Raw genomic sequence first — 72,089 nt, 5'->3', positions numbered from 1 at the left:
GCTGTTTCTTCAAGGGGAAATTTCCACCTTTAACCTTCTAGGATGCACCAAGAAACTCGATGTTTAGAGAAGTTCACCTGGGATAACTTGAGTGCATATTATTAAAACATCTGATAACATTTTCCTGTACATGTTCACTCAGAGAAGGAAAAAGAAGTAAGGTTATTGTAAATACATGTCCCCAGGTCTCAGTATTAAGAAGGGGAAGACTCTATACCCCACCTCTAGAGAAAAAGCTGTTGACAAAAGATAGCTGTGGGAAAAGGATGGTCAGCTTTCTTTACAGGTGTAACCTCATAGTAGGTTGATCATGTTTTCAGTGAGGGGACACACACCCAGGAGTACTCAGGCAGCACACATTAGATTTGATGTGGAGAGAGAGAGAAAGAGAAGGAGGGAGGGAGAGGGAGAGGGAGGAACAGAAGAAGGAAGGAAGGAAGAAAGGAAGGAAGGAGGGAAGGAAGGAAGACAAAAATAGAAGAAAAGCAAAGGAAATGCACATCATCAGATGGATATGGGAAGAGGGTGGGTTCTGGAAGGAATTGAAAGGGGAGTTAATAAGATCAAGATATGTTGTAAGAAATTCTCAAAGAACTAAAAATGAAACAAAAACCCAAATACATGTCCAAGCTGATTGAAGCCATGAGGCTCATAGAATATGCTGCCATCTAGTGGTGTTAATGGTACGAGAATTGTGTTCTCAGTGGCATTCTATGTTTTCAGGTGACTAACGGTTGATTTAACACACCGGAAGGATGATATACTACTGCACAAGGCTAAAATTGGTGGTGAGAAATTACATTTCTCATCATATTAACATTATAAGTAACTTTTTTTTTTACCATAAAGCCTTATAGTTAACATAGCTGTTTCAGTGGGCCCCAAGAAAGGATGGCCAGAGAGCCAAAGACAAGTGAATGAAACAGAGTTCATCGAGTAAACAAGAGCCAATCTTGCAGGGACATGGCTCTGCCACCTGAACCATTATACCTGCAGATACTCTTTCCACCAATGTGGAAGACCTGGAGGAAGAGGCACCAGCTGGGTCTCAGCTGTCCACCCGGCTCAGAGTGGACACACCCGCCTCACTAGCTTTGACGGGACCGCAGCGCCGAGTCTAACGACGCTCCTTACAGAGGGCAGCCTTCCGGTCTTTTCCCATTACCATATCTTCCAAAAGGTCTTTGCCTGGAATTGGCTCCCGAGCCTTCTGTTTTCTCTCCTGATGGGGATGCAGAGAGCAGCTGAATTTCAATAAGTCCAGGTGGTTAGTCAAAGGTTGAATCAAGAAGATGGAGTTCAGCCGGGAGCAGTGAGGTTCTGCAGGTTTGTTAACCTCCTTGTCAGGTCACCATCTTCTTGGGAATGAGGTCGTCTTCAGGATTCTTTCAGTTATGGAACCCACACCAGGGACAAAGCCAGATACTATTTGTGAACTTTGTATCATAACACTGAAAATTCTACCAAATACTCTAAGCTTTCAGAAACATTGTCTGAGAATGCTGCTTGGATTCTCATTTGAAAATCTACCCAAAGGCATTCTTTGGATCAAGGGAAAAGTGTCTCTAACGATTGTTTAAAGAGGAAATGGCTATGAGGGTATTTGGTCTTCTGACTTAAATAAAAAACTATTATTTTTATGGATGTCAGTGTTTTGCCTACTTGTTTGTGTATTCACCATTTGCATGCCTGCTGCCAGATCCCCTGGGACTGGAGTTACAGACAATTGTGAGCTGTCACGTGGGTCTGGGGATTTATCCTGTGTCTTCTGGAAGAGCAGCCAGTGATGCTGAGTCTTTTAGTATTTAAATAACACCACTCCAGCCCCTCCTCCTTTGACTTTTAACAATCACCGAGCTCCTGCTACAGGACAGCAGTATTTGGCCAATGCGTCTCCATGTTAACATTGCTGGAACTCCAAGGTTCTTGTTAAAATGCACATCCTGATTCAACAGCCCAGGAAAGGGTCTACATGATTGTTAACACTCGTGTGTCTAGACTAGGCTCACTAGTTGAGTCCTGAATGTGTAGGATCTGGAAATAAACTAGGTAACAAAATAATCATGGCTGAATTTTTACTGTACCTTACAGGCATGAGTTCACTAGTGACTAACTTGCTCTCTAAGACTCAGTTTCCTCCTTTGTCAAATGGGGTGGTTCCATGAAAATGCACGTCAAGCATTTGGTGTGGTGCCTAGAATGTAGCTGTCATGTGGGTAGGTGCCGTGCCATGGTGCCTGTTGATAATTCTGGAAGTCCGATCTTTTCCCGGTGAGAACTTCCTCTCCCTGATGATCTACCTCTGTTTCTTCCAGTGTCACCTGGGCTTCTGCCTCCTGATGATTCAATTTCTTGACCATTTCTGCTACATTCTTGGTGTTGTCCCTCTTCTGGTTTATGAAACAAGAAATCTGTTCTGGGGAGAGAGGAAAGATGTGCATTAGTGAGGAGGTTTAGTCTCAGATCCATGATATCAGTACAACATTCTCCACAGAGGACTACCTGAACCCATTTCATCCTTGGTAACTTTATGGAAAGGCCACCCTTACCCACAGGGAACATTATTTCAAACTAGAAAAAGCCATCCCTTCTATAACATATTCTCTTTCCAGCTGCCAGGAAATGTCTCAATAATTGGTGGGGGTGGGGCTTCTCAAAGCATAATTCAGAGTCTTTGTGCATTGCACATCTATGTAACTTCACATAGTTCTGCTTGTAGAGCTATGCTGGTTTCTACACAGAGTTGCTCTCACACCCAAAACCCCGGACGGTAATCCCTGCACTTCAACGGATGTGCTTGTCTGTCAGGACCAGTGGCTGTCATTGTGCCAGCCACCGCTCAACACCGGGAGAGAAACTTCAAGATGAGCCAGGGCATCATCTGCCAGCAGTCAAATCATGACCCTAGACAGGCCAGATAAACAGAGGAGGATTTAGACGGTGGACAGTGGTTTTCACCCAAGTACACGGCAGACCTTGTTAGCCCCTCATCAACACAAACAGAGTGAGACAGCCAGAAGTGACAAACCTTAGCCACATAATGTACTATGTGCGTGGTTCTGATCCTCCATGAAAAGGGGCTAGAGTCCCTAAAAGGTACTGTGCAGGGCCAAATAGTGCCAGGGATTCTGAAGTCAGCAGAATGAGAGTCAAAAACACACTCGTTCCTCTGCTTCTGGGGTCAGACGATACAATGAGTTAGGCCAAGAATGTTAAAATCTTACAAAACTAAAGACACCGAATGAACATTCTTGTGTCAATTATTATCCTTCTCTGCTTGGGGAAAACTCAGGGGACCTTTGTCTCAACTCTGACTGTGCCTTACAATCACCAACAGAGCCTATACAGAATGAAACAAGTTCAGGCCTCCAGTCCTACCCCAAGTATGGGCATTGGCCTCTCATGCAAGCCAGAAAAAAAAAAAAGCAAACTCACTGGCTCCACCCACTGAGTCAGAAAGTCTGGGGTGCGCATGGCTGTCTGTTCCTAGGTGGCTGCATAGCTGCGTTTTGGGGCCACTGTCCTAGCATGTCCCACAGCCCAGTCAGAGCTAAGCACGGACTGCACAGGTCAACAGAGGAGACTCCAGTGATGGATTTGCCTTCAGAGCACAGCAGGCCTCTCATGCACGTCATATTGGCTCTGCAGTAAGCATTCTGCTTTTTTTGGATTGCCGTTTGGCAGCATATCCAAATGTTAAAATTCATCCCTTTAACCCAGAAATAATTTCCCTTCTAGGGATTTACTCTTCTGAACTATTCTTTTCTTCTTCTTCTTCTTCTTCTTCTTCTTCTTCTCCTCCTCCTCCTCCTCCTCCTTCTTCTTCTTCCAAATGTGTAAATGTCTGTGTATGATGTTGTAATGCAGAAGTGCTTATAATTGTGGATAATCAGATCCAAAAATGAATTAAAAAATGAATAAGGAAGTATCTATCACCCTTATTATAAAAGCTACATAGCCTTTCATTTTTTAAATTTTGGGGTATGCGTGTTTGGAGGGGGGTTGTAGGTATTTTTGGAGGGATATACTTGTGTATGCCTTTGTGTGAAAGGCAAAAGTCAATGTTGAGTATCATTCGTCATGTGCCAGCCACCTTATCTCCTGAGACAAGCTTGCCAAATAGCCTCAGCTGGCTGGTCAATGAGCCCCATGACTCCATGAGTCTCTGTTTCCCAGCTCCAGGATAACACATGCGCTCCAACACACCCAGCTTTTTTGCTGCATTGTGAGGATTGAAATCATGCCTTTGTGCTTGCAGAGCAAGCACTTTCCTCACTGAGTTTTCTCTACAGCCATATATAGCTTTTGAAAAGTATGTGGTGGGTCTTCATGAATGTAAATGGATGGGACCAGAGAAGATCACATTGGGTGAGGTCACACAGACCCAGAAAGACAAGTATCACATGTCCTTTCTCACTGGAGGCTCCCAGTTCTGAGGCTTCAGGTGTATAGACATAGACTGTAGTAACTGCAGAAACTAGGTAAGTAAAATGGGACCATTGTCAGGATAGCAGTGTTAGGGAGAAAAACAGAGAGGGGAGTAGTGGGATACATGTAATCTGATAGGAGAAATGGGAAAGGGAGACTCCTGATGGAGGGGAAAGGAAAGAAATACAGAAGGAGGAGGAAGGTGGATAAAATACAAGGAGGTCTAAAAAAGCCACAAGGAATTATACTACTAACTATCTACCTAAAAAAGAAAAAAAATACAATAGTAAACATAATTATGTATCTAAATATACATATTTAGAGTTTTAATGAACCAAAGACCACGTAACAAAACCCCAGTACCAGACATGATAAGTTCTTTAGAGTTATTGTGCAGGGCTGTCCAAGAAACTCCCTAAACATATGGTCTATTGCTGTTGCCTTTGGTTACCTCCCAGATGTGGAAGTTTGGTTCTTATTACCGAAGACACCACACACTTCAGAAACAGAGCCCAGAAACCGTTGATCTGGAACTGACCTGAACGCCACCTCCCTGAGGCCTAGCTTTCACTGTACCAGAGGCACCATGCTAGCTTCCAAAGGAGGTAGGCAACCAACCATCCTACCCACCTACTATACTAATGAACCGCATCAATGACCAACATGGTGTGGTAAAGCTAAGGACAGTAGTGGCATGCATGTCTTGGTGGCAACCAAGAGCTCTCTAATTAGACTTGACACCTGCTCAACAAGAACGATGCCATGACCGCTACTGAAAACCTAGGTAAATACCAGTGATAGTAAAGTCACGGTTATTGAAGAAGAATTTACAACCACTAGTTTACTAAAGCAGCATAATTCATAACAACATCATACGAGCATTTGTCCTATACCCACAGATAAGTATAGTCTTAGCCCATCATCAGGGAAATGCCTTTTTACATCAGGTGGTGATCACTATAATCAATCAAATTGCAGAGTTGTGAAACCCAGTCCCAGTGAATATAGCCACAAAACATTCCTTCACCTCAGGCTCGGGGAATATTGCCGAAGAAGGGGCAGAAAAATTGTGAAGACTGGAGAGTCAAGGAATTTGCTGTGTCTGCTAGTAATATCAAAAGCTATACTTATAAAGTCTCACCAACATGACTGTCTAAACGTGAGTGGAACAAGAATGACACCAATGGGGATGCCAAAGTGAATGGAAAAAGCCCACAAGGGCTCAACCCTACACAAAGAACTACAGGCAACTGAGGAAAGCTAGGAGCAGGAGAGGTAGTTTTCCTCAGGGAAGAGAGAAAGCTATTGGTTTCCCAGTGCCGAATGATCAGCCCTGAAAATATACATACAAGAAACACTCCATGGGCTAAGTATGATATCTATACATGTATACATATGTATATACACACAAATATAGGTATATATACACACACTTTTTAACACTGATTATCGTTGCATGCATATACATGTGTGTGTATATGTACATATATACAGAGTGTTAAAAAGTCGGAGGCATGAATTTGAGGAAGAATTTGGGGAGTATATGACTATATGAGAGAGTTTAAGGGGAGGAAGGGGAATTAAAATCTCAACATTAAAATTAAAAAAAATTCAAAGGACCACAAGCTACATGAGAAAGTATGGTAGCTCGGCAGTGACATGTATACACACTAGAGCCCAGGCTTGCTTCTGTTGGGTATAAGTCTAGAGGATTTATTAAATAATATGACCCAATACAATCTCCAAGTAGAGATAAAGGAAAGTGACACTAGGGTTAAAATGTGAATGCTGGATGTGGAATAGTGCCTGGCACAAAGAATGCATTATAGAAATAGCTGTTTTTCAAACTTTGTTTATTATGTATGTACGTATGTACGTACATACGTATGTATGTATGTATGTATGTATGTATAAAGTGGTGCAGGGACCTGTGCCATGGCATGCATGTATATGTCAGAGGGCAACTCTGTGGAGTTGGTTCTCTCCTTCCCCCTTTATGTTGGTTCTGAGTATAATTCCCAGACTGTCTCACCACACTTGCATGGCAAGCATTACTTTCCCTACTGAGCCATCGCACAGTTTTAGATATCATTTCAAGTGACAAATACATCAAAAAAACATTGCACTGAGAATTAAAAATAAAACACAACAACAACACAGAAATGTTGTGAGACTATGTTTTTGTTTTAATCCCAGGTATGGGATATGGGGCTGCTTCAGACTGTCCACAGCAGCCGCCTCAGGCTCTAGCAGAGACAGGATTTTGCCAGCTTAAGAGACTTTACGTTCAGAATTTTGGGAACTCTTCAGAGAGTTATATAACTTCCAGATCCCTAACAGGGGGCCGGCTGCTCCTCCTCAGGTTGCTGCTACTGCCCCTGTTTGCTCCTGCTGCTGTTGCTATTTGCTGGATTGCTGGCTGGAGATATCGTGACTGTGAAGATCAAATTTGTCCCAAGGAACCCAGACCCCTTATCAACACGAAGTAGTCTCACAATGTTGATGGCCGCGTTCCCCCTCTAACCTTCTTTCTCTCTTACCTAGTGCAGGAGGGCTGGAAAGGATAGGGGTGGTGTAGGAAAAAGAACCCAATATAGAACCCAGTAAAGTAGCCAAGAATGTCTGGCTATGATAAATAATAAAGATGTAAATAACATGTGATGGGTAAAAGCACACCACGAGCATATACACAGAAAACTGGTAAAAGCTATCAATTCCAAGAGCTCTTTGGCTTCCTTCAGGGAGTGGAACTTAGAAGCAAAGATACAAAACTAGTCTTATTTTAGAATTAATCTAATTTAATACAAATAACATCAGTGGGAACATAATTTTCCAGAGTGAAGCATTATACCATGAAACAACAACAGACAAAAACATGGATGGGAACATGAAAATGCCAAGGCTCTCCTCCCAGAGAATACAGCTTTGCCCTGAGACCAGGCTCTCCCCAAGCCCTTGCTTTGGCTGCATGCCCAGCTGACAGTACCCTGAAGGTCCTGGTTCTGCCTCCTCAGGTTCTCCTGGGCTTCGGTGCTCTCCTCACAGGCTTGCCTGAGTGTGAGCACCTCAGTGCTGAGGGCCTGGGCCTCCTCCTGCTTCTGCTTGGAGGCAGCCAGAGCCTCCTCAGAGTGCTGCTGCTTCCACTCCAGGGTAGCTGCCACAGAGCGCGCCTTTGCCAGGTCAGAAAGGGCGTCCCCCAGCTCCAGCTGCAGCCTGTGCCTCCCTCCAAGGCCAGGGAGGCATTCCTGGCATTGGACATCTCCATGGCTTCCGCAGCCTCCTGCAGTCTAATCGCCAGCTTCTTCCTGAGGAGAGAGCCAAAGGGTACAGTGAGTGAAACCAACACTGGGCAGCCTGTGCCTCTGGCTTAAGCATCAAAGCAGTCAGCGCCTTGTTGGCAGAGCGGGCTTCCTGCTGACCCCAGCCTCTGGCTCCTGTGTCCACATGGATGCTACTCCTCCCTCTTTACCAGCCTGGATCTGGAACACAGGATCTTTTTGATTGGCACAAATATATGTCTATCCAAATACTTTAGCAACTAATACAACTTTACAAACATCTTAGTTTCTTTAAAAAGATTTTTTTTAAATTAAAATGCAATTACATAATTTCCCAATCCCTCCCATGTAGAATCACCTTACTTTCTTTCAAATTAATGGCCTCAATTTTTTAAATTTTATACACACACACACACACACACACACACACACACACACACACACTTATGATATGTATGTAGGTATGTATATATTATGGTGGTTTGAATGAGAATGCCACCACGGGCATATAGAAAAGGTATGTCACTGGGAGGCTTTTCATCCCTGGCCCAGCTCAATTATCATTCTCTCTCTCTCTGTCTTGTCTCTCTCCCTTTCCATCTCTCCCTCTCTCCTTCTCCCTTTCTCTTTCTCATTCTCTCACTGCTTGCTGCCTATAGATCAGGATGTATCTTACAGCTGCTCCTCCAGCACCAAGCCTAACACATACAAACACACACACTTATGTGTGTGGATACATATGTGTGTATTCCTAAACATACACATAGAGACTATTCAGTTCACATGTTACTTGTATGTATATGACTTCAAGGCTGACTACTTGGGAGTGGATAATCAATTGAGGGATATTTCCCATAGGAAGACTATTTCTACCTCTCACCATTCCTTAATTCCCTGTAGATCTTTGTTCAGGGTTGATGCTAGGTCAGATTTCCTCCTCCCATGTTAGCATGTCTGTTGGTGTCCTTGATCAGGTCTTGTTTAGGCAGCAATGTTGATGAGACCTCATGGGTGAAGCTTCTCTGAGATTTTTGGAAGACACAGCCTCACAGCAAACTTCCTGTTTCTCTGGCTCATATGTTCTTTCTGCCCCCCTGTTTTGCTATGAGCACTGAGCCTTAGGTGCAGGAGTTGTGTAGTCAATGTATCAGTTGGAGCTGGGCACCACACAGTCACTTGTTCCCTGAATTTTTATTGGTTCTAGTTTTCTCTGACTGTCTCCATCTGTGTCAGAGATGTTTCTTTGGTGACGGGTGAGGATTATATTTACCTGTGAGCATAAGAACGAATACTTAGAGTGTATTTAGGAATTATGCTGGTTCAGTAAATCTGTGCTGTTGATTCCCCTTCAGAATCCATTACTTCAGTAGCCCTAGGTGGTTGGCTAGGCTTCCAGCACCAGGCATCATTCCCCTCCTGTGGACCTTAAGCCAATTAGAGAGCTATTGGTTACCAACAAGTTATGCATGCCACCTCTGCACCCTTAGGGATAATATGCCATACATGCTAGCCATCGCTGTAGGATCATGACTGGGGAGGACTACTGATGTTTTCCCTCCTTTAGAAGCTTGTATGATACTTTCTTGTACTATGAAACCTAGTTCTCACAGAGAAAGCTTTCAGGTCAGATCCATCTCAGATCACTTGAGTCCTGCGTCAACAGTTCATGGTGGCTTCAGCAATAAGGACTTACCTTCAGCTTCTGTGAGGCAACCAAGGGCAAGAGAAATCACCTATAATGTTTTGGGAGCATCTTGGACAACCTTCACAACAACAAGTGCTTCTAATGACTGGTGTTAGGGTTCTTTGTTAGATGGCCTCTGGCTCCTGGGAGGAGAACTGCCAGCCCTGATGAGAAATTTTCAACTTAGCTATATAAATATAGACAGGCTTATCTGTATTATATGTAATTTTAAGAGAGTAGATAATGTAATTCCGTATGAGTTTTTCAGGCATCCTTATTGTTGCTTTGCTCTCCTCCCTCTTTCTTTTGCAGTTATCTCCCTTCCCCCTCCCTAATTAAAGTCCCACACCTGTTTTTGTTTTGCTTTGTTTTTTTCCCCATTTCTCCCATCAAATAGCCTGTAGCTACTATTCCTCCTTCTATTGCCACCCCTAGGTCCATTTTTAAAAATTATTCCTGATTGCATGCTCACATCTGAGGATTTGTAACAAGGAACTGAAGATGCGAGAGAACATGCAGTATTTTGTTTTGTCACCCTGGGTATGAATTACCTCACTCAATATGATCTTTTCTGCTTCCATTCATAGACTTGTAAATTTCATGAGTTTATTCTTTTCACAGATGAATAGTATATATGTACCACATATTCATTATCCATCGAAAGATAATTAAATTATTTTCATTTTTTAGCTATTGTAAATAGAGAAGCAATGGTCACAGCTGGGCAAGTATCTGCGGAGTAGGATGTACTCCTTTGGGAATGTGCCATGGAGTGGTGCAGCTGGGTCATATGACAGGTGGATTTTAGCTTCCTGAGCACTCTCCACTCAGATTTCCAGAGTGAGTGAATGAGTTTGCAATTCTATCAACATTCAATGAGAGTTTGCCTTTCCCCGCATCCGTTCCAGAATTTATTGTCTGTTGTTTTGTTGATCTTTGCTATTCTGCTTAGGGTAAGATGAAACTGCAACGTTGTTTTGATTGAACCAGAAAAAAATAGTAGCATTCTAATAATCTCCCTGACAGTAAGTTGCTTGAACATCCTTAGGCATGTTCAGTCTTGAAGGAGCTCCGTGGCTGTGTGGCTCCCAGGGACCTCTTCTGCATTTTCCTGCTCATTCCTCTTATAATGCTGCTTCTAAAGATGACACAGTTCCCTATGTCTTTCCCCCATCAGCTTTACTCCCTAGATTGAAATCCATCCTGAGTCCACCCATCCAATGCCTACTTAGAAGATCTCACTGCTCGTAATGGTCCTTAGGTCCCTCTGTGTTCCCTGCAGCGTCTTCTTGTCTTCTCCCATGCAATGCTTTATCAGAGATTCTTCCCTGCTACCCCAGTAATACAGCACTCTGAGGACTTCTAACTGATGAAATGTGTTTTCTTGCTTACATCTCCTGCAGGCTGCTGGCTCTCCTATTCTTCTCCTGCCATCATACTTCTTAGATGAAAGAGCAGACTATGTACCACAGCTTTCCCTGCCTTAATGATATTAAATGGAGAATGGTCCCCAGGAGTCGTCACGTGCCACAAAACTAATCAGCATCAGGCAGGATTCTCTAGAGGAACAAAGCCAATAGAATGTATACGTAATTACAAGAGGGGATTTATTGGATTGGCTTACGTGATCAGAGGCTGGATAGGTCCATAATAGCCATCTGTAAGACAAAGAGCCAGAGAAAGCAGCAGCAGCTCATATCACAAAGTTGGAAGCCTCAGAACAAGAGAGACCAATGATGCAGTTCCAGTTTGCTGCAGAAGGCTGGAAAGCCCTGGAGAGTTACCAGTGCGATTTTCCATCCAAAGGTTGCACTCTGATATGCAGAGATACATACGGGAATGGAACCCGAAGTCATACTCAAATAAAGTCATGCATGTGCAAGCTTCACCTCACTCCAGTTCATGGTCTGGACCCAGCCCACTGGGCACTGCTATGCCCATTTGAGACAGGTCTTCTTCATCTTGTCCCACATGCCAAACATTTATGAAGATACACCTAGAAGTATTCTGTACCCATTTTGAGGCAACTCTTATTGCAGTCAAGATTAACCGTCATCAATAGAAGCATGAGATAAGCCCTTTGTTGGATTCCTGGCCAACCCAGTCTGTGATAAGTACAGCCAGGGAGGCTTTGGGTTCTACTCACAAAAGGTGCACTGGCTTTCTGACCATGTTACTTCACTTTTTTTTGCTTTTTTATTCCCAAGTGGAGATTCTGATACATTACTCAACCTAAAACAGGAGACTTGTAAAATAATTACATGCACTTGTGACTCCTTTAAAAAATTGATCAATATCAGAAAATAGAAGCTTTGCCTTAATGCTGCTTTGCCTAGACTTCAGGGTTCACTAGGTAGAACATGAAGCTTTAGAATAGCAAGCCACCTCTGGTGTTCTGACAATGTTGTGGACACTTATTATCACCTACTTGTTTTGCTTTTTAACTTTCTGTCCATAAGCTTGCATATATAAGAGGATGTGAGAAATTTAGAAACTGGACTCTTTTTTTTCCTTTCTCTTTTTTCTTATTTTTTACATTAAAGTTTATTCACTTTGTATCCCAGCTGCAGTCCCCTTCCTCATCCCCTCCCAATCCCACCCTCTCTTCCTCATTTCCTCTAATGCCCTTCTCCAAGTCCACAGATGGGGGAGGTCCTCCTCCCCTTCCATCTGACCCTAGCCTATCAGGTCTCATCAGAACTGGCTGCATTGTCCTCCTCTGTAGCCTGGCAAGGCTGCTCCCCCATCAGGGGAGGCATCCTGAGTGAGGTGTCCCAGAAACAGAAAGACACACATGGTATATACTCATTTATAAGTGGATACTTAACATATAATATAGGATAAACCTACAAAAATCTGTATATCTAAAGAAGCTGAGCTAGAAGGAGGACCCTGGGTAAGATGATCAACCCTCACTCAGAAAAGCAAACGGGATAGACATTGGAAAAAGGAGAAAACAGAAAATAGGACAGGAGCCTACCACAGAGGGCCTCTGAAAGGCTTTACCCAACAGTGTATCAAAGCAGATACTGAGACTCATAAACAAACTTTGGGCAGAGGGCAGGGAATCTTATGAAAGAAGGGGGAGAGAGTAAGACCCGGAGAGGACAGGAGCTCTACAAGAAGAACAACAGAACCAAAATATCTGGGCACAGGGGTCTTTTCTGAGACTGATACTCCAATCAAGGACCATTATGGAGATAATCTAGAGCTGCTACTCAGATATAGCCCATGGTATCTCAGTATCCAAGTGGGTTCCTTAGTAATGGGAACAGGGACTGTCTCTGACATGAACTCAGAAGCTGGACTCTTTACTTAGAGAATGTAGAATCCAGAAGCAGTAACGGGGCATCAAGTGAGCTTGGTTCTGCTAAAACTGCTTACTATGAACATCTCAGCCTGGAAATAAAAGTACATAGGTTTTCAACTTCCCAAAAACAGGACTCCAGATTTCAGTTTGACACTGTCTACCTCCCTGAGATAATGAAGAGAAAGTTGCATACACTGGTTTGTGTATAGGATGTTCAAATGATCTTAAAGCAAAATGGGTCTTCAGATATTACAGTGTTTGCCCATTATTTTTTCTCAGTTTTCACAATACTGTAAAACTAATTGCAACAAACACACAAGGTCACACAGCAGCCCACACTCTTCTCTATATGACCTTAAGAAAACATCAAGCTAGTGAGACATAGACATGTTTGCATCAAGTCTTCAATCATTAGAACAAAATAGACAATTTACTTAGAAGAGAATGACAGATTTAGATATGAGGCATTTCCGGTCAATGCTCCACTTTTATGGGGTCCAGGGTTTTGTAAACACCTACTGCATGTATTTTTAGTAACTGTCATTCCTAAGCCCTTCGTGAGCCACTGTGATGGAAGTGGATCACTTGTTTTCCTTTGGGGACACTGCACAGCAGCTGTTCTGCAAGTGCACCGTAACCCCACGCACAGTTCAGGTGAGATGCTGGAACAGCATTATTTCTGGTTAAAGCAAATGTATTGATCTGCCTTGTGTCTTTGCAAGGTGTGCCAAACCAGGGGTACTTGCCTTTGAGTAAACCTTTAATGATGACAAGCTAGGGTCAATTCAATGCTTTCTCTCAAACCTGCATTCTCTTCACTTTCAAGTAAAATATCTTGGCACTGAAACATGGTACTGAGACTTCATCCAGCCAAGCTTCAAACTTTGTATTTTCTTTTTAAAAATTTTTAGTTTATTTACTTTGCATCCCAAGGGTGCCCCCACCCTCCTCTCCTCCCAGTCACTCTCGTTTCCACCTTGCTCCCTCTCCCTTTTCCCCCAGAAAAGAGGAGCTCCCTTCACTCCATATCAACCCTGCCCAGCGCATCAAGTCACATCAGGTCTAAGCATATCCCCATTCCCTGAGGCCAGGCAAGGCAGCCCTACCAAGCAGAAGTGATCCAAAAGCAGGCAATAGAAGCATGTTATAAATAGCCTCCACCCCACCCCTCCATCCCCTGCTTCACTCTCCAGGTGCCCCATATGAAGACCAAGCCGCCCAGCAGCCACATATGTACAGGGAGCCTAGGGCCAGACCATACATGATCTGAAAAAAAAAAAAAAAAACTATTTTAAAACTTTTATATGTCATTGGCTATAAAATCTTAAGGATAGCCTGGAGATGGTTGCTTTGCAAAACAACCTTTGTCCAGTAAGTTTAAATGGCAGATGCTAGCATCTTTAGCTATTGCTGTTCGTCTTCACAAACATTTGGTATAAGCTCTACCCCAGATACCCAGTGACTTTGATGAACACATGTGTATACATGAGCTCATTCCACATAAAATCTAAGAATTGAACTGAGAGCCCAGGTTTTTTGAAGCAAAGCTGAAAGCCATGTTTTCTATGAAGGTTTTTGTATATGTCCCTGAACGGTCTCTGTTCTGTTCCCTCCCTCAAGTTTTACCTTGTGTTGTTTTTTTTAGACCCTCTAGAGTACATATTTCTTTCTCAGGGTGAACAGTTCAGTTTTTATCTTGGGATTGTTCATACATTGAGCAAGAATTTTTTTTTTTAAACACACACCTAGAAGCGACAGAGTCATGGTAACAGCATGTAGAATATTGAGGACAAGAAGATGAAGAATAGAGTTTCTAATTTGCCATTAAAATAGGAAAGAAATGTCTATTTAGGGAAATGTCAGGCTGTCTATGTGGACTTCAGTGATAGACGGGCTTGAGGTTGTGGAAATAGTAGAAAGTAACCAGAGAATTTGCTATTATTCTGCAGTAATAGTTTCATTTAGCATCGTGTGTTCCTCGGATCTTGTTGAAGCAAAAAGAATAACTAAAATCTAACCTGGGCTTTTCAACCTGTTAGTAGGGAAAATAAAGTATTTTATTTCACATTTAAATCCCTGATAGAATTTTAGGTAATGATGAAAATGTTCGACATTTACACACATTGTCCAAGATTGCAACTAATCACATATGGCTATTACATACTTAGACTGGATTGGTATGATGTGTGATCAAAGTTTGATTTTTTTGTTTTGTTTTATTTGAGTAAATATGCATGAAGATTAGAAAAACTATACTATATAGTGGTGTCTATGCTTTTGTCTTGAAAACAGAGCTAAGATTAATTGGCATTTTTAATTCTTTGAGTGGTGGTCGAGCTATACAAATAGCATCATCCCTAGGATGATGCATCATCCCTAGCATCATCCCTATTGTACAATAGGAAGAACCACAGCATTGCTAGTCTTCGTATGTTGTACCCTTTTGATAGACTGATAATGGCATCACTGTAGGCATCTGTAAGTCTGAGGACACACGGTCTAGTTAATGGCATTCTCAGCCAGACTTTCTAGAACAGTAAGTGAGGAGCAATAAAAGATGAGTCTAAGGACACTTGAGTTCAAATTGTGACTTTTCCTCTTCTATAATATGTATCTATCAAATAAGTGGTCTAGGCTGTCACACTGTAAAGATACATGAGGCAAAGTACCTACCCTAAGAAGTCAAAAGAAAAATAAATAAATATCAAGAGCACACACAAACATCTCAATACATAAACGTTCTAATCATTGAAGAATAAACAAAAACTGACATAATGTACAGTATTATGTACAGTAAGGGCTTTCTCTAGCCCTTCTCTAAGGACTTGGAGAAGGATCTTCAAGCAATGAAAACAGTCGTTATAAAATCCTGAGGCCCAGCTGATAAAGGCCTGAGGTGCAGACGGGAAGCAACTGGAGAGGAGTAAACTAGGGAAGCAGATGGTGAGATGAGGTAGCACGAGTAGCCTGAAGCCAGATGAAGAGGGCTATGTAGGCCAATTGGAAGCTAGCGGGAAGGCAGCCAAAGGAGTCTTCTAAAATAGGAATCAAGCCATTTCAGCATCTGCAAATTTCTTCACATTATAACTGACACAAGATGTGTGACCTTGGACACGTTACTTACCTTCTCAGTACTCTGAGTGCATCACATAAAAGGTTGTAACTCTACCCACTTTGAATGGCTGGCATAGCAAACATTTAGTACAGTGACTCCTTAGTCATTGTACTAATGAACTGTTAAAAACTGGAAATTTTATGCATAATATAAAAAATAAATGAAGTAAAAAAGAGCATAGCATAATTATAAACAAAGTCTCTACTCGCTCTACCATCAGAGTAAGAGAGGGGCTTTGGAGTCTTAGCAGCAGGATAACCGAGTATCAATGAAGAATTGGTTCTAAGTACCAAGGATCAAGGAATTTATCTCTAATATTAGGCAATATGCTTTCACCTTAAAAATTACTTTCACTAGTGTCACGTAATAATATTGCTAGTCTTAGGAGAAATGACTAATTTCTATAATTTATTGACAGCCTAAAATATCATTGAACTAACTCAGTCTTTTTCATTTCATTCTAGCCTTCTACTTAATTGAATTTCTTGGGGAGTAAATCCTGCAGAGCCTTGCTGGCCTTCTGTGCAGGTAACAGTGCACACTAAAAGGATATACGTGGTCTGTCCTGAATTTGAGACATTGTACAATTGGTATGAGTCACCAAGGAAGAGCCTTCACTGCCAGGTATCTTTATGGTGCACTGATGGGTAGCAGGCTTTGCCACACGGAGCCTAGAGTACCTTCACTTTTTACCGATAAAGAGCTGAAAAAGGAAAACAATAGTTCAGTCAAGACTATTGGTGAGAAATGCTAGTTGACCTGCACCACCCTGATTTCCTTTTCTGGCTGCCTCTCTGTTCAGTAGTTTGCTGCCTGAGGTGACCCATTTCCCTGAAAGCTGTTTTGCTGGAGCATCCTTTTTTTTTCCTGTTCTGTTTAGAAATTAACCCACAGAAAGATTAAAAAAAAGACATAAATTATGCTCTTTCGCAGTGACTTTTACATGACTTACTGGCATCAGAAACAACCAAATGACTTCTATCCACCTAGTCGTTTTTCAATAAATAAGAAAAGCCTGCCCAGAACTCTCTCACAAGAGAGCCCTACCAGAAGCAGGTACGTTTCAAGAACAAGTAACATCAGCTACTGTTGACTCAGAACCTTCTATGCTCTAGGCACTAATGTATATCAAGTAGTTTAAGTTCCATAGCTTAGTAATGGAAGTATTCTAGTACTCGTTTTTCATGGGAGAAATAATTCCTATTCAAACATAACAGAAGCTCTTTCTCTCTCTTCCTCTCTCTGTTCCTCCCTTCCCCTTGTGTGTGTGTGTGTGTGTGTGTGTGTGTGTGTGTATGCATGAAGTTGATAAATATAGATTCAAATGAACTTTCTTTCTTTTGTTTAATTCTAATTCCCTGCTCACATATCTAGCCCCAGGTTGTGTTTCTCAAAAATAGTGAAAGAGGGAAAGCAGGAGGATTTAGAAAGTAAATAAAGAATGTAATGGTCTCCACTCACCACAGTTAGGATCTAGACATATTTTGGGGTCTCTCTCTCCCACTCTCATACATAATTATTTTCCCATTTATTTATCTGTTTATTTACTCACTCACTTTACAGCCTGATGGCCTCTCTCCCTTCTCTCCTCCCAGTCCCATTCTCACACCCTCTTTCTCCAATCCCCCTCTTCTTTTCAGAGAAGGGGAAGTCCCCAAGAGGTACCAATCCATCCTTGGATACCTTAGGTCACAGCAGGGCTAAGTGCATTCTCTCCCACTGAGGCCAGACAAGGCAACCCAGCTAGGGAAAGGGACCTACTGGTAGGCAACAGAGTCAGAGACAGCCCCTACTCCCATTGTTACAGAACCCACATCATGACCAATCCGCACACTGGCTACATATATGTAGGTGTCTAGGTCCAGCCCATACATGCTCTTTGGTTGGTGTTTCAGTCTCTGTGAGCCTCCATGGGCCCAGGTTAGTTTACACTGTAGGTCTTCTGGTGGTGTCCTTGACCCCTCTAGTTCCCTCTATTTTTCCTCCCACTCTTCCACAAAGCTCTCCTAGTTTAGCCTATTGTTTGCCTGTGGGTCTCTGCATATGTTTCCATCAGTAGTTGGATGAAGTCTCTCAGAGGACAGTTGTGCTAGGCTCCTGTCTACAAGCATAGCAAAGTATCATTAACAGTGTCAAGGGTTGGCTCTCTCCCATGAGGTGGTTCTCAGGTTGTGCCAGTCATATTACCCATAAAGTACAAGCTAATCATGTTACAATCCATAGACCCAAAGAAGCCCAGGAGGGCCCAAGGGAGGATTCATGAATCTCACTCAGAAGAGAAAAAAGAATAGACATCTGAAGTAGATGAAGGGAGGGAATTGGTAAGAGAAAGGGTGGGGAGGGTCACTGGGTTGGGGATCAAGTATGGGGAGTGGGGAGGGAAGAACCAGAAGGGAGAACAGAAATAGGTTGGGGGTGAGGGGACATCTCTGAGACAAGAGAGGCTCCTGGAGTCTATAGGGTGAATCTAGCTGAGACTCCTATCAGTGGAGGTATGGAACCTGAACTTGCCAGGTGAGACTTCCAGTGAAGGGAACGGGACACCACCCCACCCATAAAACCTTTGACCCAAGATGTGTCTAGCCAACAAGAAATGTAGGAGTAAAGATGGATCAGAGAGTGAGGGGATGACAAACAAATGAAGTTTCTTAAAGAATGCATGCTTTCTTCTATGCCATGCTTCTTCACTTATATGTGGCTCTGTCAATTCTTAGCCATATACTTTTGAAATAATTACAGTTTGAGAGGAATTCATGAAAGAAGAGATGTCAGTTAGCTTTCTGTTACTTAAACATCTGAAAGAAACAACTACAAAGGCTGAAGGTCTACTTTGACTTTGTTTTAGATGCTTTAGTTCATGATTGATTGACTCTGTTGCTTTGGGTGAAGGAATAAACCATGACGGGAGCCTAGAGCAGACAAAACTGATTACCACATGCCCAAGGACTGAAAGATATAAACAGGAAGTGGCTGAGGCCCCATAATCCTCTTTGATAGCATGTTTCCAGTGAACTAAAGAAGTCTGACTAGGCCCCATTTCTTGAAACTTCCATTACAACCCAGTAGCACCAAGCTAGGGACCCACATCTGTAATAAAAAGACCTTTGAGGGACATTCTAGATCCAAAGTACAGCACTGCACTCCACCGCATCAAAAATGCATCAGGGGTTCCCAAAGCCTCCACTGTTTTGGTGGTTTTCTAAAATACAGATAAAAAGTCTTCCCTGAGACGCAGGAAAAAATCATATAATGAACCATTCTAAGAACAAATTATAGGCTACGCATTTCCAGTATTAAGTGTAAAAGACACAAGGTAAGGCCATCTTCATTCTGAAGTGTTTGTCCAGCTTCCAAAACACGAAAGTTGGAGGTGGGATCCCAAGAGCATGTAAAGTCCCATGTCTACAGATTTTCTGGTCGTAGCCCACACAGTAATCATTTTGTTTTTTGGTGCTTGGCTTAGCATTGTACTTGCAGTTTCCCTGAGCAAATATTACTCACTGCTGACATTTCTGTCTTTCTGGAATCTGCACTGAAGTTTAACAGCTGGTCCATCATTCTAGCAAAGGTTGCTTGAAGGGCTTTCAACCAGGTGGGACCCACACTTCTGAACTATATTAACCAGGTGGTCAAAAGACTGTGGATACCATACTTACCGCAGGCCTTGACAACAAAAAAAAAGGAACAAGACTCCTGTAGGGGAAGGAGGCATGAAAGCTAACACAGGACTTTGTCAGTGCTTACAGATGCTTACAGAATATGCATTGGGCAGAAATTGCAAAGGTTTGAAGTTGAATTCATAGTTTGTATGTAAACCCTTTAAGTCTTTGCTGGCATTTAAGCAAAGAGCCAATCATCAATTAAAGTTTGGCCCATTAAAGTTTTGGCTCACTTTTCCTGTGTTAGGAATTGTTTTTTCTCTCAGCACTGGGATTCCATTTGGCTTGAATCTGTGTGGGCTCTGAGCATGCTGTCACAGTTTCTGTGAGCTCATATGCGCAACAGTCCTACTGTGTTTTTGAAGATACCGTTTCCTTGGAGTCATCATCACCTCTGGCTCTTACGATCTTTTCACTTCCTTTTCTTCATTGTTCCCTGAGCCTTGAAGAGAGGGATTTAGGAAGTTATCCTATGTTATTTTTAAAGAAAATCCCAAACATTCGATAAAGACTCAGGAGCCATATGCTAGGGTGAGAGTCTATTAGTTCAGAGAGGCAGAGAAAGCAGCCTTCCTACACTACCAACGTCCCAGAAAGAAAAAGCCCCATCTCCTTCTCCACACTGTCTTAAAAACATTTTAAACTGAACGTCCCTCCTTTCTACTTCCTTTGTGTCTCTCTATCCATCCTCTGGACCTCTTCTCACCCTTTAAGTTTTTTTTTTCTTTGTTCATTCACTGTCAACTGTTTGTTTGCTCTGCCTCTTTGACTTTATTTAATCCTGTTTACAGAAAGCTCTTGGATTAAATGTGTGTACTAGGGTTGAGCCATACCATGAGTAGAAACAATAGGTTTTTCTAGTACTCAATCTCAGGGTTCACAGTGTAATCAAACACCCCGAAACATTCCATTTAGTAGTGAGTGCTCCAAAGTCTGTAACTCTGTAGATTGTCCAGTTGTGAGTCTCCATGTTAATTCCATCCACTGCAAGAAGCTTCTCTGATGAGGTTTGGGTGAGGCACTCACCTATGGGTACAGCAATATGTCATTAGCAGTCATTTTATTGCTATGTTCCTTTAGCAGAAAAATGGTATTAGATTTTACTTAGGCCCAAGACTCTATTCAGGTTCTTGGAAATGGTAATAGTGTCAGATATGGGTTCCATTTTATGGAGTGGCTCTCAGCACACTTTTAAAAAAAGTGGTTGGTTACTCCTGTAACATTTATACCACTATTGCACCTGCACATCTTGCAAGCAGCTCACTTTTGTAGGTCACAGGGTTTGCAGATTACAGATACTGATGATTATTTTTCTCTTCTGGTAGTTTGCAGAATACATTCCAGTGCCAGGAATGCTAGCCAGTACAGATGAAGCTTCCAGATAAATACCAGCTCTACTCCTCTGTGTTCAACAACATAAGCAAATGACGTCTTCAGCAACAGACCTTATCATCAAGTTGTGGAGAAAAATCAAAAGCCTTGGCAATAGCCTGTGATGTTTAGGGGTTCCATGAGCCCTATTTGGCTGATGACTCTACAAGGTGTAACCAGTTCCTGGTACTGGAGGTTTCACATGGAAGCATAGCTGTGTAGTTGGGGTATTGTCTCCTCTATCATTTGGTATCTCTATTTACATTCCTTTCATATATGTATATATTTTAGGAAGGTTAAATTGTATAAATATGTAAGTTTTTACATTTAGAAGAGATAATTAAGTTATAGTGATGTTTATCTGTGTAGAATATACGAATGCTTATACAGGTTATCATTATAACTATTAATAAAAGTATTTTGTAGCTATGAGTGAAGAACAAAGGACAATAAAAGTTTCTATTAAAAAATAGAAGTTTCAGGCAAGCATAGTTTTAGTTAATAAGCAAAATAACCTACCAGAAAATGATCATACATCAGACATTATGGGTGAGCTGTTGGGTGGAGAATTTAAACTGCTGTTGTAAGGAATCTCAACAAGCTTCAAGAAAACATCAAGAATAATTTACTCTTCTGACAGACACATTCGACAGATAGAAGAAAGTAATTAGACAATCAGGAATCTTTGAACTGATTCTTTCAGCAAAATTAAAAAAGTGTTACAAGACGTTAATAGCCAAAATTTATCAAGCAGAATAAAGAATTGCTGAGCTCAGAGGAAGTCTACTTGAAAACACCCATTTGGAAAAAGCCAAAGAAAACAAAATGAAATGGGGAAATTAAAGTGTGTATATACTTTGGGCCAGGGCAGACATTTGTGTTATTGGGGTTCCAGAACGACTTGAAAACATGAGAGGGATAGAAAGCTTATCTAAAGAAGCAGCAAAAACTCCCCAACTAAGACGAGGATATAAATACTCAGGTAAGGTTCAAATGTCACTGGTGAGATCTAGCAAACAAACCTACTTTAAGACATTTTGTAATCAAGCTCTCAAAGCTGTGAGATTCTCAAGAGAGCAAGAGAAAAACACACAAAAGTCCCAGTTCTCCTGACAGCAGGCTTCCCAGAAGCATTACAGGCTAGAAGAGAACAACATGGGGTTTTCAAATTACTGAAGAAAAAAGAAAGATTATGTGTCAAGCAGGAATACCATATCTACCAAAGCTATCAATAGGAAATAAAGGATATATAAAGACATTTTCAGACAAATAGATAAAAAATTTATCCTCGTCAGGCCTTTCCTAGAATTGCTAAGGGGAGCTCTTAATTTGAAGATTAGTGTTAATAAGGAAGAACACAGCGGAAGGCATAAAACTACACAAACACTCAGATTACTACAGTGTTTCGAAACCATGATTGACCACTTAGACCGTTAGAATGAAAACTAGACAAATGACTCAAAATAATGACATCAGAACATTAAAAGACAAGTGATATAGAAAGATGAAAAACATGATATCAAATAATTATAATATGGGGCACTAGAGTAAAAACATTGACTTTTTATTTTTAAGCGTATGTTATACAAAGAAAAAAGTTTCATTATGACATTTTTATACGTGACTGTAATGTACTTTGATCATATTCTCCACTTTCCTAACACTGTCCTGCCTTCTCTCCAATGCTCCTCTTCTGTTTCTACATCTCTAGTAGCTGCTCCTTAGTTCTCTTAGGGATTCTGCACAGGAGGGGAAGGGATGGTTATCTTTGGGAGGTGGCTTATTTTGCTTAACATTATAATCTTTAGTTTTATCCATTCTATGTCATTTGAGAAGGGTATGTTTAGTTCATTTGTCTATGCATTAACTGGGACTTTTGAAACATATATATAATATATATTATATAATATATATATATATTATATATTGAATTAATAATAATTAGAATAAAACAGTGGCAGTTGCTTACTCTCAAAATACTACGCTGCCAAGTCAGTTTCTTTTCTGAATTCTAACACAAATGTAGTAATTTCCCTTTTATCTCTTTTTGTGGATAGTAGCCAAAAGCCCAAACATGTTTTCCTTGGCTCTCTGGGTTGTCTGAACATTTCTCTGAAGACTCCTTTCCGTCTCTCTTGCTGACCATTCCTGTTTTTTGTTTTGTTTTTGTTTTCTGTCATTGTTTTTTTTTTTTTTTACCTTAGCCACAAAGGTTTGGCTATCTCTTGTCCTCTTGGCAATCTCTCTTGTGCTGGCCTGTTGTTTTTCATACTTTAATAGTTTTTAAACTTAAAAAATAAAAAAGGAGGATTGTACCATCTGCCTATAGAGATACTGTGACTTCTTTCTTTTCAATTGAAATCCACTCTACTCTGTTTTTAAGTGTTGCTGTGTCTAAGATTTCAAGCTTTATCTGCATACTATAGTAAATGTACCCACCAGTGTCTTATTCCTGATTTTAGACTACATATTTTGGTTTCATTTGGTTTGTCATGTATGACCTTTATTGAGGTATGATCCTACTATTTATAGTTTCTTCAGGGCTTTTATTCAAAGGGAAAGTTGAACATTTTCAAAACTTTGTGGCATCCATTGAACTAACTGTTTAAATTTTGCTCTGATTCTAGTAAGTGCTTTATTATGTTTATTTGCTTTTAAACAACAAAACATCCATGCATTCTTGGTAAGAAATGAACTTTTTAATGATGTGAGCTTTTCTATGTGATGTTAAATTCATTTTGCAAGAATCTCTTGAGGATTTTTTTGTAGTTACACCCACTGGGGAAAATGGTATGCAGTTTTCTTTTGTTGTTGTTGTGCCATTGTTCTTCTTTTTCTTCTTTTTAATCAGGAAAAAAGAAGCTTCATAAAATGAACTTTTATGCATTATTTCCTTTTCAATTTTATGTGGTACTTGGAGGAACATTGGTGTAATTTTTCAAAGCATAATATAATTCAGGAGAGCACTCACCTGGTCTTGAGATTGCTGGGAGAGTTACTGATTCTCATTATTTGTTATGAATCTGTCTGTTTATACCTTTATGATTCCATTCACATGTCTCTAGAAATTTTTCCATCTCTTCTAGATTTTCCAATTGATTGGAGTATGTTAGCTTTCAAAGTATTCCTTAAAGATCATTTGGCTTTCAGTGTGATATCATATATTTTAATTTTAATATCTAATTATAAAATTAAAATATAATATCTAATATTTAATTTTATTACTAAAAGTATTAATTTGGAAGGATCCTCTGTTTTGTCCATTTTTCCAATCTTGTGTATCTTTTTGAAGAACGCACTTTTTGCTTTATTGATCCTTGATACTGTTCTTTTGTTTCCATGTCATCAATTTGATCTTTGAGTTTTATTATTTATATCCCTCTACTTATTTGGGGTTTGGCTAGTCCTTGCTTTTTCAAAAGCCCAAGTTGCAGCATTAGCATTATTTGTGACCTCTCTGATTTCTTTAAATATTTTATTTGTTATCATGGGGGAAGACATTTGTGTCACAGAGCACAAGTGGAGGTGAGCATACCCTTTGTGGAGGAAGTTTGCTCTTTCTACCTTTATATGCATTCCAGGAATCATACTCAGTTATTAGGCTTGTATTGTCAGACAACAAATTTCCTAACCTGATCAGCCATTTCACCAGTCCTAATTTTTAATATGAAGAATTATGGTTATAAACCTCCACTTCAGAGTCACTTTATTGGTATTCTGTAAATAATAGTAAGTTCTGTTTTTGTCTTCATTTGATTCTATGTAACTTAATTGTTATTTCCAGTTTTGTTTTTTTTTTTTTTTAAATAACCTACTGGTCATTCAAAATTATACTTTTCAGTCTCCAAGTCTTAGTATGTTTGTATAGTTTCTCATGCAATTATTGATTTCTAATTTCATTCCATTATTTGCAATTGTGTACAGAATTATTATTTTGTGGTTATTAAGACTTGCTTTCAGGGAGGCAGGCAAATCTCTGTGAGCTAGAGGCCAGTCTGGTCTACAAAGCAAGTCTAGGACAGCCAAGGCTACTCAGGGAAATCCTGTCTTGAAAACAACAACAAGAAAAAGACATATTTTATGGTCTAAAATGTGATGTACTTTTGAGAAAGCTATTTGAGCTTCTGTGACTAATATTCATACTACATCTGTTGAATGGAATGCTCTATAGATGCCCAGTAAATCCATTTCATTAAAGTACAGTTTAATTCTGAAGTTTTTACTATTTTTTTGTTTGAATAATATATCTGTTGAGAGTTGGTGTGAAAACCTCCTATGGTTATTACATAAGTGGAGACAATTTTTCTTCAATAAATTGTGTTGGAAAAATTGGATAGCCACTTCAAGAATATTGAAACTAAATCCCTGTCTCTCATCAATTATGAAATTTAACTCAATGCAGATTAAAGAATTAAATGTGCACCTGATGCTCTAAAATTACTACAGGAATACAAGGGAGAAATATTTTAGAACATTGGAATGGAAAGGTTATTTGAACAATACTCCAAAAGTACAAGAAATAAAAACATAGACAAATAGAGTTTTATGAACTAAAAAAGCTTCTGAAGAGTAGAGAAAGCAGTAAATAATGTGAAGGGTTAAACTACAGAATGAGAGAAAATATTTTAAAATTATGTGTCTAGTAAGACATTAACAAAATTAAAATTCAATAACATGATAATCAAATATCTCAATTAAAAATGGGAAACAAGTTAATATGTAAATTTTTTAAATGAGGACATATAGAAGTGAATGGTTTATGAAAAATGTATAATATCACTAAACAGGAAAGTGCACTTTTTAAAATTTTTAAAACATTTTATTATAAAAGAAATACAAATAACAAATGAAATGTCAAGAAGAGGCAAATTCACTCATTTACTGCCATGCCCTCCTATTATAGTCACAATTGGTATCCTGACTGTCAACTTTTACAGTCATCTATGACCACATTCTAATTCTCTTGTGTCAATTTCCTCACTGTGGCATTTCATCTGTACCATTCGAGGATACCTGTCTATTGACTACAGATGTGAAAGTCTGCATGTAACTACACTGTCTCTGATAAGAAAGTTCTAGCCTAAATGCTCTATATTTGCAACCACTATACATTTCCAACTGAGAAGGCTTTATTCTTTTTTTACTCTTTCAAACAAGTATGCTTTTATTTATTACACTTTATTCACTTTATATCCCCCATAAGCCCCACCCTCCTCCCCTCCTGATCCCACCTTTCCTCCCCCTTCTTCACCGCATGCCCCTCCCCAAGTCCACTGATAGGGGAGGTCCCCCTCTCCTTCCTTCTGATCTTAGTCCATCAGATCACATCAGGAGTGGCTGCATTGTCATCTTCTGTGGCCTGGTAAGGCTGCTCCCCCCTCAGGGGGAGGTGATCAAAGAGCAGGCCAATCAGATTATGTCAGAGGCAGTCCCTCTTCCCATTACTATGTAACCCACTTGGACACTGAACTGCCATGGGCTACATCTGTACAGGGGTTCTAGGTTATCTCCATGCATGGTGTTTGGTTAGAGTATAAGTTTCTGGGAAGACCCCTGTGTTCAAATTTTCTGGTTCTGTTGCTCTCTTTGTGGAGTTCCTGTCCTCTCCAGATCTTACTATTTCCCACTTCTTACATAAGATTCCATGCACTCTGCCCAACAGTTGGCCATAAGTCTCAGCATCTGCTTTGATAGTCTGCAGGCTTTATTCTCAAAGAAAGCTTGTAAATTGGGACTCCTTGAGTCAATCCTAACTACCTCTGAGATAAAAGACAAAGCAGGCAGATGGACCTCAAAAATCCAATCTTTCAGGAATAGAATCAGCACCAGGAAGGACAGCTGTTATCTCCTAAGAGAAATATTCTGAGGGTCTGGCAACATAAATCCATCAGTAAGTTTATAGTAGACAATCACAGAATCTGACTCCACTGTGGCCAAAGTAAAAAACATCGGCAGTTCCGGGTCACTTTGCAACTTCTGAGGTGCCTTCAAGATTTCCCTTATCTTGCTATGGCCGAGGGAAGCAGAAATGGGTACAGGGACCACCATCTGTAGCCCTTCTGCTTCTATCTCAGTGCCAAGGAGGCAGATGAGTTGTAGTTCTGGTAATCTGACACAGTTTACTTCATGCCAACTTTTGCTCTCCATGAGATCTAGGTAAACCAAGAATGCTATGTAAACTTGGGTGGCATCTCCTAGACCTAATTACATCATCTCTAAGTACTTAAGGTGTGTCTTTATCCAGGTGACCTCAGGAGCCTATGTGTGGGTGCCGCCCTCGCCACCTCGAACCGGACCAGGGCCAGGGCCGCTACAGCCTGGGGTGCACTTGGAACCCAGGAAAGTGCAATTTGATATCACCAAATTTACTGAAAATGTCTAACAACAAGAACAAGAACATCAACCTTAAATCCTCTACAATGACAGATGTTGATGAAGATGTGTAGAAATGGAAACCCTTTCACACTCTTTGTGGATATCTAAATTAGCTCAACCATTATGGAAAAACAGTGCAGTGTTTCATCAAAAAGTTAACAGCAAAGGACCCTCCATCCTACCAAAAGAACGCTTGCTCAACCATGTTCATAACCGCTTTATTCTTATTAGCCAGAAACTGGAAAAAACCTAGATGTCCCTCAGTCGAAGAATGGATAAAAAAAAAAAAAGTGGTACATTTACATAATGGGGTATTACTAAGCTGTTAAAAAATAACATCATAAAATTTTCAGGCAAATGGATGGAACTAGAGAAAAAATATTTTAAGTGCGGTAGTTAAAATGAAGAATAATCATGTTACAATTCACAGACTTAAAGAGGCTAACTAACAAGGAGGGCTCAGTGGGGGTTGGGCACATGGATCTTCCTGAAAACAGGAAATAGAATAGATGTTGTGGGTGGACTGGGGACAGGTAGGGGTGGGAACAGGAGGGATCAGGTGAGATGGGAGAGAGTACTGGGAGAGATGACTCGAACTGGAGGAACTTTTGGGGACAAGGTAGAAAGTTAGTGCAATAGAAACTCCCAGGAATCTACAAGAGCTACTCGAGCTAACACTCCCAGTAATGGGTCATGTAGAGCCTGAATTGGCCACCTCTTGTAATCAGGAAGGACTTCTAGTAGAGGGATCGGGACACCAACCAAGCTACAAAACGTTTCACCTACAATTTGCCCTGCCTGCAAGATGTGCTGGGGTAAGGGTGTCACAGAACTTGTGGGAGTGGCCAACCAATGACTGGTCCAACTTGAGACCCATGCCAAGAGAGGGATCCCATGCCTGATGCAGCCTGGAGGGCCAGGACCCCGATGCTGGATAACCCAGGGACCTAGGATAAAACCAAACACGACCAGAAAAAAAAAATTGACAGAGCTATCATATGCTTTAGACAAAGAAAATAGAATCAGTATTTTAGAGACATCTGCATTCATATGATTATTGTAGCACTATTTAAAATAGCAAAGAAATGCAAAAAAAAATTAAGTATCCACCAATACCATTAGTGAATAGCAGGAATATGGTACCTATATATCTTGAAACACCATCTAGCCATGGAAAACTATAAAATTCTCTCATTTATAGAAATCTGAGTTGAGCTAATGATCAAATTAAATAAATTAGGCAGATTGACACAAGTACTAGGTGGTTATTCTAACATAGAAATGTAAAGAGTTTATTTCAAAGCATTCAAGAGTAGAATGATGGTACTCAGAGACTGTGAAGTAGGAGAGGCATTGGGACAATTTAATTAGTGTGTCTAAGTTATATTTAGTAATAAGAAAGTCTAGTGTGCTATTGCACAGTAGGATAGCCATTGATTACAGCTAATGAACTGTGCACTGCATAAGGCATGAAGAAAAGATTTCAAAATATTTTCTCCATAAAGAAATAAATTGTTGAAGAAATAGATAAGTTTAACTTGATCTGAACATTGCACAATGAATATATCTACTAAAATACTGCAGACATCCCATACAAATGCATACTTTTGTCTTGTGGATCAATTAAAGGTACATTTAGGGCTAGAGATGTGGCTCAGTCAGTAACATATTTGCTATACGAACATGAGAACCTGCTTTCAGAACCCCAGAACCCCATAAAAGCCATGCATGGCCCTATGTGTCTAGAATCCCAGTGCTGTGAATCTCGAGACAGGCAGATTCTGGAGCTCACTGGGTAGCTAGCCATCCTAGCCAAATCACTGAGCTCAAGGTTCAGCTAGAGACCTGTATCAACAAAGATGAGGTGGAAGAGTGCTTGAGGAATACATTCAATGTCAACCTATATGCATGTACACACAGACACCTACATGTACACTTTCACACAATCACACAAACCACAAACACACACACACCATAGATGCATAAAACTAAGTTAATTTAAATAAAATAGATTGTCAAGTCAATGTCACATTGTGTATATTTCATTTTCTCCAGATAATGAAAAAATCACTAAATTATTATTAAAAAGGGAAAGTAAAGAAACCAACACAACAACAAACCCACAAGTATGCCAACAAGTTTTAGGGAGCTAATTCCAGATGACTTCTTTGTACATAGAAAATGAAATGACTATTAATTCTCCAAGAGCACATATTCTGTATAAGACATATTCAGAGTGAGTTCGCACCTGGAGAGTATTCATTTGAGGACATATCTTTTCACAACCTGCTATGGTAGTAAGATGTTTCTACAGATCAATGCAGAAATTGAAGGTAAGGAAGACACCTTTAAGCAATCAGGGTGTCTGTGTGTGGCTAATGTGCAATGAAATTCTCTGGCCCAGCTGCCCACCCATAAGAAATTTCAAAGGTTGGATCTTAGGGACAATTTCTGGAAGCTTAGAAACAGTGGCAGGGACATGTCCAAACCTTACCCATCACACTGAGAGAAAACCAAATGACGGTCTTATTAGTATAGAAAAATCTATCAATCTTAAACTTTAAAAGGAATTTTATTTTTGTCTTCCATTGTGTGTATATGCTGTGTACAGCTGAACGTGCTTTTGACATTTGACAGAAGCCAGGAGAGAGAATCAGGTTCCCGGGAACCAGAGTTACAGACAATTATAAGTTGCCCAATTTTGGTGCTGGGAATTGAACTCTGAACTTGTGTCCTTTGCAAGAGCAGTACACACTCTTAACAGCTGAGCCATTTCTCCAGCTCCTCAAATTCCAAATGTTTGAAGTCTTGACTTGAGATAACAAGAAAACAGAAAATATGTTCTGTTGTAATGCATCACACACTGAACCCGATTAGATGAGGACAATGGAATAGCAAACTGTGAACAGAAAAATGAGGAGGATGTTAGATAGATGGAGAAGAATCTGGTCCATCAGAAAGATGGAGAAGCAGGACTAAGAGGAGGCAGAGCTGGAGATGTAATAGGCTCAGAACTAGGGGACACAGAAAAGGAAACTATCCTTTTAAAATGAAAGACGATATTTAGAATTATGATTATAATAATGCCTACGCTAAAGGAGGGGGGAAGAAGAAAAGAGTAAGGAGAAAAGAGGAAGGAAGCCTTTGGAGAGAGAGAAAGAATTGAGATACTGAAGAAGGAAAGAAAGAAAATGGCTACACCAACCTCAGGCGCACTAACTAATGTTGCTGGGTGTTCAGAATAATCATGGAGACAACAAGAGTAACTTTTTTGCTTGTTGTTTTGTTCTGTTTTGTTTTGTTGAGAGACATTCTCTGGCTGCCCTGGGTCTCGCTATGCAAGCCAGGTTGGCTGCAAACTCACAGAGATCTGCTTGCTTCTGGGACTAAGGGCATTTGCCAGCACACTTGGCTTAGGGAATGTTTTATAGGACAGTATGGTATGGCTGGCTCTGTCCAGTATTTTATTACTCCAAATAGAGGGGAAAGAAGGACAAACATAGCAGTCTTTTTCTCATATGTGAGATGGGTGTGTGTTGAGAGGTTCTCTAATGAGTAAAACTTGCAGAACACACACAGTCATGCACACAGATTTACTAAATCATCTTATATGGAGATAGAATGTTGGCACACAGCTGAGAGCCCAAGAACTCAGTCCTTGAGTCTGAGTGCCTCAGCACTTGGGATAGTCTCACACTGGCTACCTCACATGGAGAGACCAACATCCCTGGAACTTCTCAGCCTGTGAGGCTGGGTATCTCCGAGTCCCCAACCTGGTACTGAAAACCTGCAAAGTCCTTAGAGTACCACTGGTCCTTAGTCAAGGAGGGAAGTGTGGAAACACAGGCTCTCTCAGGAAAGGAAACAGCAGCGGCAGCAGGTCAAGCAACTCAGCCCCAAGGGGGAAGGCTAAGCTCAGGTGAATGCTTCTCTTCTGTGTTTCCCCCTTTTACCAGGCTGTTATCAGAAGTTCCTATCCATACTTGAAGCAGGTCTTCCCACATGAGCTAAGGCAGTCAGGACAATGTCTGCCTGTCATCATCTGCATGTAACTATTGATCCATCCACAAACAAGTGACATGAAAACACAAGGGGGAGAGGAGAGAGCAAATGAGAGCAATGGGTATGGGAACATGAGCAAGTAAAAATACATATGTGTGTGTGTGTGTGTGTGTGTGTAAAAATATCTAAAATGTTTACAGACTTATTAATTTATAAATGATTATTATATGTGCAAAAGTTTCATTGACCCTCCAGTATAAAATTTTCTACAAGTTTACTTTAATGTTTGGTTTTTATTCTAATTCAAGTTCATTATAATATCTTTCAGCTGATAAATAAACAAGATTACTCCAATGCTGGATGCTGGTACTGTTTCAGAGCAATTCATACATAGGATTTATATATATAAATTATATATATTAATACATGTATTAATATACATATATATAAATTAGTAAAAGCTACAGTTAGTTGTCATTATGAAATTACAGCAGAATGTCTTAAATGCTGAGTTGAACTATTTTTTAGAGGTGATTCAGGAATCCTTAGCTTGAAGGCAATGTTTTTGTTTTTGTTAAGGGTTATTTGAATGCTTATTTGTCATGTGAATAACTTGAACAATAGAGACAAAATAGGGAAAGTTCTAACCAGCAATATAATTTCTGGATTTGTGGGATTATTGATAACATTGAAATAAACCTGATTATTTTTAAGTCCAGAGACATGCAGGTTAACTCCCCTTCAGTCTGGAAGTCATAAGATGCTAATGGTCACTGAAGCTGCTTTGTGTGAGGTTCATGTTCTTATTCCTTCCAGAAATTTGTGATTACATTTACTCATTTTAAAATAATTTAAAAAAAGAAAAAAGAAAAAGTATAAAAAACAAAAAAATAATAATTTAAATTTATTTTGACGTATACAGTCATTTGCCTACATGCGTATCTGTGCACCACTTATGAGCGATGCCCACAGAGACCTTTAGAAAGCGTCAGATTCCCTGGAACTGGAGAGACAGATAGTTGTTGGCTGCCATGTGAGAGCTGGGGTTTGAACCCTGGTCCTCTTGATGAACCACGAAGGCACCTTCTATACCTTTTTATTTCATATATGCCCTTACTCCATGAAGAAGGGTTGAGAACTGGTGGGTAACCAGGACCTTTAGTCTTATTCCTCAACAGTCTGAATTAAAACAAAGTCAAAGACAGAGTGTTTTCTGAGATATGGATATGCAGATGCAGTCATTGGCACAGTTCTCTGCCATCAGCTCTGTTTACTGTGCATTCTTGACTGACAGTGTGGGTGATGCTATCAGTAAAGCGCAGAAAGAACGGGAGTGGAGGAGACCTTCCGAGGCAGCATCTCTGCTCCTCCAACGCTAGAACAACTGCTTGCTGACAACGAATGATGTGCTTCCGTTGGGGTGTCTTCTCAGACGAGTTGAACCATAAAAAGTATTCATCATGCTTCTAAGTAGAATTTTTTAAATGATTTTTTTTTCCTGTAGTTTAAAAAGCATCGATTGATGCAATTTTAAACTGGGATATACAAACAGTTACAAAAATAAGTCCATGTTAAAATTAAGACGTATTTTCTTCTGAATGTCTTTTTAATGAAACCAGCAGCTGGGTCAAACGTTTCCTTATGTAGTTATTAAATAAAATATGACCATATAAGTACCCAAATCAAACACAGTGAGCAGGGAAGTCCATCTCTCGATTCGCTCGAGGCTCCATGTTCAAGGCAATTAATTGCCTTTTAAATCTGGACCACAGAAATGTGTCTCCTTTGCTCTGAATGTTGCTAATTTTTTAAAATTCTTTGTGTCAGCAAATTAATTGAAACTATGTGTGTATACTGGATTACATTGAAATCACTGAGTATAAAAATGCTGCTGTTGCTTTTTAGCTTAAAATGTATGGCTTAGCAATTTAAAGCAAAAATTATGAAGTTGTTTATGGGAAAACTAAGCACGCTGTAAAAGCCACTAAAATAAAATATTTGAGATAAATTTAGTGGGAGAATTGAAACCCCAAAAGATTAGTTTAACAATCGAATTGCCTCACTTCAAGTCTTAAGAAGTTACATTGCATAATATACTAAATAATAAAATTCTTACTTTTTAAAACAAAATCTATACGTTGACCTTCTTTCACTTATTTTATACAGTCAAAGTATATGACTTTGGTCTGTAATGGCTCCGGAAGCTCAAGATAACCTTTAAAACTTACGTAGAACCTGGGTTTGTAGTTTCATGGAAAGAGTTTAAGAGTGAGTTGATATTCTATATAAGTTTTCCATTTTTTTAAATTAATTTATTTATTATGTAAACTGTGTTCTGCCTGAATGTACACCTGAACGCCATAAGAGGGCACCAAATCTCATTATAGATGGTTGTGAGCCACCATGTGGTTACTGGGAATTGAACTCAGGACCTCTGGAAGAGCAGCCAGTGCTCTTAACCTCTGAACCATCTCTCCAGCCCCAAATTTTCCGTTTTATTAAAATGGTGTTTGTATTGTAGTAGATAAGTAACAGGGTGTTACTTATCTCTAGAGTTTGTGCTTATAAACTCTGAAGTTAATACATTTGAACAACTTCATCTTGTATATATTCATTAACTTTTCAAAAAACTGTGACACAAATTCAACAAATCAAGCCATGTCAAGAACACTTTAACTTTGTCCCATTAAAATTATCGGCTATTTTAAACTGGTGTGTGTGTGTGTGCGCACGTGTGCGTGTGTGTATGTTTGTGACTGTGTTTCTAGATACTGGAGATCAAGCCAAAGGCCTTCTGCATGTTTGCTAAGTGCCCTACTGTTGGACGAAATCCCCTGCTAAAACACTGAAAAGATCACTTACTATATATAACTTTGTAACGTCATGAAAGGATGATTTGAAAAACATGTAATCACAGGATTATGGAGATTTTCTAAATGTTGACCTATTTCATTATACAGTATAAAGGAAGGAAGACAAACACTGTTTTTCTGTCTACTTCATCTGCACAATACTTCTGACAACAGATGCCCGTAGGCTTGCCCTAGACACCAAGCAATTCACTGGCCCACACCAGCTAAGAACTTAGAGTTAACCAAAGTTCTGTTACCACATACATGTATATCCCGTCAGATCACAGGAGTTGGGGGCCCCGACCTACAGGACTGCTCTCGCTTCATGTGATGCCCGTTTGCTGTTGCCATCTATGCGTTTGACTGATGGTCAGTAAGCCAGGCTTTTCACTCCCTACTCTTCAGGTTTTATTCATTTGCTCCGGCAGCATGTAGAACTAAGCTACACATATTACTTGTAAGTATTGGTTTATTATAGAGGACATTCCTGAGTATACAGATGAATGGCCAGATAAAGACATGCATAGGGCAAGGGACAGATGGCCATGTCTTTTGCAGGAGCAGCACCCCTTAGCAACATGCTCAGCACCTAAGAAATCTCTGGAATGGAGTCCTTCAGGGTATTATAGAAACCTCATAATGTTGGCATGAATGATTTAATGGGCTACTGGTGAATGATTCAACTTTCAGATCCTATAAGCTCCAGGAGGCTGGTGGGAGGGCGAAGCCTCCATCTTTAAGCATGCTTTGAGCATTCCTATGAGCAACGTCTCTCCTGAAGCAATCTAGGACCAACCATCTGCCCATTAGAAAAGGAAAGGCGATCTTACCACTTCAGAGGTTTAGAGAGCTTTAATAGTGAGGTGCCAAGAATTAAAGATCAAATGCATGTGCACTCATCCACATGTGTGAACACATACAACACACACAGCACTTATAAAATATACAACTCACACACAACATACAACACTTCTACACAGTTTGCAACATACATAACACACATATAACACACACGGAATGTACACAACACAAATATGCATAGGATATACACAATGCATACAACACATAAATTGCACACACAATACACATGGAACAAACACACAAACACATATACAACACATACATCATATAGCAAATGCTCCTGTCCTCTCTTGTCCTTGATTTCCTTTTCTGTGATTTCTGTTATCCAAGGTCAATTATGGCTAGAAAATACAAAATAGGTATTCTATAAATAAACAACTCATAAATTTTAAACGTTTTGCCATTCTGAGTACTGCGAGGCAATCTCTCTGTAACATACAGGACATGAATCATCCCTGTTTTCAACATAGTTCTGGTGCTCGCTTTATAGGCTCTTTAGTCATTAAGTAGAAAAAAAAAAAAAGAAAACATAGCACAGGCAGGGCCTAGTTCCCTGAAAGGTTTCAGACGTCCACTAAGGAGTCTGGAGTGTGTCCCCACCTAGATAAGAAGGGTCCCCTGGATCTTTTTATAGATCACAACATCACACACACTATATAAAAGTCATATGAGTTATTACCACTGATGTTGGGGGTTGATCTGATGCTTGTATTTTGATGGTAATTACTGGCCCTCAAGATACACCTATCCTTGTTGAGGATAATGTCTGCCTAAGACATTATATCTGATTGGTTGATTAAAAGGCCTAAAACCTGGGCAGGACAGGGTAGGCTTGGCTAAGGTTCCCAGGCGTTGGGAAGAGGAGAATCTCAGGAAGAACACAGACAGATAGATAGGAAGAGAGGAGGAAGAAGGACAACAGGATGGGGTAGCATGGATTAGTGTGGAGAATAAACCACTTGGACCAGGAGGAAGGACTCCAATAATGGCATGGAAAGGCCCAGTTGAAGAATACAAGCAAGTATTTATAGATTATGGATGGAAGATAGCCCAGATGAGGTTGGTTAAAGAGGATGTCATTAGGTGGGTGCTGGGAGTTAGACAGTGAGGTTAATGAGACAGCATAGGTGAAATATCTGCCCAGCCCAAGGCAGTTATAAAATTTAACAGGTGTCTGTGTCTTATTAATTATGATAGCAGGTTAAATAATACCACCATGATAATCATAGGGCAAATAATAAACATTAAATAGCCCAACACCAAATTTAATTCTCAACAACACACTGATCTCACCAAAACAGTTCTTTAAGAATTGAATTTGTCAAGTTCATGGAGGTATATGCATGTTTTCTAAAATCTAATTTTTACCTAAATTCTGATTTTATAATTGACAACAAATGCTGTCAGTTTCACTTTGAAGTGACAGGATTACTTTGTTCATTTTGGAGGAAATATCCGCCAGGCGTAGAGCTGCATAAGTGCAGTTTGTCTGTCAATTGCTCTTTCAATTTACAGTGATACTTCATGAATAAAGCCACTCACTTAACTCAGACTTAATCACTCTTCTTATGTTACTAGGAAACAGAAGTTTGTATGCATACTTTTCCTGACACCCAGAACATTAAGAAGAAAAATGCACAGAGTTTAGATGAAATAGATTTAACTTTTACTGCTTCATGAAGGACAAATAAGTGAAACAACTTCTAACGCTGAGTGCACACAAGTGAATTTAGGGATTTCTGGGACAACGTAGTGCTAGTGGCTTGCTTTGTAATCATCACCCAGTGATGTGTGTTATCCCTTCTTTTGTACTGACAATACAATGTGGAAAAAGGAAAACAAGAAACATCTGTCTTATAATGACAAAGCTTAACTTCACAGCCCCGTCATGGGTTTTGAGCATTGCTTAAAATTTGGAGGACTAAAATTTAAGATTCTCTGAGTGAAACATCATATTTAAACCACACAGAACACCAGGCTATCATAGAAACAGTAGCTACTGGTGGCTTATTTGAATATGTGTCATATGGGTCGCCACTGAAACCTGACATAGAACATTTGCACGGCAAGGCATGAGAAAGAAATATGGGTAGTAGCAACAGCAGAAAATGTGGTGAGTCAGTGAGGGGACGGGGAGGGCTTAGGTAATTACATGAAGGATCATTGGGTTGTCTAACACCTGTTTTTATATGCGAAATATGGAGTCGAGCTTGAGTCACAATGAGTTATTAATGTTAAAAACTTGGAAATCTGGAAAATGAAGCTCTTTTGACACTAGTAAGGGAACTAGGAACCTCCTCATATGGTTAACATCTCATAACTGTTATTAGTCCCCAACTGGCCTTTTCTAGAACATGGCATCTACATACTGTCCACATTTTCATGGTACAAAACAAAACAACGCCCCAAAAAAGTAGAGAATTTATAACAAGGTTGATTATTAAAATTTCATCTTAATGTGCTTATACTTCTATATCAGTGCCTGGCTCAGCCATCCTCAGAGAAGCTTCCTCCTGCAGCCGTTAGGAGCAAATTCAGAGGCCCACAGACAGGAAATATGCAAAGAGTGAAAGACTTTGGGACACTCACCCCTAAATGAGGTATCTCCATCAAATCCCTCCCCTCAGAGCTCAGGAAACTCTATGGAAGAGGAGGTGGAAGGAGCATAAGAGTCAGAGGGGATGGAGCCCACCAAGGAAATCAGGCCCCTAAACAAAGCATAGGTGACACATAGATACACTCACAGAGATTATAGCAGCATCCACATGACCTGTGAGGGTCTGCACCACAGGGGGCCTAGAGCTGAAAGGAGAAGCTGGTATAGATTACCATTTCTAAGCCAGAAGCTATCAGTTGACAGCCTCTTGTAAATGAGATATTAGTTTTCTCCAACAGATTCTCACAGGGGAGACAAACTGCTCCTAAGAGCAGGTCCCATGCCCAGAAACAGATGGCCAACATAAAATAAACTCACCTCCATCCTTGGAGGTTCTTTGTCTCAATTTTCAGTCAGATAATGTTGTTGTTGTTTTTAACTGTTACAGTTCCTTGGTGTATTTACTTCGACTTCTAGTTTTGTGTTTTTATGGTAGTCCTGTGTGTGGCAATGTGGGTGTCTCTGTGACTATACATGTTTCTTGTGTTTTTCTTTAGATCTTTTTCTTCTGTTTTTTTTTTTTTTATCTTATTGCTATTTTTTTGTTTGTTTTCTCTTACTATCCTTAGATGGCTGTTTGTTTATTTAATGGGAGACAGAAAATTTATGGATCCAGATGGGAGAGAATATGGGAAGGAATTAGGAGGATGAGGGGGAGGGGAGCCATCATCAGAATATATTGTAGGAAAAAAACTCCAGTTTTCAATAAAAGAAAAATTAATTTTAAGTTCACCCCCCGAATGTTAGTATGAAAGGGGTGAGAAGAAAATGGAGCTGCATCCTCAGCATAATTATCAACACACACCCACTTCATCCCGTTTACTCACACACCAATTTCCTCATCAAAAATTTGAGTAGAAAATTAGTGGCAACAACTAGGGGAAGACACGTGCCTGTTAAAACATTTCATGCATATTTAGTTCAGGACAGATGTATAGTTATACTTTGGCTGTTACCATCCGGACTGTGGCGCCTACATATACTGGCCATACTCTCCACGGCACAGAAAATTAAATTGCGGAATTTCTAACAAAACCTAACATCTCAAGCCAACTGAGCAATATGAGAAGATTCCTACTGTCTTTGCTACAGTTCGAATAGTTTCCTCTTCCAGATTTTCAAGTTCATCATGTTGATAACTCATTTTGTTTCTACCTTGACCCTAGATTTGACATATAGAAACAAGTGTCTACTGGCAGAAATGTTAGCTCAGTGATTATTTTGTGTTAATAACTGTGTGTCGATAACAAGTAATTTATTGTGTACTGTCACTGGCCAAGAAATTCTATCTCTGAATATATGCTGCTAAATATAATTCTAATTTTCTGCATACATCAAGCTACAGGCTCTACGTAGTAAGCAAATAAGTTGATGCAGAGGGCTAGAAGGAGTAGACTGCAGTAAAAAGTAAAGTTCAGGCATGGCGAACAGCCATTGTGCATGACTGAGCAGACAAGGCAGAAAGAAGCTGGTGATAAACTGAAAATAAAACGTAAGAGATTACAAAATGGGGAAATATAGTTACAGTAGTTGACAGTAAAGAATAAACGATGAGACCCGATACCTCTTCTAACTTTCCAAATATGTATATGGTGCACTAAACAATGTGGGCCAAATTTCTAGATGACTGACACAGACGGGGGACAAAGCAAAGACTCCTGTCGTCACAGTGTTTCTATTCTTTCAGGTGGAGATCAATGTGTCTATTATACCCTGTTTTCAGTTCGTGTGAAGATAATAAACACCATTTATTAAAGGGTCCAGCCTCTGGGTGAGGGCAAGGGTTTCAGCCTGAAGAGCTGATTGGCGTGGAGGCACCACCAGGAGTCAGGGCCAGCGGCTAAACACTCCTTTATTCAGGAAGAGACAGCCGGTTATATGGCGGCCAATCAGGTTCCTCCACACCATCTCTGCGCTGACCAATGGATGTTCGTTTCTCCACAGTCAGGTCAGATACTTTCCTGGAAGCCGCCCCATGTAATGCGGGAAGCCCTAATGGCCCTTTGCCAGGAAGGCCCGCAAAAACATGACTTCACTGTATTCAGGTACCGTCTTGCTCCAAATCCCCCACACCCTGATTATCCCTCATCTCCAAGTCTCTGAAGAATTAATGAAGGGTTCCAGAGTGAGAGAGAGAAAAGTCAGGTCAAGATTGTAGGGTATGGATGTGTCTGATGCGTTGGACACACATCAAAGAAGGCATTGTGGCCAAGGAAAAAAATGAGAGAAAAAGCAGTAGAAATGCCCAGCAAACAATGGAGATCCAATAATCTGGCCCGTGGGTCTCAACCTTCCTAATGTTGTGATCCTCTAATACAGTTCCTCATGTTGCGGTGACTCCCAACCATAAAATTATTTTGTTGATACTTTGTAACTGTAATTTTACTACTGTTGTGAATCATAATGTAAATAGCTGAGATGCAAGGTATCTGATAAGCAACCCCTGTGGGGGTTGCAACCCACAGGTTGAAAACTGCTAATCTGAGCCATTCTATCAATTATAGCTTTTTACTGAAGATAAACAAGATGTAAGGCCTCTCTTAAAAGTATTCAGTGAGGGAAAGGTCATGGCAAGAGTCTTGCCTAGTAGGTGACATGGCTATCCTCTGCAATCCTTTGGTCTTGAGAGTTGTTTATGCCAATTGCACATCACTTTTCCTCCTGGAAGGACCCTCAAGCTAAAGAAATGGGACCTTTGTCAGAAAGTAGCATACCAGTGATCTCTATAGGGATGACAAAGTTTCTGAGGATTAACCTGTGGTTTGAGAAAGTAGATTTGCTCATACTCAGCCCCAAGAAAAGAGTGAGGGGTTAGGTAGAAGGGACCTTTGTGATCCCTTCTGTTACAAAAACTTCAGTTTGCACCAAAAAGACACATCATCTAAGTTTCAGAACGACAACCAACCCTAAGGCCTGGTCTCCTAAGAGGCTCAAACTGTAGTTAGTAGTGAAGATCTCTATTCCTTTGGAATGCTAGGAGCCTCTGTGGAACTCTTTATTCCTCTATTCAGAACAATAAAGATAAAAGAGATCAGACACTAATGAGGTATCAGACATGGTTAATATTCTGACATTATATTGCATACTTTTCATGAGGTTGTAGTACCTGTTTGATCACAGATCCTCAGTTTGTACAATTGTGCATACAACATACTAGAGTTAAAAACTCGAGGGAAGATAGGTCCATAGAGAGGGGAAGGAGGAAGAAGAGAGTCAAACTAGAAGGACATGATAATTACTTTTAATGTTGCTGCTGCTGCTGGTGCTGCTGCTGCTGAGACAAGGTAGCTAACAAAAGCTATTTAAGGAGGGGAGCGTTTGGCTCACAGTTTGAAGGTACAGCCATCATGATGGGGAAGAAATGGCATCAGGAGAAGGAAGCAGCCAGTTACAATGAGGTCCTAGTCAGAGAGCAGAGGTGAATGCTGGTGTTCAGCTTGCTTTCTTCTTTAGATTCAGGATGAGGCCACCAGTTGGTGGGATGGTGCTGGCCATGCTTAGATTTCCCACCTCAGTTAACCCAATCAAACTCCGCAGACATATTTAGAAGTCTCCTAGGAAATACTTGATCCAGTCAAGTTGATATAAATATTAATAATCATGAGATGATAAGGCAGGCTATAACAAAGTCAACGGTTCTGAGCTATAATGACATAACAACAAAAAGTGTGCACAGTCAAGGCAACTGTGCCCTTCTGAGGAAGCAAGCTGGAGGCTCCATATACTTCTCCTAGACTGGTGCTTTAGTTCAAAGTTTAGCTTCTCTGAACTGGCTCTTCAAACCTGAAGTAAAGGATGCTATTGGCCTTTGAAAGTCTACCGGATTTAGGTGACCAATGAAATGAACAAATCCTTATTATACTCTAGAGCAGAAATTCTCAACCTATGGGTCAACCTTTAGGGATTGAAAGATCTTTTCACCAGGGTCACCCAAGACCATCAGAAAACAGATATTCACACTACGATTCATAACAGTAGGAAAACTACAGTTATCAAGTAGCAATGAGAATAATTTTATGTTTGGGGGGTTTACCACAATATGAGGAACTGTATTTAAAGGGCCTCAGCATTAGGAAGGTTAGGACCACTGCTCTAGACACTAATGGAGATTTCTAAACATAAGGTCTTTAGATTAGATTAAGAACTGCTGTGAATAACATAAAAGAACCTGTTTACCTATGAACTTGCTATAACTTGAATTATCTATGAATTTTTATCATTTTGCCTTATTTCTCTTACTTCATATTAATCTTACAAGATAAGGAGTTCCATTATGACATGACATGTTGTATATACTATAGTATGGTTATATTCACCTGCTTTGCTTACTCTTTTTATTCATACCTTACCATGGTGAGAAATACCAAAACAACTGGTGGACTTCCATCTTCAATAATACATAGTTTTTAAAAATGTCTTCCATCTGCTCCTAGGTTGATAATAATGATGATACCAATAGCAAATAACAATCCTAGTAGTGAACAGTTATTTGGGTTCTTATTACATGATCCACTTTTGTCTTGACCATTTATGGGTTACATCTCAATTCATAGCAATATCCTTGTTAGTACTTCACCTCTATGGAGAAGATGTGCTAAGAAAAGAGATAAAGAAGGAACCACATGAGCAATGCTTTGAGAAAACAAGGAAAACTGATGACAGTGTGTACCTGGTGATGAGCCTAATGGTGTATTAATCTATTAAAATACAGCAATGGTCAAAGGTCAGGGACATTTAAAAAACTGATGCCCAGATTAGCAAGTAGAGTGGAAGCATTTTCCCATGCACATTCACATAGAGGCCACAACAGGACCTTGGTGGTTTCCTTTATAATTCTATGCCTTCTTGTCTTGAGACAGGGTCTGTCTCATAACTTCAGCTACATGTGTTGGACAGAAAGCTTTTCCTTGAATTCTGGGATTATAGGCACACATAGCTATGTTAGCTATTTTTAATAATTTTTTTTGTCCTTTGAGAATTTCATACATGTATATGATGTATTTTCACCACATCTAAACCCTACTTCCCTCTTCTGTCTCCCACAATATTTCCTGGACACAGCACCCCTTTAGACTTCATGGCCACTTTCTTTTTGAATTCTGTTGAATCCACTCAGTGCTGCCCATGTGTTCATGAGTGTGAAGCCATCCATTTTACATGCGTGCCTGGCTTTTTATGTGGATGCTGGAGAATTAAGCTCAGTCCTATGTTTGCAAAAATGTATCTTATGCTTGAGCCATCCCTCCAGCCCCATGGGGAAAACATTTGAGTCAGCAAAAACCTTGGCCATATCTAATTAATTCATACGCCGTTTTGAAGAATCTCATCTTTAAATGTAGACTAGACAGTATTCCAAATGTCTCATGAAAGGCTACTAATTTGTACCTTCTTATATCTATAATGCAATGCTTGACATACTACAGGAACTTAATAAATTCTTAGGACATTCAAATTATTACAGATTTAACAGGAGATTAACCATAACACCCACTGATATTTACTAAGGTCATGCTCAAACTTTTGTCATAAACTCCAGTCCCCAGAGTTGTTTTGCTAATGTGGTCAGAATATTCAAACCCATTCAGGTGCATGCTCATTTGGAAGCTGACAAGGAATGCTATGTAGTTCCAGCTCACAGATGCTCCACAGCACACACAGGCTTTGTTGGTTGTAAGCTCAGACCTGGCAGAGAGTCAATGACCTGCTTCCCATCCATCAGCTTCACAGAGGTTAGAGTATTAATGTTAATGGCCAGGTATGCTCAATTACCCACATGCTCTACCAGCATCTAGAAAAATGTCATAGTAGTGATAAATGAAACCTTTCTAGGTAGTTTGTAGTTTCTAATTACATTTTGAGTGTTGAATACATTTTCTCTCACTTCTGAAAGTAACATATTTCCTCACTTTCCTCCTCATAATAGCCCTTAAGAGTTCAGGTTGGCTCTGCTTTATGAGTGAGAAAACTGAGCATCAGAGGAACTAAATGCCTCACACAGTTTCACACAGCTAACTATCTCAGTTGGATTTGAACAGAAACAGGCTGTACAGATGCAAACAAGAGCCTAATATGAGATCACAAATGCTTTAATATGAGATAATGGATGCAAAGGACTAATTAACTTGATATTCTAGTTGACTTATTTTGCCACTAGGTAAGCCAAGTTTATGATGCTTCCAACAATAAATGATCCAATAACAAAGCCAAGAGAAATACATCCAGGTTAGAAAAGGGGCTAGGTTTATAGCCCTGGATGTTTGCAAAGAGTAAAATGGCACAGACCTCTGAAAAACTGCTAAGTCCATGGTATGAAGAAATGGCAAGATGAAGAGGCCAAGGGTTCCCCATGGTCTAGACAGGTCCTCTGGGATTTGCATTTCTGTGAATGGTTAACATATGTCAGTATGCAAAAGGGGCATTTGTTCCAAGCATGGTGAATAGTCACAGACAATGCTAAATAACCACATGATGTTTTAAATTAATGATGCATTTTCTTAAGCAGGATATGCAGGAGAAAATAAAGATACTCCCCCAAACAGAAGAGAGCTGTACATTCAAAATAATTTGAAATTTACGCAGGAAAAAAATAAACAGTATTTTTTGATGCCAGAGAAGAGTTGGTTAATGGATTGATGCACATTCATCTTAGTGCTGCTTTTTAAAATGATGTCTGAAAATGCTGTGTCCCAGAAATGCAGGGCCAAAGGGAATTCAAAATAATCAAGATAATTTTGGGATTGCCTATCACTTCTAAATTGCCCTGGGTCTCTCTGTCAGTATAAGATGCCTTTGAAAATGCTTTTGTTTCCACTGTACCAGTGAGCATTAATATTCTTGGCATCATAATTAGAAAAAGATGAAATAAACAATTCAAACAAAAGTTCAGCGTAACATATATACCTTAGAGAACGAACAGAATCAATTTGTACTTCCCAAAATATTTAAGGCAGCAACAGAATATGGTCACACACATACGTAAACATAATTGGAGTTTAGGCCCTTCTCTTCTGTTTAGTTGTGTGACCTTAGATGAGTCATTGAACCCACGAACACTAGGAGGCATGTGTAGAAGTTAATGCTAGTAATTGGGTTCAAAGAGTATAAAAAGCTATGTAAACATTAATAAAATCCATTTTCTGTTGGAGAGATGCTTTCTATTTAAGCAAAGTTAAGAGACTACACAGTGTGACATGGGCATTCCAAATGTGCCACAGAAATTCAGGAACACGCAAAAAGTTAATAGGAGAGGTTGAATTGAGAATTGTAGAAAAGAGCATTATTTCCCATAGAATGCAATATTGGTGAAAATGCCTATCAGATAGATGGTAGGCATTTAAGGTGGTTGAAATGAAGGTCCATGAATCAACATAATGGCATCTAAAACTACCAAGGAGGATTGAGAGTACGCACAGGCCATAGCAAACCCAGAATGCGAAAGTTTGGAGTTCATTCTCAATCAGAGAAATAACTCAATGAAGCGTGCATTAGAAGAATTAATCTGGGTGTTATGTAGAGTAACTTGGAAAACAGAAGTGTGGGAAGCATAGAAGGTAATTTAAGAAACTCCTGAAATATTCCAGACAAAAGGTGAGGACAAGCCTATAAGGTAGCAGGAAAGCAGAACGGGGAGGGGGTGGGGTGGGGAGTGGCCCACCGCAGTAAGAGTTGGAAGGAAAAAAAAGCTCAGAGCTAGGGGAGATAAATGAACCAGACAGCAAGTGATGGAAGCCCCCAGAAACGCCAGCTTTAGGAGAAGGCGACCAGTTTGGTTTTACCTGTACTAGTTTGGGGAATTAACAAAATTACCAGTCTTTCAGAAAACTTAAGAAAAATAAGGGTACTAAAGACAGAGCAATGAATGAAGTAAAAGAATTGACAAATGAAGTAAAAGAATTAAGCAGGTCATGAGGTATATACCTAATTGATAAGAGTCTTTCAGACACTCTGCTAGGACACCTGACCCTGTGACTCCTAAGTGGCAGGGGCCAGACTGAGTGACACGGCAGCACTGTAAGCTGTAAGAATCATGTGCAGCTTTTATCTTGGTCTCTTCATCACCTGACCTTAGCGCTGTGAATTAGCATGCCTGAAGTTATCCCCACCCCCTACCATGGCTGCCATGCTCTGAGAAGGGCCCCACGAGGCATGTGGAGAGGTGACACAGAGAAATAGCTGACCTAGTGCAGCTGTCCTGTGTATCCCACCCCAGGACTTGATGTCTGAGGGAAGTAACCTTCCACAGACCCCTATTCTCAATCAGCACCTGACTGCAAATCTGTGCAAAGACCCCATCCACCCCCAGAACCAAGAGACATAATTATAGACTTAAGTGGCAAGGGCCTCAGGTGATCTGTTAAGCAGACTCCCACCTCTCGTCAGAGAGACAGCTGGAAGACAGATGTGAACGCTTTGGTCTCCTCCCAAGACGTGTTCTCCAGTGTCTGAGGAAAGGCCTTAAATACTTAGATTTGATTTTTGTTTCTGAAATGGGTGAACAATGGCTATCTGGAGCAATATTTTATTCATAGATACAGGATAAAGCGAAAGGAGTGAGTGGGGTGGAAAGCCAAATGCATAAGCCGAAGGGATAAGTTCTACTCGGGGGCTTTGATCTTATCAGGTCTTATTTTTTGAAAGGAAATATTCAGAAAGGTAGGATTAGAATCCGAGGGTGGATTTTTGTATGAAATTAAATAGGAAGTGAAATACAAGGATAAGGAACTTTTATAAGAAGGAGTGGGGTCTGGAGAATGTCAGAGAGTATTGAAATCCATGCCTAATGAGTGCGAATTTACAATAAGCCTATCAGCGGCATTACGACTTATGATTCACTAATATTTGTATAAAAGAAGAGTTTCTGAGACTGATCAAGGATCACACCCAAGGAGAGGGAGAGGGAGGTCCTTTGGAGTCTCCGGTGGGCTGAGAGAGTGACAAATGAAGCCTATAGAGCACAGAGTAAGGCAGGTCTCAGTGTCAAGGGAAAGACAGGATCCATAGGAAGTGCAGAGTGTAAAAGAAATAGAGGATAAAGAGAAGGCCTAAGTGTTCACAGGATCTTTAGATGTTGAGCACAGCTTGTTCAAATGGCCTGGGACTCAATTTGTTTCAGATTCCAGATTTTGTTGGATTTGGGGATATTCTCACAAGTATAATGAGGTAACATCTCCAATCTAATCACAAAACTCATTTATGTTGTATATGCACCTTGCTAGCAGAACATGAGTAATTGTACTTTGAATATTTTTCTATGTGAAATACTTTATGGTATAAAATTCTTTATATGTAGTATCATATTAGGACTTGATTTTTTTTCAAGGTTTGGACTATTTGGGCCTGAAAAAATTTAAACTAGGGATGCTTAACCCATATTTTAAGAAAAGTAGGGGGTGTAGGAGAGAAAAAAGAAAACTATAGACTGAATGTCCCCCAAAATTCATGAATTGAAATGCACTCTACATTACTCGGTGTTAGCAGGCAGATGTGAACACACCATGAATGGGATTAGTCACATTTTAAACAGGAACAAGAGAATGATCAATTCATTTTCCCATCTTCTATATGAGGGGGCAGCAGAGGGACCAGCTTTAAAGCAGAGAGTCATTATAGGCACTGAACCTCTGGGCATCTTCATCTTGCCCATCACAGCCTCCAGAATCAGAAGAAACACACTGGTAATTTATAACTTCTCTGTTACCAGGTGTCAAGTTACAACCACACAGTAAGATCGGGGAGGGGGGGGGAAATGGCAACAGGAAGTGAAGCTATTACTGTAACAAATGCCAATTGCTGCGTCATATTTTTCTCACGTGGTTCCAAGATCTGCCCATAAGGGGCCTAGGCTGCAACAACTAGCCATTTGTTTTGCTTAATGTAAAGCAAAATGCTGTCCGCTATGAGAAGTCAGTTGCTATTCGTCGTCTGATAGGAGCCACTGACATGAGAGTTTGCTGGCCGCAGGGTCACTGAGGGAACCAATGAAGGCTACAGGGCATGTGATAAAATTTTCTTCTTGTGTTGGCTGGTTAAAGAGATGCCAGAGGACACGAGAAGAAAATGTCCCCTTCTCTCAGAAAGGCTGTTTGTGTCTATCAGTCATTCAGACAGGCTTTATAAGTATCTGGGCCACCCCCAGGGAGTGATCCCAACACAAAGTCATTCTTCAGGAAAGACCTAGCTACTGATTTCACTTTTCAGCCCACTCACACCAGCACCGGAAGGCTTCCTGAGCAACACTGACTAGATTTCTAACAAAAGCAGAAACTTCTTTCAAGTCACATTGAAGAGGTACTGTAGGATCTTAACGCTGACCACTGAGGTCAGGCCTGATCCAAACAGTCTCAATTACAGCTTTCGTTATCAAATATTTCAAGTCATCACTCTGACTTCCCCCTCCCCTTCAGAAATCTAAATGGAGTGCTCAGCACTGGTCATTGGCTCGCCAGGTCACCTGCTGGTAGCTGCAAGTTACTCTCATGTTGTTGAGCTCATGTTTGGCATTTTCTATCTGACCCTCCAGCTCAGGCAGAAAGTCTGTGTGTGTCTCATCTTCATGTATCACCCTGAAGTGAAGCGCGGTCTCCTCTGTGTTTACGAGGCTTCCAACATCTTGCTTTTTTCCCCCCTTAGCTAAGCTAACCTGGCTTCCCCTGCCGCTCTAGCCTCTCATTCAGACCTTTCAGCTACTGGATGATAAGGAGAGTTATCAGTGTCCTTTTCTACTAAAGCCTCAACTGGTCATTTCAACTTCAACTTCCAGTTACTCTTTCAGATCTTGGAACTGAGTCTTTTGTAACAAGTAAGCCCTTACTTTTGCTAACTATGCTTAACAGAGTTATTCAAGATCTTCTATCTCTTTTTAATCACAAGTGAGAAAGCTAACATGACACTTTCCCGATCTGTAATGAAGGAAAATAGAACACAGATACATGTGATTTCTCCCAAGTCACTACAAAAATCATAATTAGACTCTAGAATTTAGATCACTAGGCATTTAATAATAGGCAACATCTCTACAACATGAAAGGCAAACCTTAGGAAAGAGCCCTCCCCAGAGGAAGAGAAATCTTTCAGATATACATGGTGGCCCATGTCTTGAGGCCAGTATAGTTTAGACAAAATGGGTTCCAGGACACCTAGTACTAAATAGTGAAACCCTATCTCAAAAAAAGGCAGAAAAAAAAGAAATTATATTTTTTAATTTTTTAATTATTAGTTACATTTTATTAACTCTGTACCCCAGCTGTATCCCGCTCCTTCATTCCCTCCCAAACTGTCCCTCCCTTCCTCATCTCCTCCCTGCCACTTTCCAAGTCCACTGATTGGGAAGGACCTACCTCTTCCCCTTTCATCTGATCCTCTTTTATCAGGTATCTTCAGGACTGGCTGCAAAGTCCTCCTCTGTGGCCTAGCAGGACTGCTCCTCCCTTGGGGGGTGGGGAGGTCAAAGAGCCTGCCACTGAGTTCCTATCGGAAATAGTCCCTGTTCCCCTTCCTATGAAAAACCAATTGGTTACTGAGCTACCACGGGCTTCATCTGCGCAGAGGTTCTAGGTTATATCCATACATGGTCCTTGGTGGAGTGTCAGTCTCAGAAAAGACCCCTGTGCCCAGATATATTTGGTCTTTGTGGAGCTTCTATCCTTTCCACGTCATACAAACTCCCCCTTCTTTCATATGGTTCCCTGCACTTTGCTGAAGGTTCGGTTATGAGTCTTAGATTTTTGACAAAGAAGCCAAAACCATTCAATGGAAAAAAGACAGCATCTTCAACAAATGGTGCTGGTCCAACTGGATGTCTACATGCAGAAAAATGAAAATAGATCCATATTTATCACCCTGCACAAAACTAAAGTCCAAATGGATCAAGGACCTCAACATAAAACCAGATACTCTAAATCTGTTAGAAAAAAAAAAAAAGGGGGAAGAGCCTAGAACTCATTGGCACAGGAGACAACTTCCTGAACAGAACACCAACAGCACAGGTTCTAAGAGCAACAATCAATAAATGGGACCTCATGAAACTGAAAAGCTTCTGTAAAGCAAAAGACACTGTCGTCAGAACAAAACAACAGCCTACAGACTGGGAAAGAATCTTCACCAACCCTATATCTGACAGAGGGCTGATATCCAGCATATATAAAGAACTAAAGAAGTTAAAAGCAATAAATCAAGTAACCCAGTTAAGAAATGGGGTACTGGGGTATGGAGCTAAACAGAGAATTCTCTGTAGAGGAATATAGAATGACAGAGAAACACTTAAAGAGAAATTATATTTTACGTGAAAAGAAAAGTTGTTTTCTTTTTTTAAAGCAAAACACTGAATTTTATATACAATTCTTTACTTAACAGGAATTTACGTATCTGACAATATCAGGTCTCTTGAGCTCAGCAACAACCTTATCAAGAGAATTAACATTAGATTCAAGAAACTTGCTCAGGAGGAACATTGCTGTGCTGGTTAGTTTTCTGTCAACTTGACAGGAGATCCTATCATCTGGGAAGAGAGAATCTCAGTAAAGGAATGTACTTGCTTCGTATTGGCCTAGAGGCAAGACTGTTGGATATTTTCTTGATTGCTGATTGGAAGGTCTCAGCCCACTGGGGCAGTGACATCACTGGGCAGATGGTCCTGGGTTATACAAAAAGCAAACTGAGCAAGCCAGTAAACAGTGTTCTTCCATGGTCTCTGCTTCTGTTCTGGCCTTCTGTCTGAAGTTCCTCAGTGATGGAAGATAATGTGAAAGTGTTAAGAGCTCTTTCTTCAACAAGGTGCTTTTGGTCACGGTGTTTGTCGTAGCAATAGAAAGCAAACTAGATCAGACATCAATTTAATTTCCATGCAGTTCTAGCAAACTCAGTACCCTAGCTTGGTGCCCCAGTTTGCAGCAGGTTTCAGCCTACGAGACCATTAGAATTGAAGGAAGTATAAGATCACTAATGTCAGTAGTCATCTGATAATGAGAGCCAGAAATCCTAAAAGAAAGGGGAATGAAAAGAACTGCTACCTCTGAGTGTTGGGGTGAATAGCTCTAAAGATTGCAGCAGTAGCATTTCTTCAGCAGAACCATGTCACTGAGGCCCATTAGAATTACCTTAAGTAATGAGGCACAGATTAGAATATGCTTTACTTTCCATTATATAAAAGTCCCAAGGCTTAGGGAAAGCTAATTTTATGCTTCTGCCTCCTCCTTCTCTTCTTCCTTCTCCTTCTTCCTCTTGCTATTTTTGCTGTTGTTGTTTATACTGTATCGGTTCAGAGCTGGTCAGTGTTTAAGAGCATTGGTTGTTTTTCCAGAGGACTTGGATTCAATTCCCAGCACTCACAGAGCAGCTCACAACTGTAAGTTCAGTCCCAGGGGATATGATACCCTCCTCTGTGTATACTACATGTATGTGATGCAAATATGTGTGTTTATGTGTGTGTACATACATACATACACATATATTCAACCAAACCTTCATTAACATGAAATAAAAATAAATAAAATCTCAAAAATATGTTGTTTATTTTGTATAAAACTAAAATACAAACACAAATATACTTAACAGGTGCAATGAGATATAATATTTGAAATAGGACCTGTTTCTGAACATTTCAGTTTAATAAACCTCTAGTTAGCCCACATATAACACAAGAGAATCTTATAGGCCTGCCTCTTCCTCTCCTTCCTCCTCTTTCCTTTTCTTGCTACTTTTCTGTTCTATGGTTTATTCAGTTTACAGAGAAGTTAGATGGACTGTGAGGGGCAGCACAGAAAGCACAAATTCGGTCATGAGACTAGACTTTCTTTAAAAAGTTTAATTGAAATGTAATTGTATCGTGTTACTCTGTCCTCTTTACCTTCTAGTCTTTCTCATCTGCCCTAGACACCGTGCACCCTCTTGAAAAACATGCTCTTTTTCTTTGTTATTGTTACACACATAGACACACACACACACCATAAATACATAAATAAAGCTGGCTATGTCCTTTTAATATTACTTGTATGTATATGAGGTCACAGCTGACCATTTGGTTTTGGATAACCTTTTAGGGAGCTTATTCCTGGGGAGGACCATTTCTCCTGCTCTTAGCATCCCTCAATTGCCTGGAGTTCTTTGTCCGCAGGCAAAGCCATGTGAGAGGCCCCTTTCATGTGAGCATGTCTACTGCTGTTGTACTTCTTTGGGTCTTTTTTATTGCAAACGGAAGCTTCCCTGAATTGGGGTGGGGTGGGGTGAGGGTGACACTCATCTGTGGACATAAGGATAAGTATTTAGAGTGTACTTAGGAACCATGATGATTCAGTAAAAGGGTGTTAGTAGGCTCTCCTTGAAGATCTATGACCTCACTAGACCTAGGTAGTTGGCTAGGCATGATCTTGTATGTGGCATGACTTCCCTCATGTTTAGTGTGCCTTAAGTCCAATGAGAGAGCTGTTGTTTACCACCATTATTATACTTGGCATTATACCCTTAGGGGTATAATATACCACTACATATTATAAAATCCTAGACATGTGCTTTTCACTCTTTTACCTTCCTGACAAATTTGAGCTGATATTATTAAATGCTGCAGTACTCCGGGAATCACGCCATACTGCTTACTGTTTCGGGGCATAAGCACTGCAGCTGGTTGAAAACTAATCCCTTAATCATAGCATGTAAGTAATCTACCAGTTATGTAAGTAAGGTGTGACTGAGAAGGTGCCAAAAAGTAAAGTATGACTTTTATCCCTACGTAAATATTATCCTAGCTATCAAAGGATCCAAAATATTTATTTCAAACAACATGATCATTGAAACTATATTTCCAAAATATTTCTTTCGAACTAATTTTTGTGGAAGTTTAAAAAATAAAAATTATTAACACATATTACTCGTACCAGTTAATGGAATGCACTGTGACAATTCTGAAGAAATTTTTGAAATCATTACGATACTATTTGAAATTTATATAAATTGAAATTTTTGAGGCTTTGACTTTGTCTAAAATTAAAGACTCAGAGAAATGCCTAGCAAATAGGATAATCACCTGAAGATTAATATTGTCTCTGAAAATAAAGTATATTCATAAGAGAATGAGATTGATTTTCTTGTTTGGCTCAAGTTGTATCATAAGGTAAACACGGAAGTTCTAAATTATTTCAAGCCATTGTAATATTGCTGAGATACTCATTTAGTTCCAACATAATATTTTCTGTCTGGGTATATATAAAAACTGTGAATGCAGGCATGTTTTAAATTTACTTCATATACTTTTAATTACTTTTTCACATGGTAATATAGTATGAAATAGTCAGATGGCCTGAAGCTTATTATAAATAGTTGTGTGTCATGAAATAACATTTTGAAATCACAAGTAGCTATGGAACTTACTGATTTTCAGGATAATTGCTTTCTAATCATAAGGAATAATAATCACAAAAATTAAATTGCTAACATTGATTGCATAGAGTGGGTCATGCTCCGTGCCTACCAGAGTACTGCAGCATTCAATAATGTTAGCTCAAAGGTTGTCAGGAAGATAAATGAGTTAAAAAGACACATGCCTGAGACTTTTGCTCAGTGCCTATTTTACAGAAAACATTCAACAAATAAGCCGTGTAGTTTTAATTACCCTCAGAAGAAAATTTAAGCTTAAAAAGTAATTTTCCATAGGGTCATGGATCTGCAGGGTCCTTTACCTTAGTAATTAATGTTATTTTCATATTTTATCTACAGTTGGTTAGGCTAAGAACATCCTGGAAGAGAATTTGCTACTGAAACACCAATCACCACCCACAGCTCTCAGCACAGGTGTGCACCAGTGTTGGTTAAACACCCAAAGTTCTTCAACTGCTGTTCACTGTTTAGCCACCAGGGTAACTCATTCTCCACCTTTGAATTGAACTGATGCGTTCTGAATTCTTCCTGTTAATAAAAAAGGTAAAAATTAAAATTGTGCAGAATAAAACTATTTTGCTTAAATATTTTTAAGCTATAGAAGTAGTAAATGAATTGATTACCATGAAAATTCATTTCATCTCTGCATGTTGATATTCATCCCTAGCTATCATACCCAGTTCTCATTTTCTTCCACCAAGGAAGCGTCTCTTTTGTGCATTTGCTATGACTCCTTTCAGACTTCTTCTGAGTGCTAAACTATATGTATTTATGAGTATGTTTTTAGCTATAAAAATAGTTTTTTTTCCTACTTATGGTATGTCTAGTACTGTATAAATTTATATGTATACAACTATAATGAATCCAATTACTACATCATAGATGTCTCTATGCTGCCTTCTTACTGCTTCATTTACTGGCACAGCCATATCTAATGGGAACATCAAAAGTCATAAAGCCAGCACAACTGCTTGACAAAGATCCAGCAAAGCTGAGCCATATGACGCAATCACTGTCATGCTTTCCTTCACTTTTGGTCTTGATCTCCACATGTTGCATGCTTGGGGGGGGTTACTATTGTCCAACTTGGAGATATTGAATTTATGGCAAATTTCTTATGAACATTTATGCCTTCTCCCAGGACTACTGCATCTGAGCTTCCTCAGGAATGTCCTAAACATGTCACCCCTCCACTCTTAGGGAGATATTCTTATCTGGCCTCCTTGAAGGTCTTCCTTACACCCTGACGGTTGTGGTTCAAATAAAGATGCCAGAGATCTAGTGAGGCTCCAACTACAAGATACTCTTGCCACATCTACCCCTGATCTTACTCAGGAACAAGATAAAATCAGAGCAAAGTAAACTTAAAAAGATAAAGAAGGTTTGGTGGACTAGAGATGTTCTAGAAAATCAGATTAAATGCCTCTTCCTACAACTGATGGACAAATAATAGTATGAATAAATAATAAAGGAATGAAGTATTAAGAACCCCTTTCTTAGAAAAGTTAGCTCATGCAGGACCACCCTGGTATGGTAGGACCAAGGGACAAAAGAATACCAAGATTAGACATAAACAAATTCTACAAGACATAAACATTGTATTATGCCAGAATTGAAAAATAACTCCAGCAGCTTTGGCATGAAGAGTTCCTTGGGCCTAATGACAGTTGGCACTCTGACCATTAAAAGTTGGTAATCCACCGCTTGGCACATGACGATCTGCCCAGGCTTGCTTGGCGATCTTCTTGCTGTCTAATGCTGTTGAAACTGCAAGATTCTTAAAAGTTGGGTTGTGGGCTTGACGGTGGAAAACGATTGTAAAATATAGTTCTGTTCTGTCATGGTTTATCAATGGTGACTAAACCTACAGCCAAGCAGTTAAAACACATGACCAGAGACAAAAAAAAAAAAAGACATGATCTGTGTTTTAGAACAACATGAATTTAACCCTGTCTATTGAGTTCTGTATAAATAAATAAGCACTAAGATTGCCAGTCAGTCAAGCTGCAACACTCCCCTTGACCCCTGTGCCTGCCTCACTCGTATTTCCTCTATAGGACCTGGCCACAGCCGGGGTAGTGATGAAATGTAACACATCATTCCTTTTTTAGACACCCTGTAGCTTATTTGTGAGTTTGCCTACTTGATAACCTCAGAGTTTTTGCAACATTTACTTCTACAAACAATATTGCTCATACACATTTCCCCTTCTACCCATGAAAGTGTTTCTCTAGAGTGGCTTCTGGGAGGAGAAACTGCAGGGTTGTTCATAGATAGCTGCTTAAAAACATGCAACAGCCCAATCTTTGGGTCTTTAATAGCCACGTGAGATCATTACTCCTACATGCTCACCCACAATATCAGCATATTTACATGACTTTTCAGAAAACAGATTAATATTTCATCGCTCTTTATCTTTGATGCTATGACACTTCATGTGTTCTTCACCTTTATACCTAATGAGTTGTTCTGGTTGTTAGTATATTATAAACTTTCATTATTCTTAATATTTTTTTATGTCTGCAGCAGATATTTGTCTTTCTAACTTGTCTCACCTGTAACTATTTTTTTTAATGACATCATATTTGTTAATATTTTCCTTTTAGGTTTTGGCCCCTTTATGATTTGTTCAAGATTACTTAACCTGCCAATTTCCTAAGATTTATCACTATGCCTTCTGCTAATTTTTATCTTTGGTTGTTTTAAACACCAGTGCAATCTCACCAAGAGCGGGTCTGATGGCACACGTAGGACCTAATCCTCTGACTATACTAACTGCACAATGCAGTACTAATAACTACACATATGATGTTGTACAGCAATTCTCTAGAGATTAAACATCTTCCATATCTGACACTTTACACCCATTGAACAATCACTCCTCACAGGCCCAGGAGTTCCATGATTTTATTTCTGTATTTTATTATTCTGGATACTTCATATCATGAGGCATTTATCCTTTTGTGAGTGGCTTACATTATTCCTTTAGGCTGTTTTATCTTTTCCAAACACATGCCAAGTTTAATAGCGTCCTACTATAACATCAGTGAAGTCTCACCAAGAGCAGATATGATGGTGGTGAAACAGCCACACAAATGAAAAAGCCACAAACCCGAAGCTGCTAACTAGACACTCTTCCATTTTACCGCAGACCCCAATTATCAATGCGCTCTGAGCTTTAACCTGACTGTATCTCCTGCTCAGAGTTAATTATTTCCCTTCTTCAGCTTAAAATAAATGAGTTGTAAATCCTTAGTGGTCAAAAAGAAATCTAATTAGAAGAAGACAAAGGAACAAGGTAAGAAAAACCATTTTCACTGCTACTTTAGCTAAACCGAGAAAGCCACCTTGCCCTCAGTTCTTCAGGACTGAAAAAACCCCAATTAGTTGAAAACAAAATTTATTTGTTATTATGCTCTGCTTTATATTTAAGGTTTAATATTTATAAACTAAATTATAATTTGCTACATCCCTACTAATAAAACTATAGCTTGCAAACAAGTATTTAAGTGGTGAAAGTGTCCATCAATCTTCACGACAAAGTTAATGTATTTTGCATATTTATAACATTGATCTCATAATGAGTAAAAGACAAGTAAGGCATTTTTGACTGAAAGCTTCAAATTCCTAAAATTCACCCCTACCATGCCTTGCTCTTTTCATCTTCCCTCCTAGGCAGATACTTTCTGTTATATCCTCTGTATTATCCATTACTCTGTTTTAGCATTGGTCATGTTAGGGTCCATCAAATAAAAAAAAAACTATCCATTTTCCAAGTTTTTAGTTGCTGTCTTCGGTCTTGAGCTATCTGGCCCTGGCCTAGAAACATGATGCTAAGTGAAATGAGAGCACTGCTTCTCTCAGTGTTAAGATTTTCCCAGAATCCCTTGGCAGTTGAATGGTGCTCACTTCCTCAGCTGCTCTGCCAGCTGCTGCTCTCCAGGTACTCCGCAACCTCCTGGTTCATCTTTAACTCACTCTCCAGCATGCCCTTCTCCCTCTCACACTTCATTCTGTCTTTCCTCTACCATTCAAAGTCACCTTCCAGATGGCAAAAAGAAAGACTCCTTAACTAAGTAAATAGGTAGTATTTATACACTAAAAGTGTTCACATCAACCACTTTCTATCAGAAAAATAAAAAGTACACGATTCTCTTCATAATGCACAGGTACAAAAGCATTTTAAAACAAGCCGCATCACAATGTGTTAACAATGTCAATGTGTTAACTAAATAATCTAGAAATCAGTGATGGAGGGAATTTCTACAGATTGTGGATTATGATATATGTCCTAGAGAAGGAACCAATAACAAGAGTCCAGTTTGCCCCTGTTTGATCACTTCCAGGGAGGAGCAGCTTGCCTTTTTATTATAAACTCGCTTCAGGGGTAGTTAAATCCATTTACTCAAGGGCATTTCCTCATGAGACGTGAAAATGTTCTTTATAAATTTTCAACTGCCTGGCACAACACCAGGAAATCTGTCTTCATGAGATAATCTATGAGTACTTGAAATCCCTCCAGCACCAGTGGTCCTTTCAATCTCCACTATAAGCACGCACATCCACTCTCTCTTGTGGTACCATCTGGATTATGACATGTTGTGTCCTCATACCCAAAAGATTGGTTAGAACATTCCAGTTTCTAGATTAATGATGCCAACTCCTAAATGTTTATCATGAAGTTAGATAACAGCTACAGTACTGTTTTTGTCCATTGATATCTTTGCTTTTCTTTAAATAAATAAATAATCTAGAAGGTACAACAGAAAGTGTTACCAGGAAAGACATAAAATTAAAATTGGAACAAGTGGGAGAGTTTCTGAAAGATACATGTAAAAGCCTGAAATCAGATGAATCATAGATGATTGTGTCTCACTATATTCATATGTTGACATCCTAACCTTCAAGATACTAGAAGTTGGGACTTTTTTGGTGAATAAATTAAAAAGGGACTCTTGTATAAAACTCTGTTCTTTCTACTCTGTGAAGATATAGTAGGAAGATGGCAATGAATGGAAGATGACGTAGGCTTTCATCAGAAAGCACTCACACCAGTGTCTTGATCTAGGAGTTCTCAGTCTCCACAACTGGAGTACACATTTTGTTGGAAGGACCCTGCTGTTTGAAGTTGTGGTCCTCCCAGTCCAGGTAGCCATTCTGAGGTTTGCATTAAGGTGCAGGACTCCCTCTCCCCAGAATCCTGCCTTCTGCCTAGACATAGACACCCCTAACTACATTTGATACATGGCCTTTGACACAGCTCCCTGCTAGCTCTTCCCTCCCTGCACCTATATGATAATTAGGTACTATGTTTTCTTTCCTTTGATAGTAGTCTGCTGTTTATTGCAAATCAAGCATCTTTGAAGTATCTAGTCTTAACCAAGTATGTACACCTATCCACACACTCCCCAAGGTATTCCCTGGAATTAAAGTTGAACTAGCTCCCTGAAGTGGTTCCTGCTCTCTGGCCTTTCCAGCCTTGTGCCTCTTCTCATGCCCCTCCTGACTTCATGGGCTGGTAAAGCCTCCCAGACAGGGAGAGAACCACACATTTACGTTTTCATGAATTACAGAGTCTATTCTAGCTTTACATAGCATCCAAATGTAATAAGACAATAAGGAGACAGAGGGAGGGGAGAATAAATGAATGAGAGTACTTGTGTGCAAGTGTATGTGTGTGTATAAAAACAAGCATAATTTCCTATCTTTGAGGACTTGTGATACATACATAGTAAAGAAAGACACAGGAATGGCTAGAAGCAGATAGAAAGGCAAAAATGCAGGTAACAGAAAACCCTAACTACACCCTTTTAGCAAATTTGAAAAGACTAAGGGGATTGGAAGGAAAAATAATAGTAGTGAACACACATACTCTGTCATCTGGGGAGGGAGAAAGAGAGCATTATGAACCTATACATTGAGACTAGCCTTGAACACTTCTATTTCATAGGGTGTTTAGAGGCAGAACAGGAAATACAACTTACAATCTTAGGAGCGCATTTTCAATAGTGTAGGCAGAACACCACTTGTTACATATAAATACTAAACAAATCTCAGCATGTCATTGGAAACCCAGCATGGCCTTTAAAGCCAATTCTCATACCAGCAGCATCAAATAGATCACCACCATATCTCTGGGGCAAACCCAAAGTTCTTGGTTGGCCTCAATTGGAAAAGATCTTCAACAACCCTACATCTAACAGAGGGCTAATGTCTAGAATATATAAAGAACTCAAGAAGTTAAACAGCAACAAACAAAACAATCCAATTTAAAAATGGGGTAAAGGGCTAAACAGAAAATTCTCAACAGAGGAATCTTGAATGGTAGAGAAACACTTAAGAAATGTTCAACATCCTCAGGCATCAGATAAATGCAAATCAGAATGACTCTGAGATTTCATCTTACACCGATTAGAATGGATAAGATATAAAACTCAAGTGACAACACATGGTGGAGAGGATGTGGGGAAAGGGGAACCCTCTTCCATTGCTAGTGGGAGTGTAAACTTATATAACCATTTTGGAAATCTATCTGGCACTTTTTCAAAAAATTGGGAATAGTGCTACCTCAAGATTCAGCTTTACCACTTCTGGGCATGTAAAGACGCGCTACCATTCATCAAGAACATTTGCTCATCTATGCTCACATCAGCTTTATTAGTAAAAACCAGAATCTGGAAACAACCTAGATGTCCCTCAACAAAAGGATGGATACAGAAATTGTGGTACATTTACACAACAGAATACTACTCAGCTATTAAAAACAAGGAAATCATGAAATTTACAGGCAAATGGATGGAACTAGAAAAGATCATCCTGAGTGAGGTAACCCAGAACCAGGAAGACACTCATGGTATATACTCACTTATAAGTGGATATTAGCTATATAATATAGTATAAAGATAAAGTCTGCAGACCTAAAGAAGCTAAACAACAAGGGAGACCCTAGGGAGGATGCTTAAATATCATTCAGAATAGCAAATTGGAGAGACACCAGAAGGGGTGGAAGGGAGGGAATAGGATGGGAGGTTGCCACAGAGGTCCTCTGAAAGGCTGCACCCAGCAGGGAATTGAAGCAGATGCTGAAACTCACAGTCAAAGTTTGGGCAGAACATAGGGAGTCCTATGGAAGAAGAAGGTGGAGGGATAAAAGGAGCTGGAGAGGACAGGAGCTCCACAAGACAAAAATATCTGGGCGGGAGGGAGGGTGCTGCAGAGACTAATGCAACCAAGGACCATGCATGAGAGAACCTAGACTCCTGCTCAGATGTATCCCATAGGCAAGTCAGTCAGAGTAAGGGGAGCAGGGGTGGTCTCTGACATGAACTCACTTGGCTGCTCTTTGATCACTTTCCCCTTGTGATGCAGCCTTGCCAGGCCACAGAGGAAGAGGATCCAGGCAGCCCTGATGAGACCTGATAAGCTAGGGTCAGATAGCAGGGGAGGAGGACTTTCCCTTTCAGTGGACTTGGGAAAGGGGATAAGGTGGAAGAGGGAGGTCAGGTGGAACTCAGAGGAGATGAGGGGTGGGGCTACAATCGGGATATACAATTAATAAATTGTAAAAAGTAAAAATTAAACAAAACAATAACAAAATAACAACAAAAACAACAACAACAACAACAACAAAAAAGAGATTCCTAAAAGCTTAAGGAAATTTCCCAGGCTGCTGACAGTGGCAGCGATGTTTCTCTGTCTCCTCATGTGGAAAGAGAGAAGTATGTCGGTTAAAAGTATGAGAAATAATAGACAAAATATTATATGGGGAAAAAAGGCAGGAAAGTAAAGGACAGTCGTAAAGGCCCATTCAGGCAATGTACAAGCTAAAACAAAAGTAAAATAATCAAGATACAAAAGTGCAAATTTTATTAAAATTAAATAAACAAAAAAATAGCAGCATTTCTTTCTAGTCTTTACTAACACACACCTCTCCTCCCATCTCAGATCCCCTTGGTTTTTTGCTGCTGGCTCTGCAGATAGATGTATAGATGAGGCTATCAGTCTCAGAAACTAAAACAAGCTGCGATGCCCTGTCCTTCCTGAGAGGTGTTTCTGCTATTTAGGGCCTAGATTTTGGTAGGAGTTTTCTAGTATGCTGGCTCCCCTCCTCCAACATGAAAGTTAAAACTGGTGTGCTGCTAATCATACTGTCCACAAAGAACTTTCTGAATCCGAGGCACTGGCAGTGGGGGTTGGGGCCAATCAAATGTGTACCAGGCTGTACTTACCTTTGCTGCTGGGATCCCGGCACCCCTGTTTTTTTCAACAGCTCCCTCAGTTCTTGCATCTGTCAGTAAGACTGTGTACTCTCTCTACTTTCTTATGTTGTTGCTTATTAGGTAGCAGGGTTAGCTCGTTAACGGTAGTTATCCTGAGGTATACTGAAGAGCTCAGGAGAATCTCTGCTTCAGACTCCAGAACTATTTGTACTTCCTCCAGAGTCCCTTCTGCCACCAGGCTCTTCATTTTCTCTGTTCATGGTGACCACAGCCCTGGTCCATTTCCATTGTCCACTCAGCCTGTCCCCAGCTCAAGCTGTTTATCTGTCCATGGCCAGGAAGCACAGGCTCCTCCCTTGTGACTGTGGATGCCAGCCTTATGTGGGTAGCATGTACATAGAAGGAGCATTGGCAGCTGCTCCTGCCTCTCTGTAAGCTGTTTTTTTTAATAGTGTCATATTATATATCTTCTAGACCATAACAAAATAAAATTATATATTTAACAAGAACAGAAAATATGCAAACACATGAGAGCAAAACAATATGCTCCTAAATTGTTAATAAGTAACTTAATAAATTAATTAAAATTATATTTAAAAACTTGTAGAAATAATAATAAATAACAATATCATGTATCGGCGGGACATCGCTAAGGCATTTGTGTGAAGGAAGTTTATAGCAATAAATGGACACATTCACTAGAAAAAAGCACCAAACACACATTATGACCATGTACATCAAGACCTCAGTAAAACAAGAATAAAGCAACCGCCAAGTTAGCAGAAGGAAAGCACAATAAAATCATTGAGACACGATAATAACAGAACCAAAAAAACTATACCAGAGATCAGTATTATCAAAAAATAATTGTTTTGAAATGATCCAAAAGCATTGACAAATATTTAGGTGTACTAACTATGAAAAAAGATAAAAATGAGGAATTATAACTAGTACCACATATATACAAAATATTAGTGAAAATTGCCATGATGCTCAAACAACCTTTTAATATATTCTCCCTTTCAAAACTCATCCCATTACCTGAGGGTTCTACTGATAGATTCTCCACAGTGCTTAAAGGATTAATTCTAATTCTGAAACATCTCCAAAATATTGAAATGAAAAGGAGCCAGCCATATTCCTTTGTCAGCATTATCTAAGTAGCAAACCACACACAGATACCATAAAGAAGAAAATCCACTAATTTTTATTCTTGATGAATGTAGATGAAAAACATATCAGTGGGGCACTAGTGTTCAGTAACACAGCAGGCTCATACTCTACAGCTGAGTGAGATCCATCCAGTGATTCAGGGATGGCTCATCACTGAGAACAGTAACATACACAAACAGAATTAGGGTCCAAAAATGTATGATTATTATTAACACGAAAAATAACATAAACAAAATTTAAAAATTCAATAAGATCTAACATCCATTCATATTTTTTGTAAAGGCCTCAAAAATAGGTATCAAAGGAGCGTATCTCAACATCCTAAGGTATCTGTGAGAAACTCACACAACTGTACTGAATGAGGAAAAGCAGACAGTGTTTCTTCCTGTATCAGATATAAGATAGTGATATTCACTTTCATTAATTTTATTTAAAATAGTGTTGGAAGTCTCAGCAAGAACAAAAAGAGAAAGAAGTAAGAGGAATCTAAGATGGAAAAAAAAGATTATTTAATTTTATTTGTTGTGAAACCTAAATGTCATCAGTAAGCTGTTAGAAGTTATAAATGAATTCATCAAAGTACCTGGATACAAAATTAACATAAAAAGAAGGTTTGTAAAAACACACCCCAGTTTAAACGATCTTAAACAACCCTACTCATCATAGCTAAATAAAATAAAAATATTTAGGTATAAATTTAGCCAGAGAAGTAAAGTAACCCTAAAAAAAAAATTAGAAGACAGAAAGGAGCTGGGAGAAAGCCAGGGCTGAAAGCATTTGTTGTGCAACCAAGAGGACTTGAGTCCAATCCTCAGAACCCGGGTTAAAAAAAAAAGAGGCAGCTGTGGTAGCCCACACTTGTATTCCCAGGTCTGGGGAGGCAGAGACAAGCAGACTCCTGGGTCTTGCTGGCCAGGCAGCCTAACCCAGTTGATGAATTCCAGCCTAGTGGGAGAGCTGGTCTCAAAGCAAACCACATTGGATCTCTTCAGGAGCAACACTTAACTTCTTAGCTTCTAACCACTACATGCAAGCACATCCTTAAGGAATTTACAAAACACTTGTGAGGGTGAGCACAAGAAATTGGAAAAAAAAACAAACAACATTTCATGTTCATTGAAGTTAAAATCAATATTCTCAAAATGAGCATACTAACCATAGGGAGCTATAGATCTATACAGTTGATGCAATTTCTATCAAAATACGACTGAATTTCTTACCAGATATAGAAAACAGTCTTAACTTTCACATGGAAGACAAGACTCAGAATAGCCAATAGGATGATGAGCTGGATACATGGGATGGGGAGAGGAATTATAATAATATCTATTTCAAAGCATAATCTAAAACTACAATAACCCAACGATATTATGGCATACAAACACAGCAAAAATCCGTGGAACACAATAGAAAACCCGGAAGCTACTCACATTTGTCAGGTGACTTTTGACAAAGGTACCTAGAGCATATAGTGGAGGAGGGCTCATCTCTTTAGTAAGTAATTCCATAAAAATGGGTTAGATACATTCAGAGGAGTGACACTTGATCCCTTCCATTCAGCATACAAAACTTCCACTCGAGAGCTATCAAAACCTAAATGTAAAATTGGAAGCTATAAATTATTACAACAAAACATTTCAAGATAATGTACAGAAAAACATTTTCAGATTGGATCCTTAAACATGGGAACAAAAGTCAGAATTAACAAGTGGGATTGCATAAAACTGAGAAATCCTACAGAGCAAGGGAAATAAGAGAATGAAGACAAAACCGACAATTCGTCCAGAATACCAAAGACACTGAAAAGGCTGAGCCTGCATGTAAAAGTACAATTAAATTAAATAGACATTTCTTGAAAGATGACACACAAACTGCTAACAAGAATATGAAAAAATGCTCCATATTACTAATCACCATGAAAATGCAAATCAAAACCATAATGAGATATCATCTTGTCCTAGTGAGAATGAATACCATTATAAAGACAAAAGTAACAAATGCTGGCAAGAATGTGGACAAGGGAAACCTTTTATTATACACAGTTAGTGGGAATGTAAATTCATATTGCCATTTTGGAAGTCAGAATGGGCATTCTGAAAAAAAATATGTATATATATGAATTCTGGAAAAATTCTGCAAAATATATGTGTAATAAGATTCAACAATCCCAATTCCCAATACTGGGTGTATATCCAAAGGACACAAAATCATTATACCCCAAAGTTGTATTCCCATGTTCCTGCAGCACTATTCCCAACTGTTGAAACATGTAACCAGTGCAGATGTCTATAGTAAATGAGAAGATAAGGACAAGTCAATATACATAAAGGATAAAATAGTATTTATTCATAAAAGAGGGAAAGCCTATTACAGCCTGATGAATAGAACTGGACATCATTAGGTTGGGCGAAATAAGCCAGAACCAGAAAAGTCAAAGGCATGTTTTCTCCAGTATTTGTGGAACTATTGTTCCACAAATTTATTTATTTCCCTTGCTATGCAGGACTTCTCAATGCAATTTCGTTAAATTTCACTTTTGTTCTCTGTGTTTGGGGATCTAATGGTCTCAAAGAAAAAGCACACAGAATAGTGATTGTTACTGACTGGGAAAGGTAGGGAAAGACATGAAGAGGGAAAGATGTTCTACAATGGACTCCAAAAACACAGAGTAGGAATTCTTACAATTTTTTTATAGCAGCAGCAAGCCACTTGGAGATTAAGCTATACTCCAAAATGAGAAGAAAAGTGCAAAACTCTAAACTCTCAGTACATACAAATGACATACATGTGAAGATGTGGGCATTGTTGTTACCTTCACTTAATCATTATATAGTATGCATATGTACTGAGTTACAATAATGCCCTGGTCTTCCGTAAAGATGCATAGATATTATGTTACAATAAAGAAAATAATTGTGAGTTGTGTTTGTATGAAGACAGACTGCCAGCCAGCCAGCCAGCCCACTGCTGCTCACTGCGTCAACTTGCTGGCCCAGCTTCAGGTTGGCTTTTCTCACGTTGCGGAGTTTCTCCTCCTCTGTGTGCTCCCGGGTCTGCTGCTGGGCATCCTGAGCAGCCTGCACTGCTCTAGTTAAGTTTGCTGACTTCCTCATTTAGAGAGTGCTCCTCCTCAGTCAGGCTCCTGACCTGACTATGACAAAGCCAGCTTCGTTAGAGCCACCACTGGAAAATTGGCCATAACACCAAGCATGTCTGTCTTTAACAGGCTGACACACTCAGGAGGTATCTGATGTTATCAACAACCTAGCCAAACTCCTGACATACATTTCCAAACTCTACATTCACTTCTCACACATTGCAAAAAGGATCCATTATCTGCCATGGTGAGAAAGCAGAATATTCTGGTCAATAAAATTCAACATGTGTGCTACTCTCAGAAAATAACTATATCACTAAAGATAACTTCACTTTCCTTTCTGTATCCAGGGGAAATGTGCCGATCACGCCATGCCTCAGTGTCCCCAGAGCCTGGCCATAAAAGAAGGGTTCCAACAGACAGCACATGCAAAGGTAGAAGCTGGCTATCTGTCCCCTAGGGAGCAACACAAAGCCCTGCTGTTTAATCATCTGCCAAATCAGTTTCGTAGTGGAGATTAGTTGCTTATCAAATGTTTCACTCAGGCTCCTCCACACAGACAATCCATATGTAGATACAAATATTAAGACCACAGCTAACGTAAAGGCAGTTCTCAACCTGTGGGGTGGCATAGCTGATTATGATTCCTAACAGTAGCAAAATTATGGTAATGAAGTAGCAACGAAATAATTTTATGGTTGGGGTCACCAGAACGTGAGGAACTGCATTAAAGAGTCCCCAGCATAGGAAGGCTGAGAACCGCTGCCTTGACTGGAATTACGGTAGGCTAAACTCGGAATCATTATTTAAGCTGCAGGTTCAAACACATCTCAGCTCTCACTTTTTAGCAAGGCCCATCATGTTCGTTCTTGTTCCAAAATGGATGCTTACAGGTCCACTAAAACTGTTTTGCTGTGTTGGGTTTCAGAGGCAGTGGTAGTTCGTTTGGTGGGTTAAATTGGGTTCTGTACATTCACACAGGAAATCTGAGTAGTAAAGGTACAGCTCACCAGACCCTTTACTTGATTCAGGTCCTGGCTCCTTTCACTGTAAAATTGCAGGCCACTGTATTAATTAACTTAACAAAGTATACTTCTGATACTCACACCTCATTTGCGAGAATTCAGGCATCTACGCCTTCCTAACACCACAGAAAAAGTACCCTGTGCTCTGCTGCACACTTCCCCTTCTCTGACTTCACCAATATTGTTTCCAGGTCATTGATTTTCTTTTTCAACTCAGAACATTCATCTTCCAGTTTCCGCCCCCTGGCAGTCAGCTCAGAATTTATCTCCTCTTCTTCCTCAACCCGCCCAGATAACTCCTTGACTCTGGCCTCCAGCTGCATCTTGGATTTAATCAGCGACTCACACTGCTCCTCAGCATTTACCAGGGTCTCTTGCTCCTGCCATGATGAGGAGAAAATTGGTGCCAACAGCTGGAAGTAATTTATCAGCTGGGTGAAAATGCTGCCTAACACAAAGCAAGGAGATAATTGCCTGCCCTCTGCCCAGGACTTTTACCTACCTTTCCCAGGCAGCTGAAATAATATTCCTAGATCGTTGATCCTGTTGTTAAAAAGTAGAGGAGATGCGTGTGTTTGGAGGAGCCTTCCATCTTCCGGGCCCCTTCAGTAGATTAGGTGACCTCTTCTAAGGCACTTAATAGAGTCCTTGTGGCCTAAAGATTCTGACACTCCTCCAAACATCAGTGTCATGCTGCTTAAATCACAGCTTCAGGACGAATCAGTGTGGGCACATATTTGAAGCTGATGCCTGCTGAGGATACAGTCTTTTAACCAAGTGTTATTCCCATAGAGAGTAGAATATTTGTGGCATTATCATAAATGCAGCAATTCACTTGCCCAATGTATATTACTTAATTGAGCTGAGGTGTGTATTTTTATGCAGAGGTGAATTTCAAATGCATAAGGTCACCTACAAGTCACTTACCTATATTTCATTATTATTTCCACTTAAAATCCTTGCCTTGAAGATTCTGCCAGCAGCAAATGCCACAAGCTACAGATACACATAGAACATGGAATACAGTTTTTGTTTTGTTTTGTTTTTTAAATTCTTTCCCATGCTTTGGTTGCTAAGCTCATGGAGTGATCCATTGTTCCCATGGTTGGAGACAAAATTAAAAATAAAGAGGCACCTTTAACAAACTATGTTTTATTTACATGTGTTTGGTATATGCATATGTGAGTGCAAAAGATAACGGAGGCTTCAAATCCTTCCAGAGCTGATCTTACAGGCAGTTGTAAAGTACCCTATGAGAAAGCTGAAAACTGAACCTAGATTCTCTACAGTCTCAATATAGTTCTTTTTCGAACTGAGCCGTCTCTTTAGCCTACCTCCCCACCCCACCCCCACCATGGACTTTTTTGTTAGCAAGGACCTTTTTCCTAACTTTGAGTCTCTAAGTGACCTCTTTAGAGGTTGTCCTTTGTTTGTTTCTCTGCTGCTGTGATCAAACACCCTGACCAAAAGCAATTCGCTATTGTTTTATGTTATATATGATAGGACATTATTGAGGCAAGCCATGGCAAGAGCCCAGAGCAGAAACAATGGGAGAATGCAGATTATTGGTTTTCTCAGCTTGCTTTATTTATACAAGGACTACCTGCCTAGTGTGGCAGTGCCTCAGGTGGGATGCCCTCCCCCAGCACGCACACACACACATACACACACACACACACACACACATGAAATCAATTATTAATCAAGGACACACTCCACAGTTATGCACCCTGGCCAACTACCTGCCTAGGGTGGAAGTGACCACAGCGGAATGGCCCCCTACCCACCTCCATCAATCATCAATCAAGGACATACCTCAAAGTTATGCCCGTGGGCCAATCTGCTGGAGGTGATTCCTCAGCTGAGGTTACCTCTGTCCCAGGTGATTCCAGTTTGTGTCAAGTTGACAATGACAAAGCAGCACAGAGGGCAAATAAAACTTACTGTTTGTGAGTCAGTTCTCAAAGGTTCTTCGTGAGTGAGGGCTTGTAGCAATCTAACTTCACATTCATCTTCTATCTGCAATGCATCCATCCTCCAGCATATGCGAGGTGGAGAAATTTGGTGACTATCCTTGTGACTCACTCAAATGATGCTAACTGCTTAGACCAAGACCAGAATAAACTTTGAAACCCAGAGCTATTTACACCTTCAGGTAACAGGAGTATCCACTGCCACTAAGACCAAGAAGAGAAATGCTACACTGAAGATCACAGTCAAGATATTTGGGTTATCTTCTATGCAGTAAGAGCCTTCTAATGTATGGAAAACAGTGTTTGATTTTCGCTTTCCCCAGACTGATACACAGAACTACTGTCTGTTACATTTCATTCAGAATGTGTACAGAACCTGCACCTTAAAGATCCTTTCATCCAGAGACTCATACTCCAACCAAGTACCAGGCATGGAGATAACCTAGAACCCCTGCACAGATGTAGTCCATGGCAGTTCAGTGTCCAAGTGGGTTACATAGTAATGGGAAGAGGGACTGCCTCTGACATAAACTGATTGGCCTGATCTTTGATTATCTCCCCCTGAGGGGGGAGCAGCCTTACCAGGCCACAGAAGATGACAATGCAGCCACTCCTGATGTGATCTGATAGATTAAGATCAGAGAGAAGGAGAGGAGGACCTCCCCTATCAGTGGAATTGGGGAGGGGCATGCGTGAAGAAAGGGGAGGGAGGGTGGGACTGGGAGAGGAGGAGGGAGGGGCTTATGGGGGGAATACAAAGTGAATAAAGTGTAATTAATAAAATAAAATTAAATTTAAAAAAAGATCCTTTCATCAAACATGATTGGGAGTTTTAGGGGTCTGCTTGTAGTTTAATTGTAGGAAGATTTAGCCAATGAAATTGTCCTCTTATAAACTCTTGATGTTAACTGGAATGGATTCATTTAGCTCCGTTGGTATTTAGAATAAGAGAAAAAATTGCAAAAAAAAAATTCTTGTTCCACTTGGTGTTTAACCATGTCTCTTTTAATAAATTTTGAAATGCTTCATAACCTTGTCAGCCTTTTTCTCATAGTTATAATTTGCATGCATCTCAGTCTTCATGGAGCTTGTTCTGGAATTTGCCTCTGTTTTCCATGCCTCCCTCAATGATCTATCCCATGATTTTACTTACTGTGCTTTTGTACAAGAAGCATTTGTGTCTGTCCTTCATACCACTTGGACTGCACAAGCCATTCTCCATTGACAGGAAAAAGCATAGAGGCTGAGTGGCTAGGCCTCACCTAACACTGCCTCATCTTGAAGGTCAAATGTGTTATCAATTATGATTTTTTTTATAGTATGTGTCAATTGGATATGGACCAGGACCCAGGGATTTGAGTTTTTAAACAAGCATCTCAATTAATGTTAGTGCACACACACTAATATTCTAAAATTATGCTATGTTAAATACATCTTAGAAATGTGAGTACAGAGTCTAGTGAAAACTGAGGCCTGTTAGAAATTAGCAAATAGCAAAAATATAATTTTGGTCAGTGTAAGATGACAACAAATTTCTCTGTTTTCATAAAGCTTCTTTTATCACTTTTGTATAAGTTAGAGAATGTATAATAAAGGCAGATACGACTTTCTCCTGTCCTTTTGGGTTTGTTTTGTTTTGTTTTGTTTTGTTTTGTTTTTTGACTCACAGCAGTGCAGGAAGCCAGAGAGGAGTATGAGAGTGAATTCATCATGACGTGGACACGAATGACAAAATCGAGAGTGTAGAGTCTAGAACATACATATTACAAGTTTGAAATGGCCCTCATTGATTGGTAAGCAATATTTGTTTTTTAATAGTTAAAAACAATAGTTTTTAACTTTTGTCAGATACCAGTGTTTCATTCAGATCATATGTTCTGCTTAATAAAGAATATTCGACATAAGCATATTGTGGTTTCTTTCTCTCTTTTTCTTTCTTTCTCTCATAAATGAATTTGACACAAAGACAAGGTTAAGAACTGGTATTTATGAATTCAGTTCATTAGTAATCATGATTTGGACAAAGTTAGTAAGATAACAAACAAAACCTAAACCAAACCAACCAACCAAACAAACAAACAAACAAACAAAACCCCAGAAAAACAAAGCTCCCAGGAAATGCTTTCAGGGAGGGAAGTACTGCAATAATCCCGAGGAACTCAGGTAAGACTTTCTTGGAGGCAACTAAAATCCTGTTTGTCCCTCTGCTCATAGATGGTGAGTGAGATAAGATTTAAATTTAAATAAAGTCACTAAACAAACAAAACGAAACTGTGTTGTGCTTTTGCTTTCTGTGTTTGATGGCCATCTATGACATTTAAACGCACAGGCTTCGCTTCCTTTCTCCTGTCGACAGCTTCCTGCAGAAGCAGCAGCAACCTTGCTCTTCTTTGACTTTACTTTCCACTCTCCTGCCCCCGCCCCCACCTGAGATTCTTATTTCTCTAAGGCTTTCTGTTGTTGCTTCCTCTTTCTTTAGCCCAGCTGTCTTCTTCCCCACTCTCAGATTTAAAGAGGCTTCTGAATCCCAAAGGAGTGGAAGGAGGGCCTCATCCAAGGCTAGCTCTTCACACCTGCGAATGTCCTTATGTTCCTCTGGATAAAATGAATCTTGTTCTCGACTCAAGAGTAAACAAAGAAAAGCAAGTTCTGAGAGTACTGGGAGAGATGACTAGAATTGGAAAGCATTTTAGCGGGATGTCACACTTGTTTTTAAACTCTTTTATTTGGGGTATTTAAGCTTCTACCTCCCTTCCACCAAACCTTTAACCTTAGGTAAGAGAGAGAAGGTTAATGGGGAGAGGGGTCACAGACCCCTTTACTTCTTCCAGCTAATTAGGGCCGATGGGTTCTTTGGGGGCTCTATTACTCTCCATCAACAGCAAATGCAGCAAAGAGTCTCCTCCAAGCAGCTTCCTTGAAATTTTTTCTCTCAGTCTGTCTCCTCCAAGCCATCTCACCATCTCTTGTCTCTCCAAAGTGCCATACCTTCTCTTTCTGGGCTTTTGTATTTATATCCCTCAGACTCCTAGACCATGCCCCTCTCTGTGCTGCAGGAGGCAGGCTGTTGCCAGCAGGCAAAGATCAAATTGCCCTGGAGGAGGCAATTATCAACTGTGGACAAACTAAAGCCAAATTAAAATCCCACACTTGGGATTAAAACGAAAACACATTTATGTAACATAACAGAGCTTAAAACAAAACAACAACAAAAAAACCCTTCCATTACAGGGTGTAGAAATATAGTACAGTAGAAACTCCAGTGAAAATTCCTAGTAACGGGGATATAGAGCCTGAAACTGACTATCTTCAACAACCAAGCAAGGCTCCTAGCAGTGAGACTGCAACATCAACCCAGCCACAATCTGTTCTGCCTGCAAGACAAGCTACGGCAATGGTGGCCCAGAACTTGTGGGATTGGCCAACCTATGACTGGTCCAATTTGTGCCCTACACCATAAGAGAGAGCCCTCACCTGAAACTTCCTGGTTGACCAGAACCTAGATGCTGGACAGCGCAGAGCCCCAGGATAGAACCAAACACAACTGGAAAAAAAGTCAGTGAAATGATTCCTAATGATATTTTGTTATATTCGTAGATTGGCGCCTAGCTCAGTGGTCATCAGAAGGGTGTCATCTAGCAACCA

General features: G+C 39.9%; 1 pseudogene; it reads right to left on the bottom strand.

The window, feature by feature from the left end:
• Positions 1-26,686: 26,686 nt before the first annotated feature.
• On the bottom strand, positions 26,687-68,505 carry LOC129666145 (tRNA-splicing endonuclease subunit Sen15-like; annotated as a pseudogene).
• Between the last annotated feature and the right edge of the window lie 3,584 nt (positions 68,506-72,089).

Source organism: Psammomys obesus, unplaced genomic scaffold (genome assembly GCF_907164565.1).
Source record: "Psammomys obesus unplaced genomic scaffold, mPsaObe1.curated_primary_1811, whole genome shotgun sequence".
NCBI classification, from domain to species: domain Eukaryota; kingdom Metazoa; phylum Chordata; class Mammalia; order Rodentia; family Muridae; genus Psammomys; species Psammomys obesus.
The sequence above is the reverse complement of the archived record's forward strand: the minus strand, read 5'-3'. Positions and strand labels throughout refer to the sequence as shown.